This window comes from Ipomoea nil, unplaced genomic scaffold (assembly GCF_001879475.1).
Source record: "Ipomoea nil cultivar Tokyo-kokei standard unplaced genomic scaffold, Asagao_1.1 scaffold1834, whole genome shotgun sequence".
In the NCBI taxonomy this organism is placed as follows: Eukaryota; Viridiplantae; Streptophyta; class Magnoliopsida; order Solanales; family Convolvulaceae; genus Ipomoea; species Ipomoea nil.
This window is the reverse complement of record NW_017618262.1, coordinates 3,657,129-3,727,654: the sequence shown is the minus strand read 5'-3', so window position 1 is coordinate 3,727,654 and position 70,526 is coordinate 3,657,129. Positions and strand designations below refer to the sequence as shown.

The 70,526-nt window shown below is 33.6% G+C and overlaps 5 protein-coding genes across 10 annotated transcripts; all 5 read right to left on the bottom strand.

Annotated features, from left to right (window-relative positions):
• Positions 1-14,921: 14,921 nt before the first annotated feature.
• LOC109193017 (auxin response factor 18-like) lies at positions 14,922-19,222 on the bottom strand. The gene is made up of 5 exons (XM_019343778.1): positions 18,587-19,222; positions 17,133-18,322; positions 15,899-16,788; positions 15,703-15,765; positions 14,922-15,369 (listed from the first exon to the last, which is right to left on the bottom strand). Exons 2-5 carry the CDS (start codon positions 18,213-18,215, stop codon positions 15,282-15,284), a joined length of 2,124 nt encoding a protein of 707 aa, XP_019199323.1. The 5' UTR covers positions 18,216-18,322; positions 18,587-19,222; the 3' UTR covers positions 14,922-15,281.
• A 19,571-nt stretch (positions 19,223-38,793) lies between these two features.
• LOC109193018 (GATA transcription factor 11-like) lies at positions 38,794-42,065 on the bottom strand. 4 transcript variants are annotated; one of them, XM_019343779.1, is made up of 3 exons: positions 41,970-42,065; positions 40,621-40,881; positions 38,794-39,731 (listed from the first exon to the last, which is right to left on the bottom strand). In XM_019343779.1, the coding sequence occupies exons 1-3, from the start codon at positions 41,970-41,972 to the stop codon at positions 39,078-39,080; spliced, it is 918 nt and encodes a 305-aa protein (XP_019199324.1). In that variant the 5' UTR covers positions 41,973-42,065; the 3' UTR covers positions 38,794-39,077. The 4 variants fall into 4 exon arrangements, with proteins under 4 accessions (XP_019199324.1, XP_019199325.1, XP_019199326.1 ...); XM_019343780.1 differs by having other exon boundaries at positions 40,621-40,878; positions 41,970-42,061; XM_019343781.1 differs by having other exon boundaries at positions 41,787-42,049.
• Positions 42,066-44,412: 2,347 nt separating this feature from the next.
• LOC109193016 (protein ENHANCED DISEASE RESISTANCE 2-like) lies at positions 44,413-51,736 on the bottom strand. The gene is made up of 21 exons (XM_019343777.1): positions 51,285-51,736; positions 50,614-50,688; positions 50,431-50,484; positions 50,269-50,334; positions 50,132-50,190; positions 49,842-49,972; positions 49,420-49,466; positions 49,237-49,334; positions 48,411-48,506; positions 48,265-48,329; positions 48,110-48,181; positions 47,699-47,845; positions 46,942-47,246; positions 46,500-46,563; positions 46,247-46,422; positions 45,781-45,882; positions 45,598-45,648; positions 45,361-45,504; positions 45,115-45,210; positions 44,883-44,984; positions 44,413-44,788 (listed from the first exon to the last, which is right to left on the bottom strand). The coding sequence occupies exons 1-21, from the start codon at positions 51,450-51,452 to the stop codon at positions 44,696-44,698; spliced, it is 2,211 nt and encodes a 736-aa protein (XP_019199322.1). The 5' UTR covers positions 51,453-51,736; the 3' UTR covers positions 44,413-44,695.
• Positions 51,737-57,954: 6,218 nt separating this feature from the next.
• Positions 57,955-60,940, bottom strand: LOC109193200 (uncharacterized membrane protein At1g06890-like). 3 transcript variants are annotated; one of them, XM_019344047.1, is made up of 8 exons: positions 60,535-60,940; positions 59,884-60,024; positions 59,594-59,778; positions 59,383-59,450; positions 59,139-59,271; positions 58,723-58,884; positions 58,374-58,646; positions 57,955-58,294 (listed from the first exon to the last, which is right to left on the bottom strand). In XM_019344047.1, exons 2-8 carry the CDS (start codon positions 60,002-60,004, stop codon positions 58,193-58,195), a joined length of 1,044 nt encoding a protein of 347 aa, XP_019199592.1. In that variant the 5' UTR covers positions 60,005-60,024; positions 60,535-60,940; the 3' UTR covers positions 57,955-58,192. The 3 variants fall into 3 exon arrangements, with proteins under 3 accessions (XP_019199592.1, XP_019199594.1, XP_019199593.1); XM_019344049.1 differs by having other exon boundaries at positions 59,884-60,013; XM_019344048.1 differs by having other exon boundaries at positions 59,884-60,008.
• A 3,634-nt stretch (positions 60,941-64,574) lies between these two features.
• On the bottom strand, positions 64,575-68,761 carry LOC109193199 (protein CNGC15b-like). Its single transcript, XM_019344045.1, has 8 exons — positions 68,517-68,761; positions 67,888-67,966; positions 67,212-67,764; positions 66,913-67,125; positions 66,528-66,823; positions 66,344-66,455; positions 66,020-66,256; positions 64,575-65,512 (listed from the first exon to the last, which is right to left on the bottom strand). The coding sequence occupies exons 2-8, from the start codon at positions 67,914-67,916 to the stop codon at positions 64,808-64,810; spliced, it is 2,145 nt and encodes a 714-aa protein (XP_019199590.1). The 5' UTR covers positions 67,917-67,966; positions 68,517-68,761; the 3' UTR covers positions 64,575-64,807.
• Between the last annotated feature and the right edge of the window lie 1,765 nt (positions 68,762-70,526).

Below are 70,526 nucleotides of genomic sequence, written 5' to 3'. Positions count from 1 at the left end.
TAGAGAGAAGGATTTTTGCTTAGAAGCATAATTCAAAACCGAAAGAAGGAAAGATGGCTCGTGTATAGGTAAGGCTCGTGTATGGGTAAGGGTTTTTAGCGCGAGTCAAGAGTTTCCCAGGATAAAACGCACTACGGTTCGACATTAGAATGAACCTGGCGAACTAGAGCAAAGCTTCTACCTTCTACTTCTTAGAAGGGGAGGAGTACTTAATAGCATTCATCATGGCATCATTAACGCACACGAGCTCAGGCTTGAATCAAGCAATTTTCGAACTCATCTCTAGTTGCAACCCCCCACTCCCCCAGCGCGAGAGAGCCTCTATACTATACAATTCTACAAGTTCCAAAAGTGCCATTGTATAAAAGGGGGGTGAAATCCTCTTTCCAAACCAATGTGGGACAAAGTTCATTTTTTCCTTCATTTTTCCAACTCAATGGGTCTACTTTGAGAATCAATATCTCATTCACCCATTATCCGTTTTGAGCGTACAATATATCAATCTCTTCGTCTTACTACGAAGAACCCGAATCCACTCTGACCCGATCCAAATCAGAAGTGGACCCTACTAATAATTGTACCACAAAATAGCCACTTAAAATGTTATTTTAATGCTATTTTTCCAACAACTATAAATTTATTTGTATGTTTTATACCGCCCGAGACAAAAAGTCAAGCTACGATCAATCCAAGAAGGAATGCAAAGAGGACAAATCAATAGCCGAATAAATTAATTCCTCTGTTGAAGTATTTTTGGTAAAAATTTACCTAATGTTTTTGGTAGAAGATAATGCAGTACAAATTTGACAAATATGTAGTGACACAAAATTGCCTAATGATGAACCGTTGAGTCTATCACCCTGATTTACTCATCCCATATCTTGTTGAATTGGGTTGGGGTGTGGGGTCTTGGGGATGAAAAAATTTCTGTCTTTTATGAATAAGAATTTATGATAATGTCTATATTTTAGGTGTTAACAAAAAATAAATAAATTCAGTATATTCAATTATATCATACCATATCCAGACATCACCAAATGGATATTAACAACAAATCAACAATTGGGACATGCAACCCGAACCAAATGGATATTGAGTAGGGTGGTGCAGTCTCCGTGCCCGGCATCTGAAGGAAGAGTTGATGAACACAACAGATGAATCCAGTTTTGATTGAACAAGTCACCAAGCCTCTGCTTCTCTAGCATTCATCATCAGGACACAAGTCTCCCTCGCTTAGGGAAATAGGGTAATGAGGCTTTAGACATTCTTTGAATCCATTCCCAATCACCTCCATAAACACATTCTTTGTCAAATTTTTCTTCTCAACAGATATTCCAAACAGAGGAATGTATATGAAATTGAAATTAAATTAAATATTCCAAACAGCCAAAGAGCACAGGCTTTCAAAGCTCAGTGCCAATTTGAAGAAATGAAATGGCAATCAGAGCAGCCCAAAACATCAATATTTTGAGGAGCAAACCAAATCTTTAGATAATATAATTAAGAACGGTGAATATTAATAATAATATAAAAGAATAAATCATCCTACACGGATGTGGGGTATAAAAAATGATTAAAAATCGCAGCTGAACCTTGTAATAATCTATCAAGGCTGCCTACGTACCCAGATTTTGATATTCTTAAATTCTGGGATCAAGCCACACGTAGTTCTTAAATTACATAGATTAGTTTGGCACTTTGGTCCGATACAATATCAATATTTGGACTTTGGCTTCGGCTTACTATGAAAGGCCTTCAATTCATTATACTCTTGATAGTTGCATTCAGTCGTCGGACATAGCCGCCGGGAAGCTTGGCCTTACTGCGACTGTCGCAATGCTTCTTTGGTTCAGGGAAATCTATCTTCCTCTTCTTGGCTGCCTTCTTTTCCGCTTCTTCTTCTTCGTGAGGATACTTGCGCCCTAACATCTTCTTTGTGGCTTCCATCATTAATGGCGGCACTGGAGGAGGAGACAACTCTTCTTTTACAGTTTTCTTGATTTCCCGGGAATGCGATGTGTTCTTTGCAGGCGTAGAAGTAACCTTCACTAATTCATCTTCTTGAGGGTTCTTGCGCCCTAGCATCTTCTTTGTGGCTTCCATCGGCTTATCTTGACGACCCACCATCTTTAATGGAGGAGCAGCAACAGCAACCTGAGACAATTCTTGTTCTACAGATTTCTTGAACCCTAATTTCTTGATTGTTTCCGTGGAATGGGATGTGTGCTTTGCAGGCGGAGAAGTAACCTTCAACAATTCATTATCGGAAAACAACTCGCGAGCTGCATTTCCTGGATCCTCATCAAACAACAACTTCATGATTCTGCTTCTGTGCTTCTTAAGCTTTTCAGGATCAATCAAAGCCGCAACGTTCACCGCAGCTTCGATCAACCCCACCATATCCTGCTCTTTCTTGATGCCCAACCTAACCCTTAACGCACTTTCAACATCCATTGATCAACAAAGTCTTTCTAATACATACTCCGATCCGTATTTTCCTAGACAGACAGAGAGCACTTGAGTGTGCATGTGTTTTCTAATATTTCGTGAATGCATATCGGTGAACACGTTTATATGCAGTAATTAGTGAATGGCGGGAAAATTAGTTAGACTCAATATAATCCCACTATAATTGGGATTTAGTCATTGTGATAGATAAATGAGATTAATTCATATTTTTACTATGAGAAATGTAATAATGGTGGAAGCCTACAATGCAACAATAATGAGAGTGTATATATCATGTAATTGCAAGTTTAATTTATTTTATTTTCATAGGTAATATTAGGGAGCAAAAAGAACTCAAAAATGAAACTACGACAGTATTCATAGAAAACAAACTTTACTCATTCATGTGCAATTGACTTCAGACAGTAAAACATCATGTTTGAATCTTCTAGAGGTGACAAATTCACATTTTCGATGATTAATTTGTTCTCCAAATACAACAAAAAAGATATGTATGTATATAAGCTTTTAGAAAATGGAAATTTGCGCTCAATTTTGAACTAGGGGTGTAAACGAGTCGAGCCGAGCTCGAGCCTGGATAGGCTTGAGCTTGAGCTCGTTAATGGAGGCTCGGCTCGAGTTCGAGCTCGAGCAGCTCGATTGTTCGAGTTCGAACTCGATCTCGAGTTTGAGTTCGATTTTGACATTGAATTTTACCTATTTATTACATTTAATTTAAATTTCAAACTACTTTCTTTTATTCATTCATAAATAATAGAAATCTTTTAGGGATTTTGAATTTAAAATTTTAATTTCTAATTGTTATTTTTATATATATTATATTATATTATATTATATTATGTATTATATATATTATATATTATATGGCTCGCGAGCGGCTCGACGAGCCACGAGCCTAGACTATCTAGGCTTAGCTCGAGCTCGATTTTGACCGAGCGGCTCGCGAGCTGCTCGGCTCATTTACACCCCTATTTTGAACGTTTGGAGAATGACAATGAAAATGTGAGAAATATTAGTTTCTTGTATGTTAAACAACATGGCTGCCCATTCCATTGTTCGGAAAGCATGTTTTTCTTCTGATCGTATGGAGTGGCTGTCACACTCTCCTTGTATTTCTGATGTACTGTTTGGGGAAGTTTCTTAATGAATTTGGTTCTAAGTTTCAAAAAAAAAAAAAAAAAAAAAAAAGAAGATTACGAATAGTACTACAGTTTTGTTTGTGTTTGCAAATAAAAAGAAAAATGTAACCAGTTATGCCAAAAACAGCAAAATACTGAAAACAGCAATACACAATATTAATTGCAGGTTCGCAGCATGTAAGATCAAGGAACTTACACATACACTGCAACTTATGAGTACTATATGAGATACACTTCAAGAAGAGGGTGGTACATTACATATTGAATCTATATTATATCCCTCACATTATTTCTCACAATAAACTTATTCGGATGCCACCTCGTGCTGGACTTGGCTTTTAACCGACCCCTACCCAACAAAACTGAAGCAAGAAGTTGGGTTAAGATATATATATATCGGGGGATCATACAACTGAACATGAGGTCTAATCTCCCCACCAGCGATGAGCAAAGACGCCGCTGTTTCTGAGGCTCCTTAGTAGGCTGGTGCAGTCTCCCAGCCCGGCATCTTTCCCTTCTGCAGTGTCTGAGCAGTGAAGGAAGAGTTCATCAACACGACAGATCAATCCAGTTTTGAACAAGTCACGAAGAATCTGCACCTCTGCTTCTCTAGCATTCATCATGAGGACAACGAAGTCTCCCTCGCTTACACTTTCTCCGAACCACTGAGCAAAATCAAACCCTTTTTCTTCATCCATTGGCGCACCAACAAATTCCTCATCGTCACTGGGAAAATAAACCTCCTTTCCTGACAGTGTTGGATGATAAACAAATGTGACACCGGGAGCCTTTACATACGAAGAGAGGGCAGAGGCATTGTGATCAACCACGAAAACGTCCAAGTGGGAAATAGGGTAATGAGGCTTTAGCATTGTTTTAACAGTGGTTTCCACAAATTCCCCCGCGCCAACATTCAAGTAGACTAGTCTGTTTCTCGATGAGATATTCATGAAGCCGGGCAGGTAAGAGATTTTCGGTTTGAATCGTGCAGGCTTTTTGTTGGCAAGAGGTTCAATGTGACCCATGATGGCTTTGCTGTTCACAAGTGCAGGGCAATGATTAGGAAGGCAATACTGCTCAAACGACACAACACCTTCGAATCGTTTCTTGAACAGCACAAGAGTAAGGGAGCCAACATTGGATACATCCACAACATCAGAGCTCTTCAAGAAGGACGAAACGGGAGTGGCTAACCTAACCAAATTGGCAGCCGAGTAGAAATTGGTGGCACCAACGAGCATAGCCCCCGTGCCTCCTGGACGTAGAAGGCGCTCCATCTCCATCACAAGAAGAGATGGCACAGAAACCCTATCGAGAGCTCTAGAGAACACAAAATCAAAAGAATTATCCTCAAACTCTATCTCATACACAAATTTCTTCCTCCAAAGGGAGAAAGATGGGTGTACATTGATGCTAAAAACATCAGAGAATCCTAGTTCCTGCAACGCCAACACGGCTCCATCAGCTCCTTCCCCAACACACAACGCCTTAGCATTCGAATCCAAGAAACCATTCCCAATCACCTCCATAAACACATTCTTTGTCAAATTTTTGTTCTCAACAGACATTCCAAACAGAGGAATGTATATGGGATTGGGAAGCATGGTGAAATTGAAATTGAAATACGGATTCAAGCCAAAGAGCTCAGGCTTTCGAAGCTCAGTGGCCATATGAAGAAACGAAATGGCAATCAGAGCAGCCCAAAACATGAATATTTTGAGGAGCAAGCGCCTTATGAACGAACGAAGAATTTGCAATTTCAACTCCTTCAAATTCATTTCTTTCTCAGATCAAGAAAGCTGTGATATCTCACACAGATATGGTGAAAACTAACAAGAAATTAAGCCAAGTGAAACAGAAACTAAAGAAATTAGCGAGTACAGAACCTGGAGGAGGTGTGGTTTCCACCCACGAGTAAAACTATTGACATTTGGAGACCAAAGAACATTGTTTTAGGAACCCTTCTCGCCATTGCTTCCAACCAAATCAATCCCATCTTGATCGAAATACCCCCTTACATTATTAACTATATACACACAGAAAGTGAAGATCTTTAGATAATAGAAACAATGGGCATATAGTTTTATCACTTTTATGTATAGAGATAAGGTTTTGGGAGTAGAACAGTGGGCAGCAATGGAAGCAAAAAGTGAGAGCTTATTATAGAATCTAGAATTGAAAGATTGGGAGCGAAGCACCATTTGAAGGTCCAAGTTTCTCGGTGGGTGTCGGTGAATGACGGAAGTGCTAGAAGTGGGTCCCGCAGGCCGCAGGTAGAAGGCACTTGTTCAAAAAATTGTAGTATTATTATAATGAAATTAGTTATAGGAAAAATAAAATTAAAAAACACAGCACATTATTATTATTAAATAAAATTATAATAGAATTTAAATGATAATTTAATATTGATATAATGAAAAAATTGTAGTATTATTATAATGAAATTAGTTATAAAAAAAATAAAATTAAAAAACACAGCACATTATTATTATTAAATAAAATTATAATAGAATTTAAATGATAATTTAATATTGATATAATGAAACTAGTGTACAAGAAAAAATGAAATTAAAAAATATAACAATATTGTCAAATAATATTAAAGTCTAATTAAAATGCTAAACATAAACCTTCAAGGATCCACCAACGTTGTTAAGCACTTATTATTGAAATGAGGAGTAGCCGATGAATTCTCGACACCTGGGAACCCAAACGCTAATGAAAGGGATTTGAGATGATTCCTCACCTACTTGTATCATCCGAATAAATGGCAAAATTAAAAAAATAAATGAAAGGGATAGTAATTTGATGTTTTGGAATCTTCAATCACACATGATTATGTAGCACAAATAAGATGTATGCTCGAGTGTTTTATGTCGTCTTTAGCTGATTGGGAGTTAATCATACGTAATATGTGACAACAAGAAATTAGACACTATCACTAAAAAATCAACAAGAAGTTAAGTAATTCATAACAAGTTTTAAGGCTAGGGTAACTAAACAAAGTAACACAAATACATATTAACCAGATACAAACATGAAATAAAGAAATTGGACTCAAGAAATGAGCATTATCTTCTAATGCATAACACAATCTAAGGATTGAGGACCTCACCAAAAAAAATCTAAGGATTGAGGAAAAATCACAGAACCAAGGATTTGAGATTATGCACATAGGAATCCTAGACTATAAGTCACTCTCGTGATAAATAAACAAAGTTTAGAACAAGGAATTGGCACACTCTCGTGATGTATCAATTCTAAGTTTTTCAAGAACACAAAATATCAATAGCCCTAAATTTTCCCTATTTTCATAAGAAGAAATCGAGTTTATGCAATGAGTGACTTGAAATCTTGACCCAACTCTTGTTGTAGCCAAAACTCCTCCAAAACATGCTAATGAATGTTGTACACCAAACATTAACAAGATACAAACACAAATCCTCTATAAACTCAAAAATCTTAGGTAGACAAAAATCTCCTTTATGCACTAATCACAAATAAAGCATCAAGATAGACAATACAACACCGACTCAAGCCCATAAACTAACTACTCATGATTTTAAATAACATAAATAAAGCAAAAGCACAAGTAATAAATATAAACATTGCAAATGAAAGTGTTAAAGGGAAAGAAAGCTTCTCTATTGAAATGGATGGTAGAATCTTGAAATCCAAGTGTAAATCCTTCTATACAAGCTTCAAAGATGAATAAGAGCATAACTCTACATCTAATCTAACCTAAAAATATGCAAGGAAGTAAAAGAAATCAACTAGGGTTTGTCTAGGTGTCGAAACAGTGTAAAAATGAGTGAAAACGGGCTTAAATAGGGAAAAAATCGTCTATGGTGACACATTTTGCTCCTTGTAACTCCATTCTAAAATGTTATCCGTAAATTTGTACTCAATAATATACTTTGGCAAAGCATATAATCAAATTTTATGTTTTGTACAAGATATTATTCCATTCCACACTATAATTTTTTTTTTTTCCTATTTTAAAAGAATTATAATTGAATGAAATTCAAACGAAATTCAATTGGATTAATCTCATCTCACTATAATGAACTCCAACCAAACATGATTATATTAGTTTCATCTCATTGAATATGATAATAAGTGCATAATACAAAACAACAACATTAATAATAATAAAAATAAAATAAAATAAAAAAGAGAAAATGGTCAAAAAGACCCTTAAACTTTACTCAAAATGATAATTAGGTCCCTAAACTTTAAAAAAGAGCAATTAAACATTCGAACTTGTCATTTTGGGGAATCTAAACCCAGTAGCCGATTATTTACCTGAAATAATAGGTCATTTAAAATTTCGGCGATATTCCGGCGAAAAAATAAAAGTTCCGACGACAAATTTTTTTTTTTTTCTTTTAAAGCCTTCCACCGGAGAAGGCGACCAGCACCTCTGGCCGTCCTCTCCAATGGAGAAGACGACTGGAAATTGCTCCGACGATTTTTTTTTTTTTTTAAGGTTTTTAGCGGCGGTCAACAATGATTTCCGACGGTTGACGACAATAATTTACCGGTAACCTGTTGGTTACTGATAAATTGGGCTTATTTGATTTAAAATAACAAGTTCGAGTGTTTAATTGCTTTTTTTTAAAGTTTAAGGGCCTAATTGTCATTTTGAGTAAAGTTTAGGGTCTATTTGACTCTTTTCTCAAAAAATAATAATAAAACATATATGTAATAAATTATAAAATGTGTGTTATAAAGTAGAATGCTGCGAAAGACCTTGTAGTCAAGCGGCATAATTGTGACTCTCATAAATGGGATGTCACAAGTTATTGCTCCAATGAAGACATTAACTTTTTGTGCTTCAATAAATTGAGAAAGAATGCATGAACAGATACTACATTATTGTAATAGGGTCACTAGTATTCTAAAAAAACAACAAAATCAAAAAAGATGTAGAATGCTAAACATAAACCTTCAGTATCCACCAACGTTGTTAAGCACTTATTATTGAAATGAAGAGTAGCCGACGAATTCTTGACACCTGGGAGCCCAAACGCTTAAAAAAACAGAGTGGGAATGAAGGGCCATACTTGAAATGATTCCTCAATTAACTACCCATACTTGTATCATTCCAATAAATGGCAAAAATAAATAAATAAATGAAAGGGATAGCAATTTGATGTTTTGGGTCTTCAATCATGCAACCATGACAGCTGTCTATATTTAATTCTGAGTGAATTGCCGGAATAATGTATCCACTATATAATTGATTTCATCATTTTTAATGCTAAAAATAATATATTTGATTATCAAATTTGTACCCATTTTTTGTGTTTTGAGCAATCAAGAGTTAACATTTAGTAGATAGAGGATTTTGTTAACAATTTTGCGTAACAATTGTAAAGAGATATTTGATAAAATAAACTCTTTATGATTAGTTATTTTTAAAAATAAAAACCAATGAATATTATTAAGAAATGGAAACGAGTGGCAAAGTAAAGTCCATTAGAACCAGTTCCAAAAGTGAGCCAAACTAAGAATGTGTTGCTCTAACTAAAGCATGAGCAACGCGGTTTGCTGACTCTTTATGATTAACTATTAATAAGTAAAAAAAATACTAAATTTTACACTATTAGAAATTTTAAAATTTCCGACCACCTGAAAGTGATCTTAAATTAAGTTGAAAGCCTTGTTTTCGATCACTTTTGGTATCCGGAAAAACCTTTACTGCTATTTCCGATCACTTTTTGCTTTCAACTTGATTTAAGATCACTTTCAGGTGATCGGAAATTCCATAATTTCCAGTAGTGTTATTTAAAAAAACAATTCAATAATTATAAAAATTATAAAATAATTGGTAATAATTGCGGAGTAATAAAATAATATTTTTAAATTATTATTATTATTAGTATTTATAAATTTATTAAAATAATATAATTATACAATCTTAAAAAAAAAAAAAATTGTTCATGTATACACTATTCTACAGCATTTCAATACAGCAGATAAACATGGGCGGCAAATTATAGTGTACCTCACTACCTCAGCATTAAAAATTAAAATAATAATAATAATAATTTTATAAGTGCATAAAATAATATTTTGTGTGTGTACAGTGTGTGTATATATATAGCACCAACAATAATAAATTTACATATAGTATTAATTTATGTACGTACAGCAGTAATTTTTATTAATCAAATTTATGTATTTAAATAACATGACCGGATTTTGGAACGTGTAAAATGGACAACAACACAGGGCTTCAACTTTTAGAGGGTCTAATATTTATTTTTGACCTAGCTACTAAAAGAAATAATTTTTTTTTTTACAATTAATCCTAAAACTCATCAGTTTTTTTTTTTTTTTTCAAATCACTTCTCTCCTAATAATTAGGACCTAATTAATTGAGTATGACAAAACCATTCTGTTTCCCCAACGGCCAAGGCCGATTTTTGCATTATGCTGGTATTACACCGTCAATAATTATTTTTATACATTAATTTTATTTGTAAAAAAAAAAAAAAAAAAAAAAGATCAACAATATAACTACTGAACATGAACGTTTTGGTATGAAAGTATGTTCTTACCAAAATTCCAAAAAGCCATTAAGAAACGTTGTTGTTTCTTCTTTCAGCGTTTCAATACAAAAAATGCGAATTAAAATTGATAGTTTCCGGGAGGCCGTTTATGAGTCAAGTTGCGGAGAGTTGCTTGATGTTTTTCTTCATTTTCTTGTTCAATGTTTTGCTGAGGATTTGATGAATTAAGTCTTTATTTTAAAATTAAAAAAAAAAAAAAAAAAAAAAAAAAAAAAAAAAAAAAAACTCATAGTTTCCAAATAATTATTTTGACGGTTTGACCAAACAAGGACTTAATCTTTCGAAAGTTTTATTTTGTATAAATGTTTACTTATTTTAGTCTTTAAAAACTTAAAATATGTATAAATGAGCCTTTCCATTGGGCTGATCTCAGCAGCACAAACAATGGACATTTGTTGGATTGTTAGGGCAAATTATTTGGTGGATCCGGGTCCACTTGCAATGTGGATTCAGGTCCATCTTGTAAGGTGGAACTGAATCTAAAAATACACAATTCATATGCTAATTGTTCACAATTTATATAGTGAATGTTCACGATTTACATACTAAATGTTCACAATTCAAATTTTGAACACTCAGTAACTTGTGTATTACTGACTCGGGTCTACCTTGCAAGGTGGACCCGGGTCCATGGTATAACTGTTGGATTGTTAGCATATAGTCTGTTAAAAAAAACAGCATACATTACGTTCAATTAATCATGTTTTTATGACGTATTTAGTTTCATTTTATTTACACTGTAGTTTCATTACAACACAACTAACATATCATTTTAAATCAACTACAATTTCATTTGGCAATATACACTCAATATGTGAGACTTGTTATTGAATTTCATTTTATACAAACTGTAATTTAATTACAACACCGCTAAAGTATAATTTTAATTCAACTACGGTTTCATTTGACAATATACACTCAATATGTGACACATCCTGTTCAGTTTCATTTTGAACACACTGTAGTTTCATTTCACCTCAACTAAAGTATCATTCTAATTCAACTACAGTTTCTTCTGACAATATACGCTCAAAACGTGAGACATGTTATTTAGTTTCATTTTATACACACTGTAGTTCCATTACATCACAACTAAAGTATCATCTAATTCAACTATAGCTTCATTTGACAACACAATTCAATATGTGAGACTTATTATTCAGTTTCATTTTATACATACTATAGCTTCATTGCAACACAACTAAAGTATTATTATAATTCAACTACAGTTTCCTTTAACAATATACATTCAATATATTAGACATCTTATTCAGTTTCGTTTTAAATACACTAGTTTCATTTTATTCTAAACACATCATAAATACGATATCAGTTAAGTGCAACGGCTGCAGTTTCTTTTTATTAAAAGAAAGGGCAATGCTTTGAACGAGGCAAATTATTCTGTTGAACCGTTCCACCTTGCAAGGTGGACACAGTTCTAAAACTGTTCATGATTATGAATATATAGTTCAAAAATTATGATCATAGAATTGTGAACATAATTATGAACATAGAATTGTATTCACCTTGCAAGATGGACACGATTCCACGATTCCACAGCATAATGATTGTTTGAACTATGGTCTACTATATAATGATTGGTGCAATTTCCTTAAGGCCCAATTTCAAGATCGATGAAGAGTTTAGACTATGGACTAAGCAATGGGTCCCGTATATAAATGGGTTTATAGAATGGGCCGGATAGGAAATTTGATAAGAACCGGCGTGACGAGAATTAGATTTCTCGGGAGAAATTAGGTTCCCCATTTTTTTCGTTGTTAAATAGTTTTTTACCGTGCGGTGATAAAATATCCACCAAACCGTCAACGTTAAAGAACCGTTGCTGCGTGCACGTTAACGTTCTTCTGTAGACTGTAGACGGCGTCCTGTTGGATTGTGACGTGACGACTGACGATGTGGGTTCCACCGCAGTGATCTGATGGCCCACTCTTCCATCTCACCAAATCTATGTCGTTTTATCAGTTTGTAACGATTCTTATTGGTCCGCAACACAGTTAATTTATTTATCTTTTATAATGAAAAGTTAAATATGACCATCAATAAGTTTTTTTTTTTTTTTTAAATTTTCTTTTAAAAAATTACTCTTATTTTTTTACTCTAAACTTCTACTCTTGTAAAAAAAATTTTATGTGTACACTTTTGTTAGGGCCTACATAATAAAAATAACTTATCCCTTAGTAGCAAAAGGCACTCGTTTGCTAGGCAACTTCAGTGCGAAAGTGGCCGAAGTGGTGAGCATCAGTGAAGCACTTAGTTGGCTTAAGAGAATGGGGATGGGAGACGTTGATATTGAAATTGATTCACATCTCGTTTACATTTTATGTTCAGACCCGTTTAATTCGGCTTTTGATTTTATTGTTGATGATGTTAAAGAAACTGCATCCATGATTAATGGTGTAGTCTTCCTTTTTGGTTAAGCGATTTGCAAATCGTGTTACCCACATTGTTGCTCGAGAAGCCGTTTCTGAGTCACGTTAAGGGGAGTGGCTGGACACTCCGCCTCTTTGTCTTGTTGATTGTCTTTCTTCTGATTTAATGCATTAGTCTTTTCTCTTCAAAAAATAAAATAAAATAACTTACCCCTTATTTTTCATATCATGAAGTAAAAGTGATTGAATAAAATCCTAGTAAAATATTTTTTATTACAAGAGAATGGAGATACCCAAATATACAAACTAACCTCCACCGAACCCAACACTTCCTACATAGGTGAACAACATGATACCAATGGAAAACAAGGTCCTTAGTCCCTAAAGTAAAATATGACCATCAATAAGTTTTTTTTTTTTTTTTTTTTTTTTTTTTTTTTATCATTTGCTTTTGGGATGCCCTTTATTTTCATTATTCCTCAATTTGAGTGCATATACATATATATATATATATATATATATATATATATATATATATATATATATATATATATATATATATATGGACACACACATACACACTTTTAACGTCATAAATTATAATATTGTTTGTTTTGTAAAATTAAAAAAAAAATACAATGAAGAAAGAATGAGAAGTGACTCTGAGAGGCATTCAGCTAGCAATCAGCCTGGGATTGAGATTGGTCTGTTTCGATAGCGACTCTATGAAGATAGTCAAAGCCGCTAATCAGGACGGGATGGTGGATACTGTTGCAAGGAACATCATCCATGCATGTAGGCGTGAGCTAAGCAACATTGCGAGCTGGACTATAGCTTATGCTCCCATGGAGCAGAATCGAGCTGCAGATTACCTAGCCAATTTAGCCTGTCCAGCTGCGGGCCTAAAGATCTACGACGCTGCCCCGGAGGAACTCAAGCTCTTCCTAAAAGAAGATAGGATTGGCATACCAGTATGGAGACAAATAGATAGCCCCACTGTGTAACTTGGGTGTCCCCCTTCCTTACTTTCAAAAAAAAAAAAAAAAGAATGAGAAGTGAAGGACGAACAAAAAAAAAATGATAAAAAAAATTTCTCTTTAAAAAAAATCACATGATTTCTTTCATCAAGAAAATATTCATAAACACCTTCACCAAGATTGTTTTTTTCTTTCAACAATTGCAGTTAATTTTTTATTATTTTTAAATGTATGACCACCCATGATTAAAAATATATATAACATGTTCAACAACTTAACTATCTAAAATTTTAAACCTCTTGTATTAATTATTGATAATATTAATGATTGTTTTTTCATATTATCAAAGTGATTGGAATGCGAATTTTCAATCATAAACTCTGAATTTTCAACCACTTTAAGGTGATTGAAAATTTTAAAATTTCTAGGAGTTAATACAATATGAAGTGTTAAGGCTAATGTCTATTATGTTTGGCAAAAATAATTGATAGATTTAACATATTATATTGTAATTAGGTAATTGTCTAATTAAGAGAACTTGATTTTAACACAATTAACATGTCACATCATATGAAATTTGCTAACAAAAGAGCATTTTAAATATCATCTGTAATATTAAATAGGAACCAGAAATTCAATTTGTAATTCTTGATATTTAATAAAAATCAAATAAGAATAGTATTTAGGTTTTGGTGAGAAGAAAGAGGCAGAAACAAAACAGTCCCAACCGTCAAGGCGGCGACCCGATTGGAGGCCGCACGTGAGATGTTTGATTAGACGACATTATTATTATTATTATTATTATTATTATTATTATTATTATTATTATTATTATTATGTGGAGTACATTAATTAGGTTTAAATTTTCAAAGATTACAAATTCACAACAAATTGATGACGCATCCCACACTTCTTGTTGGAGCGCAATGCTTTCTGTCTCACCAACCTGATTTAACTGCCTACTAGTCTCACTCTTTGGAATCACAATTTTTTATTACAACCTGCCTGTCCATTTTCTTGTCTTTTTTATTAAAAAAAAAAAAAAGATTCTTTTGTTTCATTATAAGAACAATTTATTGTTCCATTATTTTTTTGAGAATAACTTATTGATCCATTATAAGAAAGAAAGAATGTGTTCATAAGATATTACAAGTTTGAATTTTAGCTTAAGTTTGTGTTTTATCTCAATTTTAAAAATAAATATTAAATTCTCAAATATTTTATTAATTATCCATTAATTAACTACTTTTGTTAATAATTAATTAAATAAATTATATTTCATACAAAAAAAAGGTGCAAAATTGAAGCAAGAAAGCGTGCCTAGCTAATCTCAAATTCATGCAGCACCATATATTTAACACAAAGATCTGCAAGGTAGAGCAACGAACATAATTTGAAACCACCAAATACTTTGTCTGAACATATTAAATTGGAAACCTAAAAGAGAATTCACGTTCTGCTAGCTATCATCAATACCTAGCCTTGCTGCTACACATCAGTCGTCAATACTAACATCACACCACATCTGTTCATAGTGCTACCAGGCAGGTAGCCATGAACGGCTAACAACTGAACGTCAAACTCTATCCGAACTAGACACAATGGGGAGAGACTAACCGTCGCAAAGAAACTTGCAATTGACTAGTTATTTAACGGAAGATCTTTCGAGAAGCTTGTCAATATGCAATTGAATTCTTCTCTGAAATCGACCATCTGGTGCTGGTGCGCCTATGCAAATATGCTGAGAGCACCCGCCTGGTTTGAGGAATTTAGCCCTCGTTCGGCAGTTGGGATTGGGAAACCAGTGACCCATGTCCTGAATTATCAAGAGTTGGAAGCAAACAGAGGTTTTTAATCAATACATTGTTGCATAAAAAGATTACCAAGATTAAAGGCTAGGTCACAAAATGTTTTGATGACATCACACAAAGCAAGCCTTTGCTAAGGTTTTATATACTCTCGCCATTTAAGCATTTATTTTTGAAAATGTACTTGAGAAGATGCACTTTATCCAGAAAAGTGTTGTCTATGTTTCTAATGTGTCTGGAATGATTGACATGCTGCAAATTAAATTAAATAATGCAGGGCAAGGGAGTTTTTAACTTTTTGCATTCAATGAAAATAATATATTAATAACATTGACATTTACCTCCCAGCACTGCTGCCGGCATTCTTTGAGATTGTCAATCTTTTTGCATTCCTTTTGAACTCACTGCAATTAAATTAAACAATGCAAGGCAAGGGCTTTGAGCTGCAATTCATTGTAAAATATGCCTCTTTGCTAATCAAAAGCCTCAAAGAATAAATTTTTGTGGGAATAAAAGTTAATAAAAATAGTCAAGTACCTGAATGGTTCATATCCGATTTGTCTGAGGGCACCTGTTGTTGCATCACAGTAGATTATGTGGCGTAGCATCTCCGATCTTTCTATTCCAAACATGTCAGCAAGTTTTTTGTATAGCTCTTCATATGACCCCAGAACTGAGAGATCAAGAGTATGAGCAACATCTTCTGACTCTAGGATAACTTTGCAATGACCAGTATGTTGGCCAAGTTCAGCTACATGACAAGCTTGATTCAGGAAAAATGTAGGACTTGATAGATTTCCTGGAAGGTCTTTCCGGTCAATATGGGATCTCTCTGGTTGTAATTGCATCTCACTTCTGGAAATTTTTCTTGTTGAAGTTTGTGAAACTGCATCAATAGAGCAGCCATGTGACATTTGCTGCTCAGTGAGTATTGGCTGACCAAAGAGCAAGAATCGAGGTGTCATCACGGTATCAGTTTTCTCTGACCTCTGAGCAGAGTTCCCAATGGTTAGCAAACAAGAGGTGTTTTCATTGCCCTCCTTTTGGCTCTTAATCATCCCATCAGAAACTTTAGATTCAGAATCAATCTGCTGCCGGAAACTTGGTGGTAATTGTCCCAACTGCATTTTATTTCTAAGGTGGAGATCCAATAACTGTCCTCCAAATTGAGCATGCCTGGCTCCCTGCATGCCTGCAGAAATGTTGTCGGGTAGACAACAGAAATGACTGCTGGCCCCAAGGGGGTTGCTTGAAAATGACGGTATTCGAAATTGACCGTCAATCAATAAATCTTGTGGTAAACACAACTTTTTTCTTGGCGGTGAGAAAGGTGATAGATGAATCATGGGCATGTTTGAGACCAACTCAACTAGCCACGGGCTCACATGCTTCACATTTTGCAGCAAATCAGGTTCATCCCATGTCACCTATAGTATAGTGCAGATGGAAACAGAAAACCAGAATGTAAATAAGCTAATCAAAGTCCATAACAAACAGATTTACTACAGAAATTGAGAATTGAAATAGACATTGAAGAGATCCCTCAAAACCAAAATCCATCTGACATACTAGTCATAAACCATTAGCAGCATCAAATAGAATAGCAAACATCTCCTAATACATACTAATGCCACAAATCAAATACTCCTAAAGTTTCACATGGATTATGAAAACAGTCATAGGATTATGAAAAACAAAACAAACAAGTGTTCACAAAATAGATCCAGTTGTCTAAGATTTGTAAACATAGTATTCCTGGGAGCTGCATTACCTGAAGAAGCCGCCATGGTGAATTAGGCCAGTGGATGGGGTCAGCAACCTGAACAGAGGATATTGTTCCCATGAACCAGCTTATTCTAGAAGAATCTTCAGTTTCAAACGGCATCTTGAACCTCAACCCCGAGCACCACTGGAGGCCCATTGCTGCATTCACAGATGATGCCCTAACACAAAATTCCGGTGTGTTTGCCCGTGGATAATAAACAACTTCAAAAGGCTGCCCAGTAGCAGCGAGATATGCAGCTTCAATAACAGATTTCGGCTTCACTTTTCCCCTTTCCTTAAAACCCCCACCAGAAGAATTTGGGTTTCCATTAATACCAGTTCTCTTGATTCTGTTCTCATCTTCCCTCAAATAAGCTGAAAATCCACCATAGCTTCCGGGGGCACCGGTGTTCCATCCGGATGGAGCGTCGAGGCCAATGTTGCCACACCTTTTCGCCCTTCGGATTCCAACACATAGATCTCCATTGTCCGCTCTGAGGAACACAATCGAATCCCCAGCAACTAGCTTCTTCTGGTTCACAAAAGTGCTCCACCCTGTTGTTAACAAATGCCTCCTTGGCGTCCCCCTATAGATGTGCCTAAACTTCCACGTTTCGCCATGAACATCCTTAGCAACCACGGTCTGGACAGGAGGATCGGCCGTGTAATCCAACCGCGGGAAGATCGTCTCCGCACAGTACCTGGGAACAGAGAAACCGCCACCATTGTTGGCATCTGATTGAGTCAACGTCTTAGCAAACGAAGTAGGTTTTTCGGCGGTTTCAGATGCACTGCTCCCTAAAACCGCATCCTCAAACTCAGGCTCATTGTTCCCAACCGGAACCAGCCGAATCTTAGCGTAAACCTCATCGGTCTCGACGTCGGCCAAATACTTCACGGCGCCGACTCTGCAGAGAATCAGAGGTGGAATCTTCGGCAGCATAGAGAAATCGACATTGCCGAGAGTGTGCTCCGCGTGGCCTTGCGGGAAATAGAAAACCTTCGAGTTCACCGGAGGCATTTGCACCATCCCGCCGGCGCAAGCGTGCCATAGCTGCGAGTCCAAACAATTCTTCTCGCACGACTCCATTTCCTCTTCAGATGTAATTTCCCTCCTCGTCTCTTCCCTAATCTTCAATTCCTCCTTGCTACTGCCACTCCCACTGAAAACCTCCCTTCACTCTTCCTCAGTAAACACTGGAATCGCAATAGCAACAATTTCAGAACCTAACAACAATCCTCTAAAGTCTAAACCCACAAACGTCCATACAACACTACAGTAAACCACATCTATACATACAGATGCACATAAACCACACAAGTCTATGTATACGTAATACGTACGTATCTATACACACACACAGACACTCCAAACACATTATATATACATATTACACAAATACACCAGATATACATACCGAGCCAGAGAGAAGCAGAATAGTAGAGATCTATGAAGCTTACCTGTGACGAAACGTGAAGAACTGCACATGTATATTAAGAAGAGGTCTGAGCGAGTCCTCTCTAGAGCTCCATCAAATCAAACTCTACAGCAGAAGGTCATAACCGTGTATATATGCATATGCATATACATATACGGACGTAAATGCTGTTCAGAGAGTCTGGGAGCTATAAACAGTGGGATTAAGGGGCTATATAAGCTTGTATGACTGGAATTGAATTGAATTGAATACTAGCATTTACTGCTCTCACTGCAAACCCAAAATCTTCAGCGATCCCAGAGCGCATCAGAAGGAAGGAAGGAAGGAAAGAGAGCTATGCATGAAAAGAGTGAATGTTGAATGTCCTTACACAATACTCATCGGGTATTAATCGGCGATAAGATATGGGAGTTTGGGCGAAACAAAGGCCGAGTGAATCGGCCCTCTCAACCGAACCGACGAAACAGAATACACGACACACCGCCTCAGAAATTGCCGCTGTTGTTAACGGAATACACACACAAACACTCCTACTACTCTCTACTCTCTCTCTCTAGTCAAAACCTCCATTTTCTCTCTCTCTCCTCCGCTCTTCGTGTTGGTTTGGTTTTGTACTTATCTTTACTTTCTCTCTCCTCAGATCTGAACAACTGAACAGAGAGAGAGAGAGACAGCACGGACGGAGGACGATTCATTACATTTTTTAAATACGTATATTCTCGGTTTTTACTGCCCCTGAAATAAAAAAATAAAATAAAATAAAATAAAACTTGTCAAATCATTAAAGGCTCGTTTGGTTCGCGGAAAATATTTTAAGGGAAGTGAAAATTGAATTCCATAGAAAAATAATTACTAGGAAGATGAATTTCATTGTTTGGTTGGTGGAAAAAGAATTACTGGGAATACTAATTCTATTGTTTGGTTAGATTTGGAATTGTAAGGAATAATGAGTATAAAGATTTATATGCCCCTACAAATTAATAAAAGTAATATAATTAAAAAATAAAGCAAGGGTAAAATAGGTAATCTATTCACTTTTTCTTCTCATCTTCTATAGAAAACAAAATCCTTGGTCCAACACTATAAAATGTTTTCCTTTATGAACCAAACATCCCCTAACATTTTTCTAAAATTATATTCTTTTTAAAAAAATCAGTATTTTAATTATATATATATATATATATATATATATATATATATATATATATATATATAATACTCATGTATTTTGAACAGAAATATCATCATACTACAATATTAGAGGATAGTTGGTACCTATTTTTTCTCTTTAATTATTTATAAAATAATAATTGTAACCAAGTCATCACAAAATACATCAAATTTAACAAAATTCTATATTACATAAATTATGAAAGCACAACCGAACAATTTTACAATATTCTTTTCTTCTTCCTAACAAATCTCCTAATCGAATTCACATTATTGTACATTTCGTCACACAATGAGTCCAAACTCACCCTACTCTCAAAGTAAGTGTTAAGTAAGACTTGTTATCGAGTAGATTGATATAATAGATTCTACTATTAGTTTGATAAAAATTGTCATTTCACAAATAATAAAGTAGAAAAAGAAAATGAATATATATCACAAACGAGTCAAGAGTATAAACATAATTAAATAATTAACCTAATACGGAGTAAGTTATTATAATTAATGAAAGATAGTCGTAAAATTTGCAGTTAATTTAATGAAGGAATATTTCACACTCTTCATCATTTAGTAAAAGATAGAACCAAATTTAGCTACAACAAAATTTCAGCAGATTAATAAATACTACTATACTCATTTACACCATTCAATGCAATCTTGGTTGTCATTAAGTTTAGATCACATGATTAAAGACATCAATTATGCTGCACACAATAATGCATTATTATCTCAAATAAGGTCCAATGTTAAAGAAGGTTTTTCGTTTTCGCGGGAGACAATCTGTTTTTTTAATACTCCATAATAGTTTTTATAAAATATTTTAAATTAGAGATGACCTGATAAAAATTTAAAAATCTATAAATGGACTGATTGCATGAAAATGGTTGTTTAAAAATTTAAGTGTAGTTTTTTTAAGTTAAGCGGTTTAATTGCATTATTATGTGCAATTCGATAACCTATTTGACCCTTATTTCAAAGGTAAAATTACTTGCACTATTAAGTAAAAAACAAATAATTACACTTTTAAGTGATTTTTCTTACACCATTTTCCGCAAATAATTTACATTTTTACATTGCTGCACATAATGATAACGTCTTTCATATTAGTGAATTTAATGATAATGTTTGGTGCACTTAACATTGATGTTCGGTGTACATTATTTGTTGCACATTTAATACATTTTACTTGCAATTAGATGCATTGTATGAAACTATTATTTGCACTTTTAACACAATTGACTTGCATTTCATCGTATTTTACGAAAATTTCATTGTGATTTAAAAAAATAATTTTTTTGATCCGTTAGATCTGGACAAATGAATAGCTGCGATGAGTTCTCATTCCTTTCTTGCGCATAAGGTTCTCGCTTGATCCGTCTCATATATATTTATTAATTTATAATGATATACTTCTGTTTTTTTTTTCTTACAAATTAGAGAAGTATTTAAATATTTTCGGTACTGTATACTGTATAGTTGATTGGTTGTAATTAATTAAGTACTCCGTAATTAACTACAGTGAAATTCGATAAATAAAACTGGAGAAGCGCATATTTGGTGTGCTGGCAGTTCCACGAAATGAGTGGGTAAAACGGAATTATCTTGACTCACCAATTTATCGCGATAATAATGCGATATGAGATGGACACAATCCATTTACTGACTGTATGTGCTCTGAAATATGAGCACAACAGTTATTGACTTTTGGAGATTTTTTTTTTAACTATAGTTAAAAAGGAAAAATTCCCTTTGTCAGTATCCGTAACCTTAGTTAACCTCACCCGGCCTGCGCTCACTGATACGCTCGTCCAGAGCGCGTGGTGGACAGGTTTCCGGCCAACTCTTCAACTGTGGAATGATTGCGTTATGTCGTTTTGAGACTCCGTAAGACAAGCTTGGCCCCTAAATATTTCCGCCGGAATATAAAATCAATCAAGAAAGTTCTCAACAACTAAAATGTATTCTTTTCAAACATCATTAAAAGTTTCTCGTCACTTAAAAATCATCATTTTAATACTACTGACTCTATTACAATATAGTATTTATTTATATATACTTCCTCAACCTATTGAAATAGAAAGATTCATTACTCTTACTGGGGTTCAAAATCATCATTTAATTGCTTACATTTCTTTTTTTCTTTTTTATATTATTAAACATAAGCTCAACACATTCTTAAACATTTAATAATCAATTGAGTGTAATAAATTATAATAATGTCTATATTCCTTAAACTTTGATTGATTATTAAACATTAGTGTTGGAAGGACAGTTGATCACAACAAACACATGAACATGCATATGCATGTATGTATCAACAATTAATCAAATCATCTACCTGACTACCTCTACATGCATATCCCTTAGCAACTCTAACAAATTATATTAATTTTGGTTAATTATAAAATAAAATTCAAGTATTATTTCTAAAAATATATACTGATATAGTGATATATTGAACAAAATGTAATGCTCCGTATTAAATCAAAATTTAATCCATTAAAATTGATTCATAAACCCTTGGGTATATATATATATATTGAGTTGGTTCAATTTCATAAGTGAGGATGTGGAGCTACCCCGTGGTATAACGTAATTAGGTGACTAATTCAAAATGAGTGAATAAAATACTGAAATATATTTCACAATTTACCTCTCCTACTAAAATGAAGTTCTGAATGGGAAATTGATAGAGTTGTATTCTCAGGTCGATTGGACGAAACTAGACATGGACAAAGTAGCTTGCGGGTTTCTCCGTCCGTCCGATATCACAAAGAATCAATAACGCATCCACTGAGGCTCGAACTCATAACCTTTCAAATGGAAGTCCAACTCGGGTACTATTTGACCACGTAGTCTTGGTACCTGTTAACCATGTTAATTGCATAGTTTTCAATTTAAGAATTTAATTGAAACCTATTTTAATTCGAAGGTCTAATTACATTTTGACATATAATTGGATGACTTATTTCACCCTTATTCCAATTAAATTTTAATGATTCAAACTTGATTGGAATAAGACTAATAAAAAGAATTTTTAAATATCTTTTACACACAAACTTGTAATAATTAGCATTTACACCCAAATTAAATACCATAATAAAACTTAATAATAAATAACAAGTATTATCATTTTATAATGTGTATGTATATATACATTAAAAAAATCGTGCATTTTTTGGAGTAACCAGAAAATTCGCAAGCACTATTAGGTGTGCATTTGGAAAATCTCGTATTGGCAATCAAGGATCACAAAAAAAGTAAATCAGTTTAAGTTGTCCCCCAATTTTAGTCAAAAAGTCCAATAGCTTGTTAGTGGAGACAAGGAAAACATCATCACATGATCAGGACATAATACTATTAGGATCAAACATTTATCCCTATACTAAAATCTGAAAAAATATTATATGTACTCTCATTTTCTATTCTAACTTGTATTTGTACACTTAAAATTTTGATGTGGACACATTTACAGAAGTTCACATGAAAAAAATAGTTTCTCAGTACCCACCACATCAGCCTAAGATTTAGAAATACATGTAGTAGAACTCCTGAAAACTATAGTTAATAACAAAAACTCACAACTTTATTTTCTGCATTATAAGTGGTCGCGATCTGATGATGGATGGGGCTGAGAGAAACAGTGGTGCCGTGGTGGTGCCATATTTATACTGTTACTCTTTCACTCCATCTCTAATCTCCAAATAAACTCTAAACAGGGCTCCATTTCCCATTTTACTACTACCATTCAAACTTTCTTTTCACTCCCTTAATAGCTTTTTTTCTTTTTCCCGGCGTTTGCAGAGCAGAGGCCCAGGCTACCCCTCTGTGTAGGACAGTGTGGAACACTACTTGGGGAAAACTGGGCATTTCCACTTTACTTTTAAACTCCTTTAGTTTTAATCAAAGTTGAGGTATCATAGGTTTGTTTAAAGAATTTTGCAGCCATAATTGCGGTTTCAGCAGTGGCTCAGTGTGAGGTCCCAAACATGTCGATCCACAGGGTGTGGACCATCCTCTGCCCATACCATTAATGCCTCTACAGTCCATTGATTTGATTTACTAACCCCCCCCCCCCCCCCCCCCCCCCTCTCCATGGGCTTTTGAGTTTTGCCTAAAAAGACTTGTTTGTTTCTGGTATGGACAGCTAATCCTGGACTGGACACTGGAGACACACAAGGCTGGAACCATGTTTCACTACAGATCACGTTTGGATAATTCTATTCTGCCCTAATTTATTATATCCATAGTTTCGTTATCATTTCAAGCATATATAACATACGTACATGCAATAATAGGGATAAGAAATAAACAAATCCATGAATAATGTGTCAGCATTATTATTCATGACTTGTTGAATTATTAAGTCACTCGATTAGACATTTAACTACCGATTGGCGGATTATAGTGTGACAAAATAATAAGTCTTTTATTATAAAAGCATAATCAACGGTTGCGGTTTTTGAAGAGTTTTTGCAGGTGTGAGTGTGACTATGAAAGAGAAGATGTGAGGGAAGATTGAAAAAAAAAAAAAAAAAAAACAGAATATCTTACAGGGCCGCTAGGCATGCAAGTTGCCGTGAACGCGCGGGGGTATTGCACAGCTTTTTCTCCATGCGGGCCCTCACATTTTTAGACCAAAAATCCCTCCTCTGGCAAGTATCCCATTTCTTCTCTCCCCTCACCCTCTCTCCTCTACATCATCCTTGTTTTCTCAAAAATCACTGTTGAAAATGGCCTAAACTTCAAGGTAAGTATAATTGTAAGTGCAACTCCAATAGTGCATTTTTGGAGGTTTTTGCTGACATTTAGCCTTAGGTGGAGGAGGGAGGTGAGATGAAAGAGAAAAAAATTTCATTAATACAAATATGAGTTTTTTGTAAGACTCATTACATGCAAAAAATGAAAGCTCAGTCCCGATAAGTGCACATTAGGTGCACCATGTGTAACAAGCATTTTAATATTTTTACTTTTGGCCTGTTGTATTTTTTTTTTCCCTCTTTCTCCCTCCTTCTATACTTCATGGCTCCTCAAAAATTGTGAAGAAGCTAGCACCGATGAGCTTGCTTTTAACTCTTTTTTAAAGTCGTAATTTAAAAAATCTAACAAATTACTCACCTCATCAATCCCGACTACTTTGAGAGTTATGATCTTTTAGATTTCATTTCCACTCAATACACTTCTAACTCCAAACTCCACTCCACCTCAAGTTTTTGCAATATGTGGGTCCCACAGTGTGAAGAGAGAATTGTGCCTCACGTGCGTGAGGCGCAACTCTCGCGCCCAGGTAGTGCACGCATCAGTCTGGGCGCGAAAATCAGTATTTTTTTTTTTTTTTTTTTTCTTCTCCTCCCATTTTCTCTTTCCTAATGACACCTGTAAAACTCCTCTAAAACCTTTGACGATGCCTCAATTATTAGATGAGAGAAAATACAAAAGGGCAATGGAGCTGAGTGGTTGAAACATGAAAAGTTGAAAGTTGAAAGGCACAGGCAACACGTGCAGAAACGAAGGAATTGGATTTGGAATTGAAGATTGAAACAGACATATATACCACATCAAGCCAACAACAACGATGGACTAGGAAGCAGTTAATGCCATCCTAACGTTTTTTGCACAATTTGCTAATATTATATTGTTTATACCTCATACCTACCTTTCATTCGTATTTAATTAATGCTTTGCTTTGTTTAGCTTAAATTTAATTTCTACCTCTCATAAACTTCCCCTTCATTATTCTGTTGGTTTAACATTAAACGTAGGTATCTTAATTTATAGCTAAATATAATAATTTCTAAATTATGATTATTTTTTTTAATTTTATTTATATATAATTCATCACTTATTTATATTATTTTTTATATTTTATTTACATAATAATAAGATCACGTAGTTTCATTTTGATTTTGATCACATAATTTTGCCATTATCTTTATTTATTGAACTTGTTTTTTTTTTTTGTTTTGTTTTTTTTTTTTATCACGCATGACATGTGTTTATAACTAGTAAATAAATAAAGATAGGAAATATATTATTTTTGTCCTTGAATATTCCCGCTTTTGATATTAGGGCTATTATATTACTTTAAAATGGAGGTAGAAAATAATAATATTAATCGGGGCCTTATGGCGAAAAGATGACGAACTTACTTGAATCACATTGAAAGAAGAGAGAGGAATAATTGCATTACTGAGAGAAAACTGAATTCATTACAATGAAAAACAAGAAACTTAGAACTTGAACTTGGAGGGAAAACAAGAGAGGAGTTTTATACAATGGCTAGTAATGGTTCTAACTAACTAGCTAGATAAAATTACATAAAAGCCCTTGGCTTGTAGGAGCTGACTGATTTGCTGTTTTGGTTCCTTCATCACCCCCCCTTAAGCTGGAGAGCGAAGATCCTGAAGTCCCAGCTTAGAATGAAAGTTATCAAACAGTGAAATAGGTAAAGCCTTAGTGAAACCATCTGCTACCTGTTTGTGAGAAGGAATACTCATCAACTTGATCACCCCTTTATGCACCTTTTGCCTTACTACATGACAATCACTCTCAATGTGTTTGGTGGGCTCATGGAACACATGGTTTTCTCCAATAGCCACTGCAGAGTTGTTGTCACAAAATAGAGGGATGGTTGTGTTGTTGTTTGCTTTCAAATCTGCTAGTAGATATAAGAGCCACTGAATTTCACAAACAGTGGATGCTAGTGCCCTATACTCTGCCTCAGAGGAGGATCTAGATATAGTGACTTGCTTCTTTGTCTTCCATGAAATGAGAGAATTCCCAATCAAAATGCAGTAACCTGTAATAGATTTTCTAGTTTATGTACATGTTGCAAATCTGAATCAGAGAACCCTTGTAGCTTGATCTCAGTGTTGAAAGCATAGAATAACCCTTTTCCAGGTGAGCTCTTGAGATATCTTAGCACCCTATGTGCTGCAACTAAGTGTGTGTCCCTAAAGTCATATACAGGTCCCACGCAGAGTTAAACTTGAAACCATGTGTGATAATTTCTAGTGTAATCTTCTAAGTGTACAAATGACACTATATACTTTCCTTTACATTATGTGTGTGTGTGTGTGTTCAAATGAAAATAACTTCATATTGTAAAAAGTAAGAATTGATCTCATCAATTCACCATAATTCTGTCAATGCTTGAGAGTTGTAGTATCAAATTAAAAAGGCAGGGGAGAGGCAATTTTATACTTATTGCAAACTTTTAAATTTGTAATATTTATAAAACTAATCCCGCTTTTTCCTCTTATTTTTCAGCAGCCCTTAATTGTAATCTATCCAAATGGATGGATTATATCAGTCATCACTTTCTTTCTTTTTTCTCTTTTTTTTTTTTTATAATAGAGCTTGTTTTCACATAAACCTTATCGCGCGTGTGTGTAGGGGAGGATTCAAATAAGAACACATTCCCTCTATATAAAAAGTGTTGACACATACACACCTCCTATCATAAGAAATCAAATGTTAGATAGGATGTTACTATTACTAAATTTCAAGTTTGCAATAATTATAAAACGAACCTCGCTATTAAAAATTTTCAAAAACTATAAAATTAATCTCACATTTTTATACTAAAACTTTCAACAATTGATGAACGATTAAGATTAATTATCACTTTTTACTATAAGACATTATTCTTATTTGATTCCAGCTCAATATAAATATAGACATCCAAAAAAAGTGGCATGTCAAGCATGGGAGCTATAAAAAGGCTTGCAATTCACACTCATTGTTGATGTGCGGATAGTCTAAGATGTCATGACATGTATAGTTGAGAGATTGAGTTAGTTATTTATCCATATTTAAGGGGTGAAATATATTATAATGTAATACAGTCATGAGATTGAGTCCCAGTGGAGGCGGTGTTGACTCTTTATGCTTCAACAGGTTAAGAAAGTATGAATGAACATCAGATACTACAATGTAATAGAGTCAATAACTTTCTGGAAAAAAAAAATGGTCAAATATACTGATTTTTTATTTATAATGGTGAGAGAGTAAATACCTAATACACTAATATGACAAATGTGCAATCATTATTCGAGAGTGTGCAATAGACAAATCATACAAAAAATCATGTACAATTGACTCAACCGAAAAAATATTAACAATAATCTAACTCGTAATATACTTTTACAAAAATTATGCTATTCCCATTTAATCATCGTTTTAGAGAAAAAAAAAAAAACATATTAATTCTTAGGTTTTTTTTTTTTTTTTTTTAAAGGCATACATCCAAGAAAAGTTACAGACCAGGCCTGGGAGGTAAAGAGGTTTTTGGGTTTTCTTTTTTCTTTTTTTTTTTTTTTTAAAGAAAAAAAAAAAAAAAGAAGAGGTTTTTGGGTTTGTGATACGTGGTTTTGGTTAGGGAAATAATTATTACACCTTTTTCAGACAATGTTGAATATGGAATGTCTTGCAGACGATGAATATAAATGTGTACGGCCCACTGTTCATAGTATATTGTATAGCTTATTCCATATTTTTACACAAATATGCATTTACTTTTTACTATTATGTGTCATAAAAAAAAAAAACTATTATTAATGTGCTCTGGAATAACAAGGTATGATGGATATTACAGTATTATTTGTCTACTTTTACTTCCTCTGGTGACTGATCTCCTTCCTAGCTACCACTGATTAATGTAGCAGAGCTTTTAAAAACTTTTTTTAAAATTTTTTAAATATTTTTTTGAGAAAGCAGAGCTTTTAATTTGTTCCCAAGTCTTTTTTTTTTTTTTTTTTTTTTTTTTTTTTTTTTTTTTTTTTGATAAGGTTCCCAAGTTTTTTTTTAGAAAGTTTAGTACTGTATAATATAATCCTATATGAACTCACTTAGACTATGTTTGGTAAACTTATCTGAAAAGGTAGCTGAAAGCTTAAAAGGAGCTTTGAAAAGCTATAAGCTAGGAGCTGAAAATTGAAGAGCTGTTAAGCTAGTTGTTGAAAGTGTTCGGTAAAATTAGCTTTTTGATAAGCTGATAAATGTAAAAAGATAAAAAAGGACATCTTCATAAAATTTAAATTAATTTGTTTATATATTAAAATTTAACATTTTATCTTCAAAAAAATTAACATTTTAAAATAAAATTATTAGCATAATCATGATCTAGCATCTCATAATGAAGTAGTAATAGTGTTGCGAATCTCCTTCATCTAATAATAACAACAACAACAACAACAATAATAATAATAATAATAATAATAATAATAATAATAATAATAATAATAATTGCAATAAAAGTTGCTGATAAAGGAAAAGATAAAATGATTTTAATTGGATAAGGTAAAGGATGTCATTTCTTTAAAATAATAAGGACAAAGATGGAAATAAGTTAGGAAGTTCCTAGCTTATTTTGAAACAGGTAGAGTTCCAAAATAAGTTCTTATTTTAAGCTAGCTACTAGCTTATTTTGTGAACATTACCAAACAGAACTTATAGTTTGGCTTTGTTTGGCAAACCTAGCTGAAAAGCTATAAGCTAGGAGCGAAAAGCTGAAAAGGAGCTGAAAACTGAATAGCTGTAAGCTAGCTGTTATGATGGAAAGTGTTTGGTAAAATTAGCTTTTTGATAAGCTGATAAATGTAAAAAGACTAAAAAGGACATCTTCATAAAATTTAAATTAGTTTGTTTACATATTAAAATTTAGAGTGAATTTCATTTTTGGTCCTACTGTTATAGGGGCGTTTTCAATTTCAGTCCACTTTAATTTTTTTTTTTTTTTGCCACTTTACAACCACTGTTATTGAATGTGTTCCACTTTGAGTCCACCATTAATATTTTCGTCAAGAGGCCATATAATTAAAGGGTATTTTGGTCTTTTTATGTTTGTCTCTTCTCTTTTAATCCAGGCGCTTCGTCCTCCTCCTCCGATATTCGAAGATGGCTCTTCGAACAACGAGAATGGGAAGCCAAAGCTACATCGTTTCGTTCGTTCCAATATGGGCTGGCGAAGTTTCTTAGGTTTTAGGTTTAATGTTCTCATTTCTTTAGTCAAACATAGTCTTGGATGAGAAGAAAGGTCAAAATACCCCTAGATTACACGGTCTCTTGATGGAAATACTAATGGTGAGACTAAAAGTGGAACACATTCAATAACAGTGGTTATAAAGTGGCAAAAAAAATTAAGGTGGACTAAAATTGGAAACGTCCCTATAACAGTAGGACCACAAATGAAATTCACTCTAAAATTTAACATTTTGTCTTTAAAAGAAAATTAACATTTTGAAATAAAACTATTAGCATAATCATGATCTAGCATCTCATAATGAAGTAGCACTATTGTTGCAAATCTCATAATAATAATAATAATAATAATAATAATAATAATAATAATAATAATAATAATAATAATATTTGTGATGAAAGTTGCAGATAAAGGAAAAGAGAAAAAAGAGTTTTAATTGTGAATGGTAAATTATGTCATTTCTTTAAAATAATAAGGATAAAGATGAAAACAAAGTTAGGAAGCTAAGAGCTTATTTTGGAACGCTACCTAAGGTAGCGTTCCAAAATAAGCTCTTATTTTAAGCTAGCAACTTATTTTGTGAACATTACCAAACAGAGCTTATAACTTATTAGTAGCTTAAAATAAGCTATAAGCTCTTAAATAAGCTCTGCCAAACAGAGCCTTTATAGTAGCTTAAAATAAGCTATAAGTTCCTAAATAAGCTCTGCCGACCAGAGCCTTAAAAACTTTAAAAATAAGAAAATAATAAAATTTTGTTATATATTTTGTTAATGACATAAAAGAAAAGGAAAAACTCTATCATGCTAATAGTTTCTAATCTCATCCCTATTTGAGAGTATGTATTAGGTTAATTCCATACTATGATCATAGTTGACAAAGAACCACAAAAAGATAAATAAGTAAATTAGTCTATAACTAAGCGGCTCAAATAAAAAAAAAAAAAAAAAGTGTCAATAAATCATACACTTTGAAAGTCCCAAGTTATAACTTTGTAATTAACGTTTGACTTGAAATAAGACATAGATTTGTATTGATATTGGTAATAATTTTCAATCATATAAAATAAAATTATATATGAAATACATAACGTTAACAAATATGATTGTAATCTTAATTTCTTTTATATATATATATAATATTACATAGTAACATATAAATATAAAGGGAAAATCATCATTTTGGTACATGAATTGTTTTTCAACTGTCAATTAGTCTATAATTTTCAATTTCAACAAATTTGATGCTCGAATTATTTAAAATTTTGTCAATTAAATTATTCGAGAATCAAATTGATGAAATTTTTTTAAAAATAGCAAAATTATCATTTTAGCCTCTCAAAAGAATTTAATTGATAAAATTTTAAATAATTCAATAATCAAATTAGTTGAAATTAAAAATAATGAATTACATTGACAGTTGTAAAACAATGGGATAAAGTACAAAAAAGCCACTGAACTATTTGGAAAATAACAATTAAGCCATCGAACTCAAATAACTATCAAATAAGCCATTGAACCCGGAAAAAAAAGATCAAATAAGCCATTGAACCCTGAAAAAAAGAGCAATTAACATTTTTTATAGGTTAACTCCAAGTTTTTGCTGATTGGATTGCCAAATGTTTATTTTATTTACGTTTATTATTTTTTTTATTAATATTATCCACTTGGATAGTATTATATTTTAAAATAATTATAATCAAAATAATTTTATCTTGTAGAGATTTGATTTGTTTATTTATTATTATTTTTTCACTAGATCTTTTGTTTAAAAAATAATAATAAATAAATAAATTAGATCTAGATAAGACAAAACTACTTTGATTATAATTACTTTAAAATATATTACTATGTAGATGGATTATAATAATAAAAAAAACGTAAATAAAATAAACATTTGGCAATTCAGTCAGTAAAAACCTGGAGTTAACCTGTTAATAATGTTAATTGCTCTTTTTTTTCGGGTTCAATGGCTTATTTGGGGGTTATTTGAGTTCGATGGCTTAATTGCTTTTTCCCAAATAATTCAGTGGCTTATTTGTACTTTATCTCTAAAACAACTGAGGAGAAGTAATTTTTCGTAAATATAAAATTGGTTTTAAGTTTGAATATGTACTTCGATACTTTCCAACGTAAACCAACAAATATTAAACATGGGCTGAAGCGCCATTAACAGGGCGTTTGGTTGGAGGGGGGAATTATGTGGGAAAGGAATTGTAATTTCATGGGAGTTGAATTACTGGGAATAAAGTGGGAATTTAAATTCCAGTGTTTGGTTGACAGGAATAGAATTACTGGGAATTTCAATTCCAATGTTTGGTATACATGGGAATTGAAAGGGAATAAGTAGTTTAAATTTCAAAAATGTCCATTATTGTTGTTAGACATTAATTTTAGGTTAAAAAAGGAAGGGGTAATTTTGACTCATCACTATCTTTTTTTCCCAGGAATTAAAATATCAGGGGAGACATGGAATTTTAATTCCATGAAAATGGGGGAATTGCAATTCCCTCCAACCAAACTACGAAATTTAATGGTCTTTGAAATTAGATAGGAATTAAGTGGGAAGGAAATTTAAAATCCCTCCAACCAAACGCCTTGTAATGGTTTGGTATATACTCCGCACGCACGTGATAATCTTCCCGCTAATGCTCATTGTCTCATACGAAGAATTATTAAAATAATAAAAATTTTATTTATATGTAATCTAAAAAAGTTTATTAACGCCATATCGCCATGTTTGGTAAAATAATTAGTCTATCAGTTAATTTTGTCTTATTTGACCACTATTAATTGTTTGATAGAGTTAATTCCAGCAATGGTCCTCTGACTATAGTGATTTTTAAAATTTGGTCCTCGTCTTTTAATTTGGACGAATTAAATCTCTGACTATCAAAATCATTCCACCATTAGTCCTTTTGTGAACCTACCGTTAGTTAGATGTTAAGAACATGGGTAAAAATGTCTATTCAAAATGTTGGTTTCACACTGACTATACAATCAACTAGATATATTTAGCATTCCAGATGAACGTAGCAAAAATGAGTTGGTTTCACAGGCAAGAATGGGCAGCCATGGGAACGAATGGAAAGAAGAGATCCAGCATATGAATAGATACTTTTACCCCTGCTTTTAACATATAACTAATAGTAGGTTCACAGAAGAACTAATAGTGGAACGATTTTGATAATTAAGGGTTTAAGTCGTCCAAATTAAAAGACGATGACCAAATTTAAAAAATCATTAGAGTCAGAGAACCATTGCTGAAATTAATTCTTGTTTGATATGGTTAAAAATTTAATGTATGTGTTTGGTTAATTAGCTTTTTCTAATTAATCCAAGCAGCTAACAACTAACCGTCATTTATCAAACAGGATATATATATATATATATATATATATATATATATATATATATATATATATATAACTCTAAATTAGTGATTTTTAAAAATTAAATTTTAAAAATAACATAAAAAAATACACAAGTCATACCAAGAACGCCTAACTATTTTTTTAAACATAAGTAAAGTAAAAGTGACTCAAATTAAATAGCCTAAAATAGGAGAAAAAGAAAACGCCAGATTTTGTAAAGAAATGAAATGGACAGACTGGTGGGGGAAGCGACAGCCAAAACTGACATAAAAACTTACAATCACTCGTCATCAATCATCATTCTCTGCCTGCCATCTCAATTATGATGACATTAATTTTGCGACAATTAACTCAATCATTCAAAAATTATTTTTTTTTAAAAAAAAAAGGTCTAATAAACCCTTAAACTATAGGCAGGAGAGTAATTAGGCCATTCAACTTTAAAAAGAGTAAATACCCAAAATGGTCCTTCGACTATAGCTAAATTCACAAATTGATCATCGACTTTCAATTTTAACCAATTAAGTCCTTAACTTTGTAATTTTAACACAATTTGGTCCTCTGTCTATTTGACCGTTTGTTGACTGTGATTTTTGAGGATATATATGTAATTTCATGGTCCATCATCGGTTTTTTAAGGTTCCGGTTGCATTTCCAGACCGCACTGTTACATTCGAATCCACTGCCGAAAGCAATCTACCAAATCCGGTCGCCTTTCTTCATCCTCCATTTGGATTCAATGTAGTTGAGTTCGTACCAGAGCGAAGAAGACGACGTGTTTCCGAACCGGTGCAACGTCATCCTGGAGGCCTCCACGTGCTCCGACGAGAGCTGAAGGTTCTTATGGAGATCGTCGATCACGGTCAACAAACGGTCAAATAGATGGAGGACCAAATCGTGTTAAAATTGCAAAGTTAAGGACTTAATTGGTTGAAATTGAAAGTTGAGGATCAATTTGTGAATTTAGCTATAGTTGAGGGACCATTTTAGGTATTTACTCCTTTAAAAATATGTAATTAGGCCCTTCAACTTGTTATTTTGAGTCAAATAAGTCTAATAACAGATTTTTCACTTGGAATAACCGGTCAAAAAATTCCGGCGATATTTCCGAAGATATTTTCGGTGACAACAAAATTTAAAAAAAAAAAAAAAAAAAAACCTACCGTAGAAGAAAACCATTCGGTTGTTTTCTTCGGTGGAGAAGGCGACCAGACTGGTCGCCTTCTCCGATAGGGTTTTTTTTTTTTTTTTTTTTTTTTTTTTTTTTTTTTTTTTTAATTTTGTTGTCGCTGGAAATATCGTCGGAATTTTTTGACCGGTTATTCCAGGTGAAAAATCTGCTATTGAGTTTATTTGACTCAAAATAACAAGTTGAAGGACCTAATTGCACATTTTTAAAGTTGATGGGCCTAATTGGTCTTTTACATATAGTTTAAGGGTTTATTTGACCCTTTTCTCTTTAAAAAATTTTACGATTTTTGTGACAAGACACGAATTTCATTCCAATTAAAAACATAAAATCATTGCAAAATCCAAAACTTAACAAATTAATCAGAATTAATAAAGACATTTTGTGCACAGAGTCGTCTAAACATGAATTACTATAAATTTAATGAATAAAATATTACATACACTCCCATTTCTTACTTCCAACTTGTACTCCATCTCACAAATTTTTAATGAAGACACATTCTTTGGGACCCACATGATGAAAATAGCCCATCTTTGTTTGTCATGTCATATAGTACAAGTGATGGAGTAGAATTTGAGAATAAATGTAGTAGAATTCAAAAATTTATGATGACACGACAATGTTAAGCCTATATGTGGCTAATATTACATTTAATTATTTTTTTAATACTCTGACTCTATTACAATGTAGTATCTGTTCTTAACAACTTTATCAACCTACTAAGCACAAAGAGTCAATAACGCATCCACTGAGGAGGCAAACTCGCAACCTCCCATATGGAAGTCCAACTTGGGTGCCATGAGCACAAGGTGCTTAACATATTACATTTAATTATTATTTGTTCTAATTATACTCCGGTAGAAAATGTGTGTTAGAATAATTGTTAGAGTTAATTACCAAAATGGTCCTTTGACTATAGCGAAATTATCAATTTGACCCTTGAATATTTTTTTGACCAATTAAATCCCTTAACTATAAAAATCTTAACGAATTTGGTCATCCGTTTGTTTGACCGTTAGTCAATCATTAACTTGGGACCAAATTGATAATTCGCTATAGTCATCAAGGGACCATTTTGATAATTAACTGTAATGGTTATAACTCCTTCCTACTTGCCTATCGTACTTAGCAGCCCAATAATTTATTTATTTTTTAAAAATAAAAGAGATGTGGGGTCGGTCCTATCCGGCGCCGGAGGGCCGGACGGGGAAAGGGCCATAACAGCTAAAGGACAACCGGCGGGGAGTCTCTGTCTCTGTCTCTGGTAGTTGACTGATAGTGAGGGGTGAAGTTTTGGCACCACATTTGTCAGAACATTATTGGATGCTCCAAGACGGTGCTGACGTGGGGCCGTAGTTATTGGCCCACCCCGACCAAAGCCACATCAAATCACCAACAGTACTATATATATACTTGCATGTTCTCTCAATATCTTCACCTCATTTTAAATTAATCCAAATTTTATACTTTTTCCGTTCTTTTAATTAATAAAAATGATTGTAATTTTAATCATAAGAATGGAGAAAGATTAAGTTTTAACTATATTATTGTATTAGTAATTGTCTCATGCAATGCTATGTCGAGTGAAGGGTAGGGAACTCTTAAGAGTGAGAATTCAATTTTTTGGGAGAAATTTATCTAACGTGATAACATTGGAGAATTGTACATGATAAAATTATATATTCTCTAAAATGATAAGATCAGTGTGAGTTGTACATGATACAACTATATATAATTATAAATATATAATTCGGCTTTCTCAAAATTTCCATATAATTTATCTATATTTTTTTAATTAATTTTTTAAAATAAAATTTCAGGAATATTTAATTTTTATTTGCTAAGTGAATGTTATGTTATTACCCATCGTTATACGGTAGATCATAGTTACGTTATATTGAAAGATGAATTATTACTATACATGTTTATTTTTAATATATACTATTTAAAAATGAATTGCTAATATACTAAAAATAAATATTTATGAATAATTTATCATGTAATATAAAGCATAATTTAATATTACGGAATACGACTAAATTGATCGGCAAATTATATTGTGGAGGTGGACACGGTTCCAAAACTGTTCATAATTATAAATATATAGTTCAAAAATTATGAATATATAGTTCTATAATTATGAATAGAGTTGTGAACATAGTTTTATAATTATGAATATAGAGATTCAATAATTGTGAATATGAAATTCAAAAATTATGAATATATTACTTTATAATTATGAACATATAGTTCAGTAATTACGAACATAGAGTTCTGTAATTGTGAATATAGAGTTCAATCATTATGAATATAAAGTTCAAAAATTATGAATATATAACTTTATAATTATGAACATATAGTTCAGTAATTATGAAAATAGAACCGTGTCTATCTTGCAAGGTGGACCACGTCGTAATGATTGCCATTAGTCCATTACAGTTTCTTTTCAATTGTTAGGCCCATGGTTTTACCTATCAGAGCCCACTAAATGTCGTGATGCATAGCACGTATATGAATCGTGAATCTGGCCTAATCCTAAACTAAACGCAAATTATGCCATGGAATCGTGTTCACCGAGAATGGTTAACACAAGGCAAAAAACGACGTCGTTTTTAGGTAAAAAAAAAAATAAAAATCACGGATGTGGAGTTAACGGCGCACGTTTGATCAAATTATGAATTTTCTGTTATGAGATTATGAATTTTATAAAAATTCATAATCTCATAACAGAAAATTCATAATCGCATAACAGAAAATTCATAATCTCACAACTGAAAATTCATAATCTCATAACAGAAAATTCATAATCTTATAACAGCAAATTCATAATCTCATGGTTCCAAAGTGAATGTGTAGGCATGGTTCCAAAGTGAATGTGCAGGCATGGATTCATAATTTATGAATGTCCGTGATTTCGGACGGGAATGTGTAGGCATGGTTCCAAAGTGAATGTGCAGGCATGAATTCATAATTTATGAATGTCCGAAATTATGAATGTAATGAAAATTCATAATCTCATAACAGAAAATTCATAATCTCATAACTGAAAATTCATAATCTCATAACAGAAAATTCATAATCTTATAACAGAAAATTCATAATCTCATGGTTCCAAAGTGAATGTGTAGGCATGGTTCCAAAGTGAATGTGCAGGCATGGATTCATAATTTATGAATGTCCGTGATTTCGGACGGGAATGTGTAGGCATGGTTCCAAAGTGAATGTGCAGGCATGAATTCATAATTTATGAATGTCCGAAATCTTTGTTCACCTCAAATTAAAGTGAAACCGCAAAATGTGAAAATAAAGAAGAAAAGTCACACAATTAATTAAGAAAAAAAAAAAAAAAAGATAACGGTGTACTAACACCGTTGGAACCGTTATCACCATGCATAACGTCTGTAAACTAAATTCTATACCGGAAAGTATAAATTAGAGTATACCGGTTAATGCGATTACACATCGATTCTGAAAGAAATTGTAGAGTGATAATATAGAGGTATAGTTTAGTTGAGTAGTGAAAGTTTAAAGCTCAACTAAATTTTTTTATTTTTATTTTTATTTTTAAAAGAGAGTTAATATCCAATATAGTGGTTTTATTCAATTTAATCATATGTAATTTTTTGTGTTTAATTGAGTCCTCGATTATGATAGTTTTGCTCAATTTAGTCATCTGTTAACAATTCCGTTTGTTAGACACTTAGAGCATCCGCATCAATGCATTTTGGTGTGGTTTTTGAGGAGACCAAACTTAAGTGGATGAGAGAGAATAACAAAAGTCTCCTCCAATGCTTTGAACTGTGGGACCCACCATGGAAGAACAAAAGTCTCCCTGGTTCGCGTGAAGTGAACCACATCGCCCAGCCGGGCGCGTTAAAGAAGCTTTTTTTTTTTTTTTTTTTTTTCTCTTTTTATCTTTCATCCATAGTCTCTTTCTTAGTCACACCTGCAAAAACTCCTAAAAAACCGCAACTATTAGTAATGCTTTGCCAATAGAAACAGGGTTAGCATGGTAATTTCTCATCTCTCACCTCTTACCTCTTACCTCTTAAACTACTAGATTCTCCAACTTTGCTTTAGACTTATACATGCGAAGCTCTTGTAAGCTAAGTTTAAAAGTTAACCTATAATTATGGAGTATATCATACACTACATGTTCAATTGCATTCTTTATTAAGGTGATCAAGTTCAATTTAATTCATTACTCGAAATACTAAGTTAGAGTTTGGCTTAATAGTAACCAAATCGAGTTCATTCACATACCTAAATGGTATGTAAACAAGTGTTAACCCTCATTTAGTGCCATGATCTCGACCTAGAACTTCATACAAAGTGGAAAGAATAAAAAAAAAAAAAAAAAAAAAAACCAGTGTTTGTTGAACTCCCAAATGAGAGGTTGTGAGTTCGAGCTTCGGTGGAGGCGTTATTGGCTCTTTGTGCTTCAGTAGGCTGAGAGAGTAGTTATGAACATATACTGCATTGTAACAGAGTCAGTAGCATTCAAAAAAAAAAAAAAAGATAACTCAACTCCCTAATACATTTGGAAGTATACAATGGTTTCAATTACACTCAGAAAAGAAACATATATCCTACCTACCAAATCTAGGGGCTCCTGCGCCTAACCTGTCTTCCTTAATCCTTATTCCATTTTGTACAACTCAAAGCCTGTCTTCCTTACTACCATAATACACAACAATAACAATAATACAATCAAAGATTTGATCTTAATATAAATGGCTTAAGCCCCTAAAACTAAAATTGTTCTCACCTCTAACTAAATTCAATCAAACAGATGGCTACTTTGTATGGGTCCTCAACCATGGCTGACATTCACCATGAGTCACTCCTTCTTCCCCAGCTTTTCTTCTCATTTCTGTGACTTCCTTGTGAGAGCTGGAGTGTAAAGAAGGAACGAACGTGGGGCTAGCCGCGGGTCGATATTCGGGAAATAGCCGTCCAGAACGGTACCGAACTCCACAGGCATTGCAGAGTGTTTTTGGCCCCATTGGTCCCTCCCTCCACTGTGGGGTTTTTGTAACTTCACAGTGTAAGCATTTTTTAACTGGAAAACTCTGCCGTCCCTTCTGCTCACAAGGATCTGATGCAGCTTGGTTCGCCTGTGGGTTTCTGATGTCCTTTGCAGCAATTGATCTCTGCGACAACTTTCGCTCTCGTTTCTTTTTGGTGCTGGCAGAAATAAAATGCCATGGTTTGAACTTTGAGCATCTCATGCGTTTGGACCGAGTGCCTACTGGGACTATGAAGTTGGATTTTATGGCCTCGATCATTTTGCCCAAGTAAAGAGCACGGTTCTCAGAGATGCGGGTTGGGGTTTGTGTCTGAAACATTCCAGATTTGTGGTCGGAATATTTATCGGGACAAAGAAGGGCTGCACCAGAGGCTTTTTCACCATAATTCAGCAGCTGATTTTGCCGGGAGATGTTGTCGACCTTCGGGTAGAACAAAGTAGAACAATCAAACAAGCTAGAAAGAAGCAATTAAGGAAAAGGAGATTTCTTTTCGTGTAAAGTATTAACCAAAACTTCTACACACGTCATAATTGGCTTCTCTAAGAAAACTTTAAGCTGAAAGTATAATGAACTTTTTATTTGGCTTGACATAGCTACGCTTCAACATAAACTAATTAGCTCTTGGAAGAAAAAGCAGTAAATCCTGTTTGCAGAACAGAGTTAGCCAGGAAAGCATAAAACGCTTTAAATGTTTAAAAACTATTACTATTAATAATGCCTAATGCTATTATTGCTATAACCACAACCAGAAAAGCATATTTGTGTTATGTTACTATATACGTGCCTACTTCCTTTTTTGTGAGACTCTCACTTCTTTTCAAAGTTTATAGGGGAAACGAGCGATGAGGTGTGGAAAACTTAACTATCTTTCACAAGAGTGTCTCAGAGTGACCTCGATGATTGCATGCTTTCCATGGAAATATCTTATACAATCCTCCACAGCAGTAACTAACTCTGAAAACAAGTTATTCTTCACTTAGCAGCAAAAGGTGCCAGCCTAGAGTCAGGCCTAAAATGGCACTCGGGATTGCATTGCACTAATTCAAAGTTCAATTGTTATATTTTCATAAATTCTGATTTTGAACATGTATGTTCATCCCTAAACTCAGCACAGGATACATATTATATTTAGTATAAAACGCATTCAGGAATTGCATAATCAGAAAAACTAGTAAAGGAAAACGCATAATCAGAAAAACAAGGGGGGGAAGAGCATGCCAAAACATTTATGTACAACTGAAAAAAACACATGAATCTACAAAGCATTCAAGCATAAAAAGTTGCAGGGTTAAAAGGCTGAACAACTTACTGAAGCCTCTGACTTGATCGTTACACCCAACGACCCGTTTCCAGTATACAGTTGGGGAACTGGCTGCAAGCCCATTAAAGCGTCGGAAGGGATTGGCCCAAGGCATTGCAAATTAGCATCCCAATCGTCATTGAAGCCATCTCCTTCCAAACTCTCCATGGGAAAATCCAGAATACTGAGCAAGTCATGAAAGTTGTCATAGCCGCCATTGGCCCCGGTGGCAATCCCATCCCAATGACCGGGTTCAACCATACTCATCTTCTGGAATGCAAACACAAAGTTAAAGAAACTATTAAAGCCTATGACTATGACTGTACACCAAGAATCCAATAAAGGCCCATACACAAAAAGACATATGCCCATATTAGGAGATGATATGATTGATAAGATACCTTCCAAAGCTAAGAAGGAAATTTACAGCAAAAGATATGGAAAGAGAAAAAAAAAAAAAAAAAAGGATTATCACATATAGCCATATAGGGGTATTGGGCATTTTGTATATCTACAGCATTTTTAAGGTAGAAATTTACTACAATGCACCCTCATAATATTTCCAAAAAGAGTAATGTTTCATTCCCCATATGTTGTGGTGACTTTATGTGATTGACACTTATCTACAAATTTGAGACAGAATTCAGTAAAAATGATTTAAGGAAAGTAGCATTTTCCTTCCCAAAAACCATATACACTACAAAAATAGGTCTCTTTTGATTCTGACCATCATAACAATCTTTCTCCCTACATGTTACTGATTTCCTTTTGCATAATACAAATAATGCACAGAAGAAAAGTCTTTAAAATATTTTTAAAAAATGAAAAAAAAAAAAAACTAGAAAATAATATGAAAATCTGAAATCTCATAGAATCTTTAGTAGAAATAGCAACTAAAGCACCCTGCATAAAAATGTTGGGAAGCGTTTCTTTTTAATTTTTTCCTAAACTTCTACTCAAAATGCAGTACGACACCGTTTCCCTGTCTGTCGCTTTACAGTTCCCAGAATAGTACAATCACCTAGCAAACACAGAACAGAAATATTTCCTGTTTGGCAGCTAAGAAATGCAAGAACTAAAAAAAGCCATAGATACCGGATTCTGCATATTTCAGAAGACTAAAGCGAAAGAACAGTAATGGATGAAATTAATGAGCAAAACTAAGAACTTTTTACCTCATATTATCAGCAGCAAACAGACCAAATAAAAAAAAAAAATTAAAAGAAGAGTTGAAAGCAGAGATGGAGAAAATTGGGTGTAATATTGGATAGAGTTGAAGAAATGGGAATGGAGAAACACGATAAAAAGCAATTTTTTTTTTTTTTTTGGTTTTAGCATGGACAATAATTGGTACTTACCATGAAGCTTAAAACCCTAGATTAGGGCATTGGACATTATTTCAGGAGTTTTGCAGAGCGAACAGTGAAAATAACGCAAATTTGGGAAAAAGAAGCTAAATGTACGTTAGGTTTTGTTTATTTTACTTTTGTCTAAATCTGACGTGTCCTGATTGTACGTTTTATAATGTAATAAAAAGCTTTGAATGTGAAGTATTGTTACCTAATTCAGAATGTAGACTCTCACTTTTTTTACTTCTAAGTTTGTGATGTGAACATTTTTTTTTGATTATTTACATGATGAAAATAGTTTATCATTATTTGTTACATAAGGAATAAAAGTGAGGGGATAGAATTTTAAAATATACATAGTAAAATTGACCTAATTCGAGTGATTTATTGTCTTTGTCTAGACTAGAGTTTGGTAGAAAGAATAAATTGCTAAATTTTGAGATGACCCAAGAAGACTTATTAGATGAATGATGGATAACTAAATTGATAGAAATTTTTTATTATCGGTTATGAAATTATTATTTTTTAATTATTTCAATATGTTGTTGCTATTTTGATGATTGAGAGTTGAATAGTCATTTAAATGTAGGGATAGACAATGATTATCGGTTATGAAGTTAAAAAAAAATGTTACTCAACACCCATAGGGCCTATTCCATAGTCCATATCCTTTTCTTCTCGATATGAATAAAACCTTGCATAGTATTATTTTGATTTATGTGAAAACCCACATCCTTGATCAGAATGTACACAAGTGAAGTCTGCCTTGAGACATTAGTCGCTGAAGATAAATTAACCTAGGTTACTTATAGCTGATCGATCCAAACTAAGAAAATCAATAGACAACTCTCACTAAAAGTCTAATGTAGAATATTATGGTTACTAAGTCAAATGTCCAACAAATTTTGTATTGAAAGATAAATGTTTAATATTCTTTATAAGTCTCATTTGAGGTGATATTAAACTATAGAATACGTTCTATTATAGTTTGGACTCAACTTTTTTTTTTTTGAATACTATTGACTCTATTACAATGTAGTATCTATTCTATACTTTCTTTAACTACCACAGTCCAAAGAGTTAATACCTCACCATCAAGGTTCGATCATGTGAAAATGTATATTTATTTTATCGTTTTAAAATAAAAAAATTGAAACCACGGATTGAGATTGATGAGGTGAAGCTATTATTGGTAGTCCGTATTATTTTATGAGGTTGCAGATTCATGTGAATGGTGTAGCAAAGTGGGCGTTGATTATGGATCTAATAGGAAAATGATGCGTGATTGTCGTACTAAAACCAGCATTATACGAGATTCATTAGTGTACAGTACAACATTCATTATGATAGTTTGGCACTAAGTTATGATAGTACCAAACACCACATCATAGCTATGTTTAATGTATGTACGTGAATTCTAATTTAATATAATAAAAAAATAGGAAAATTTGTTTTTTGGTCTTTTTTTTTTTTTTTTTTTTTTTTTTTTTTTTTGTTCTTCTAATTATATACTTATAGTACAAATTTAGTCTCTCTAAGTTATATGTAAAGTGGCGAGTTTAGTCACTGAAGGACCAAATTTGTCACTTTATTTAGTGACATTGATGGCAAAAATAGTCTCCAAGAAATTGGAATTATCACTTTAGGCATAACTTAGTAATTAAAAATGATCACACATATAACTTATGAATCAAGTCTGTACTATAAGTATAACTAATGACCAATTTTGCCATAAATATTAGTTGGCAGCCCTAGCAGTAAGGACAAGGCTTCACCATATTGCATCATGACATCTCTCTCAGTGCACCAATTCCATGCAACACTTTGTCTGTCAAGAGATGTGGGGCTCCCTTTGGTGTCCTGTCCCTCACTACCAATGAATTGTAGGTGTTGATGAGCTGGGAGTGGATCCAAAATAAATTGGATTGAGATGGGCAAGAACGTGCTTCTTTACTTGTATGGTACACGTTTCGTTTATCATAACGAGACGAAAATGGTTATGACTTCTCATTTCTGTATTGTAATATTATACATTTCTTTGCCAGCATTGACAGTTCAGTTGATTATAGAAGTAAAATTTAAGAAGAATATTATACAGGTTTCATAGCTTTCCTCATTGAAAACAAGGCCACATTCATCTCTCTCAAATTCACCAATAGTTTGAGACAATTGGTAAATGTACTCCTAATGTAATCACAAATCACAAAGGTCATCAAACACTTACCACTACGTCAAAAGGTATAGTTAGTAACGAATGTGCAACTTTATTCCTTATACCACCACATATTTTCAAAAACTAAGATGCTAGACTTGACACTTTACCAGTCTTCGCTCAACAATCCCCCTAACCACATGGTGCTGGACTTGGCCTCTACCGGTCTCTGCCCAATAATGTTAAAGAGTTATAGACCATATTTTCTCAAAATCCAGATTAATCGGGTTAAACTTTTAATTGAAACAGAACACATCCTTCAACTTGGTTGGTTCAGATGAGGATGGGTTGGAGTAAAATATACTCCGTAACATGTTAAATCTCAATCTTGAGTAAACCCCAGTACTAGAATTGTGTATTCACAACAATATACTATAGTAACATCATTTGGTTGGTCTAAATGAAAGAATGGGCAACATCCACATGTTACTTGAAATGTGTGTGATTCTGTGCAAATCAATAGATAGATGTGATGTGAAGCTTTCCTTCAATAGAAGAGGAAGAATCCAAGGAATATACATCATCAAGGTTTCACAATAACTGCTTTTGAAGCATCCAGATGGTTAAGACGACAGGTTCCCAGAAGATATTCTGGTAGCTCTTCTGGTGTGTTGGCCTGTTAACAACAACAACATTCATATATTTCTCAGAATCGGCTGTCAGAACATTCAAAAGCACAAAACATTTCCATATGATGTTTGTAAAGTTACCTGTATGAGAAATGCCATTTCAATAACTAGATTGTTTAGGTAGCCTAGAACAAGGCCAACCACGCCCCTTGCCACGGTGGATGAACCGATATCGACTCCAAGCTGAAATTGCAGAAGAAAATATTTCGATCTCGTTTAGAACAAAGCACAATGAGCTAGCCTTATGTGCAGATCGAGGTCAGAGGAAAAAAGTTTCTGTTCAATGCAATGTTAAATTACTATTGCGATTTACCTCCAAGTAGTTTTTCCCGCGAAAGTAATTTATCTCTAACGCCTGGCCTATAAGGCACGCTTTCCGTCCAACACTCTGTTTGACAATCCATGACCCCTGAGGAGAGACAACAATTGGTTTGAGACGATAAGTGTAGGACAATTAATGGGCACAAGTTCGTACTCAAAGGACTAAAATGGAAGCAAGCTATTAAAATTAACCGGTATAGTAGGAAAAGTAGTTCCATGCAAAGTCAAGAACACAAACCTTGGATATATAAGGTATGAGCTTGAACCTCGAATTCCTATAAGAATCGTCCCCTTCTACAAAGCTTTTTAGCAAGGGCGTGTCTTTTAGAGGAGTATCCATCATATAGTATAAAGCAAGACTATATGTCGTCGAACCTGGGACCTGATTTGTCACAACTTTATTGTTAAATAATCTTAAATCTTCGAACGTTGATGAAAGAAAAACACATACAAGATAACATAAGACTGCCTTCACCTGTATGTTGAGAATGAAGAAGAATTCCGGGCCACCCTTTGCAGCATATTTCTACAGCATAAAGGTTATACATGTTAATCTCAGAGACAACCGCGCAATTGCAGTACAAAGTGGTATGAAAGTTGAGTGAGCTAAAATATTTTTGGATCGATGTGTTAGCCCAAAATAAATATTCGGAAAAACCTGAACAATGCCCCCTTGGCGGCCACCAAGATCATCTTCTCGTTTATCAGATTTCAGCCAATCTGCACCAACCATTTGCATCAAGGTGCCTTTTGCTTTAATCTATGAAACATCGTACGGAGAAGAGACAATATGAGGATCTAAAGATGCACTTTTTTAGTAAGCATTTAAGAGATGACATGTAAGAGCATATTAAATGATTCAAACACCTGTTGGTGTAAATAATTGTGACAACACTTGGAGCATATTAAGTGACTTCAGATTTACAACCAAGACATAGACTAACCACAATTGAACCAGAAACTAGTTACTCAGATGACTGAGAGCTGGCTAGATAATTATCTGGTTGCAATTTCTTATCATAAATCTATTACTCCAATGTTAAATATTAAAGAACTGGACCTGCCCATTAATACAAAGTTATTCAAAGAAAAATTGATTCAAAGTCGGGTTTAATGTAAGTCACCTTCTTACGATCATCTAAATAAGTCTCTCCACGAATTAGAAATGTAGAGGGATCTGTTTCGGTCCAACTGCAAAGCGAATTACAAAGTGGATCTTTTGGAAGAGTGGATCCATAGTTGCATGATGAACAATCTTCCCTCGCCAACTCATGCAGGTCTACATAACCCCTCTTCTGAACTGCAAAAGAAAAGGATCTTGAGCTCTCAGGTATTCAAAGATGACGTAGGTTCTCAAAAGAAGCCTATCAAACTAACCTGCAAGATCATGCAATTTCTTCACAAAAACAGCAGCAGTCGACACTTTTGGATGGCGCGTATCCTGAAAAACCAACTATCAGCAAAACAATTGCTGAACTTCCAGGGAAGAAACATCTGAAGGCACAATAAGGCAACCAAATATACTGACACTTGGCAAATAGAGCACCAACACCAGGTAAAAGATTCTAAAATTTTAAATTGCATAAGCAAACACAAGTCTGAGTGTTGATATATAATTAACAAGTTATTGACATGTAAATTCATGGATGTTTAATTGAATTTTCATCCGCAAGCAGCATGAAGCTAAGTCTTAGTTGAATTGTTATAACCAGTGTAGAAGTAAATTTATAATGTAACAAGGTAGCTATGCCCCATAAAAATCCACTTCGTCACATATGGAGTGCTATCACATTGAAAATGCCAAATTGTACCACTTTACCTGAGAACACATCTCTGGCCCAAAATCAGAAGCCCAACCGTTTTCTGATTGCTCACAATCTAGTGGTTCTGGGACATCAAAAAACTCATCTGCAGCATCATTTAACCCCGTGAGGCCTGCATGTTCAGAAGGTGTCTTTACAACTTCTTCCTCCATGTCTTCCTTATGCTTCCCAGTCTCTACTCTTGTTTGGGCTTCGACATTATTCTCTTCAATTCGATTCAATCTTCTCCCTCTAATCAGCTCACCCGAGGAATCAGAGGATGTATATTCTCCTATCTTTGCCCTAAACAACTCCCTTAGAGCTAGAAATGCAAATTTGAACTAGCTAAGAATGTGATCAACACAAATAGAATTATCTTGAATAAATTTCACTTTTGGTCCCCTAACTATTATACATGAATCACATTTGATCTTTGACTATTAACATTTTCTAATTAGGTGCATGACTATGTAATTTGTATCACATTTGGCCCTACTGTCCAATTCCCCAGCCAACTATTGCCGGAAGTGCTCCTTCCGGAAGAAGCAAATGCAGTGCTCCTTCTGGAAGGAGCACTTCCGGCAATAGTTGGCCGAAAAATTGGACGGTATGACCAAATGTGATACAAATTACATAGTCATGCACCTAATTAAAAAAATTAATAGTCAAGGACCAAATATGATTCATGTATAATACTCAGGGGACCAAAAGTGAAATTTTCTCAATTATCTTAAAAGATGAATTTGCGTAAGTAAATTGCTTAGAAAAACATACCTGCAAGTCTTCCCAGCATGCGGATGGTTATAGATCGAGCTGAAGATGTTTGTACATAAGATTTCCAGAATTTCCAATCGATAGCAAGCATGTGTTTAACTACTGAGGCCTTCCCTTGATTCATAGGTGATATTACATACCCACCGCCTGCATGGAGTGCATATCTTATTGTGACAGAAACTTTAATATACCAACAGCAATGCTATGCAGAAAGGTAACAGCAATGGAACATGCATGGGCACAATCTATAACTCAATTCATACCAGGCATGCATTAAGTATGAAAAAACCAGCAATTCACACACAATGAATGACATAAAAGTTCAAAAAGTTTTGGCATGAGCATAATGTATGATGTATATAAGAAACTCGCAAATAAACTGAACTTGTCTATATGTTAAGCATACATTACTTTTAAGGCAGGCACGGACATATCCCTTTTGAGGTGGACACTTCTGGTGAAACACAGAATGGTACAGAATGACTGCACGAAAGTAAACAAATGTCATCCCTTGATCTAGGAGTTCCAAGCCACTAGAAAGACTAGAATTCAGAAGACATTATTACCATATGTCCCATCATCCTCTCTTCTCCAATAACGCTGCAATAGAAGATCTCTTCTCTTCATGCCCCTGTGAAGCCACGTGTCAATTCTCCATTCAAAACCAAGAAACTACAAAAATTTCTCACAGCACTGAAGATAAGAATCAGACCAAGGGAGCCAATTACGATGAAGACACTTGTGAACTATATCAGTATGGCCATCAAGATGTTCAATCATACTGCCCTTGTATAAACAGAAGTCCCACCTGCAGGATAGGCAAAATGCATGATATAATGAAGTAGCTTGAAACATAAATTCAGTAAGGGACACCTTTAGTACACTGAACTAGAGAACTATATCAACTCCCTTTCCACCTTTCAGATTGAGGGAGGAAGAAAAGTTTCAGAGTATTTACTTGGACTTGGTATCCATGTTGTATACAAGTACATGTCCAACACAAGGACATAGTACACTCAAATTTAATAGCTATTTAGTCTATTTTGAAGGATTTATGCGAAGAATCCAATTAACTGTATATTTTTCCAGCACAGGTGCAGTGGTAAACGAGTTCTACTATATGTACTCCCAAATTCTACTCCATCACTTTTATTCCATGATATGGCAAACAAGGATAAGATATTTTCATCATGTGGGTCCCAGTAAAAGTGTCAGCATCAAAGATTTGTGAGAGGGAGTAGAATTTGGGAGTAAGAAGTGGGAGTACATGTAGTATTTTCCATGGTAAACTGAGATATACTAAGGGGTCTGAGAACCTAGGTTTTAGTTGTACTGATGTGGATTTCCTACTTTCAGCACTCAGCAGTTGATATTTATTGTTTTCCACTGAATTTAACTGAAACCTTCTTCACTTGAAAACAAAGTAGTCCAACATAAGTTCATACTAAACCACCTACTGAACCTAGATTTCATGACCACCAAGCCTTGGGCATAAAAGGCTTCAGATGTGAAGATTTACAGTGGGATATGAAACTTACTCTGATCTTGAAGGACCAAGGGACATGAGTGTCTGAAAAATGGCCTCTGATGTTCCATCAACTACACCAACAGCCATTATTGCAGGATGGTCATCCCACTGCAAAGCATAGGAACACATTCAACGGGCTATAGGTTTCCAAATTTATTACCAACACCCAATTAGCCACACTGATATTACTAACCTTCATATAAGATTCCCTATCTTTAGTTTCCTTAAATAGCCGAAGTCCTGCGTGCAACAGTTTAAGGAGAGAGTAAGCAAGAAAGACAGTAAAAAAAAACAGAGGAGCAGTTAACAATTTTAGTAATGAAACATAAAATTAAACCAAAGGGTCCAGTAAGTAATATTAATCTGTCTTGATTTATTACACAACTTTATTTATATCACTTCAACAGAGACAGAAGTCAGGTCTTCATTCTTTTTATTTTTATTTTTATTTTCATTTTTTTGGATGGGAGGAATTATGTACGGAACAGTCTAAAATTTTAAATCTCCACAAAAGATATTCAGAGAAAATTCCTTTATTTCCTTAGAACAAGAAGTCTGCGCACTGTGTGCAGTATCTCAGCCATCTTGAAAAGCATCAATCAACATGGTACCAACCATTCTGACAACCAAAGATTGTCCAAGATGAGGATGCAACAACATCAGATCTTGTATCAGCAGCAGAGGATGAAAAAGCAGTCCAGTCAATGGAATTTGGGCGTCGACGAGACCTGTTCGAACAATTTAACCTGTGAAAATAGAAGCACAATACTTTTCTTCACATAGAATTAAATCAACATCAACCAATCAATACCCATTATTTCTGAAAAGTAAATTGTTCTATTTCGCCTGGCAGCCATAGAAAAGACAGGCATCGATCAATCACAGTAGATATTAATTCAATATACCTTAAAGACTGTGAACCATGCTTTGGGAAATCCAAGGCATCCCCTCGATTTGTGTCTGCCTACAATTTTGCATCATTATAAACATTAGAACCTAGGATTCTTTTACTCCATATGGTTTAGTATTTAATAGCTGATACCTTCAAAGCTGCTTCCTGAATTGCCTGAATCCATCTCGCAGCTTCGTCAGGACTGGTTGCACCCAACTACGAATATGTATCACACCATTACCACGTTGGTCTAATATAAATAAGTCCATTATGTTGAAGTTATGTGCCCAAAAGGAGAAGAAGATTCTTCACCTTGAGCTGATCGTTATGATTTGAAGTATTATAAAGAGTGAAAACAAAAATGACCTGCAAAAAGCATACAAAAATGCCATCAAATATCTCTGGAAAAAAGATGCATGTCAAAGGCCAAACCCAATGAGGGCAAGCACATTCAGGAGCACCGACTTTGTAATCTAAATGTAGTGAAGATCATACCCTTCTTTTTATGCTTTCTCTCCCATTGTCTGTCACCCGTATGCAAGAATCAATAACTGCACTTCTGATAGGATCCTGATAAAATGTAAATGTTCTATTTTGAGATCACTCAATATGTTACTAGAACAAAAAATAAAATGTAAAACCAAAGAAATCGACTGTAGAAAAATTGCAGAAACATAATTTCCCAAACATGTATCACTTCAGTGTTGGGGTATTGACTTCAAAAAATGCATTCATAGATTAGGATAAGATAGTGTCACCAAAAAATCAGAACCAAACACTCAATATCATTTATCACCAAGAGCACAAATGCATAATTCCCACAAATTCTTATCTCAGCACTAGCGAAAGTGAAAGCATCGAATCATTCACAACTGGGTATTTGTTTCGCTCCTTTTATAAAAGACAAAAACAAGTCACAATAACCCTTAGATTGTTTCTCATAAACTCACAACATCCTAATTATCAGCTCACCAAGTCACGCTTAATCTCCTATTCTCGTAAGACTCATTCATTACACTACAGCTTCTGAAAATAATAAAGTAAATACAAGCAATTCACGGCTCTTTATACGGGGGAAAGCAAGTAAAACGAAGTACACCAGGCTCAACTAAGCCTCAATCCGAATCAAGTAAAAAGGAAGAGGAAGAACAGTAAAGGAATCGAACCTGGTCTCTAGATATGGGAATGGATTTGTAACTATTGAGGAAGTGATCTTGAAGAACAAAGTATCTTTTGCGGGAGTACTGAAGCCCAATCGGATTGGAGCGGACCATATACATCCACCCTTCCATTCTACTACTACTACCGTCGCTCCGCGAACTACTCATTTCCATATTCTCCGCAAAACTTCACCGAGAAGACGGTTTTCGCCAGCAGAATTGTGGGCGCAAAGCAGCGAGATACTAATCTGAAGCTCCGGATTGGAGAGCTAGAGAGAGATACGCCATCAATGGCCTCACTAAAGGTGGATGGTTATCTCTCTCTCTCTCTCGCACTCTGATTCTGGGAGCAAGAATCTATGGAGAAAACCAGAAATCTTGCGCTATACTTCTCTTTCTTTCTTTCTGGTTTGGTGGGGGCGGTTCTTACCTTTTACTCTGTGTTAAAGCAACTTAGCTGAGTCTTAAAGAAGTTGGCACCCAAAATCATACCCAAATCTCCACTTTACCCTCTCACCCTCTCTTTTCAATTTTTCATTTTGCTAATATAAATTCTTTATCAGTCAATTTTAATTTATTTAATCACTATTAAGTATTAACTGTTTGATTTAGTTAAATAATTAATATAAGTATTGAATTAATTAGTTTTTCTGTAACAACTTATTATTTCAAAATGTTAAAATTCAAAAAGCTGCTCAACGATCACCTTTTTATAAAAGTTATTTTGTATATACACTGTTATCAAGTAGTCAAATCTACTAACTCAATCAATTAACAATTATCATCTAACAGTTATTTACCAAACATCCCCTTATATTATTATTTCATCCCATTTTGTTCTTTACATATATGTATAAATTTTAGGTGAGCCTCATGTAAAATCGTCTCATAAATATTTATCTGTAAAATAAATTGAATTAAGATAGAAATGTAATACTTAATGAACATGTTCGTGAACGTTAACAAATATCAATAAACGCTTAACAAACGAACATGAACACGAACTCTCTAAAATCTTTACAAACGAACACGAACAATCTCCGTTCGTTCATGTTTGGTTCGTTAATAGCTCCATTAATTATTACGGAGTATCTGATTTTCTTTTATATTTTTAATTTTATATTATTATTTGATCCCATTCTGTTTTTTATATTTTTTTTGTTTAAAAAATAACAAGCGGTTACTTTTAATTGATTAGAAAAATTGGATTTTTGTCATATTGGAAAGTGGAAACGTATATTTATTCCTGGTTTGATTCCATCATCCTCTTTCTGTATACTATATTATCTTCCTAGAAAATAAAATTAATAAAACCCGATCAAATTCTCAGTTTGAATTTTTATATACATAACCGTCAATAAAACTATTCTTTTACAAAGATTTTGTTTTAATGTTATTTTTAAGGAATTTGTTACATTCTTCTACATTTATCATTCACACACATATGTCAATGACCTTGTAATCTAATAGTATGAATTGCCTCTTCCAAAAGAGAAGTTATGGATTCGATCCCTAGAAAAGACGGAAGTAGTACTAAAAAAAATATCATTCACACATACACTTGTAATATTTCCCTATTTTTAGAATTGATCTTCTTATAAAATTTTTGAGCAAATACAAATTTTGATCCCACGAGTATTAATAAAATGACGATTTTGGTCCACATGTTTAATTTATACCAATTTTCATCCACAATTATTATTTTAGTACCAATTTTTATCCACGATTATTATTTTAGTACCAAAAATTATCACGCCGGTCACCCCTCCATTTAAGACATGCCGAAATCTAAAAAAATTTAAGGCCATTTTCTTCTTTTTCAACATAATAAGGTTCTAATTTGAGCAAGAATAAAGAGATTTAAGCCCTAAAATTGATCCCAATTCGCAGTTCTCCTTCTCATCCTACCTTAATTTGTGGAGGAAAACTACGAATTTGATAGATGTTATGGCTTAAATCTCTTTATTCATGCTCAAATTGTAATCTTAATTTGAAAATGACGAAAATACCCTTAATAATCTCAAGTAGCATGGTTAATAGTTATTCTCAATCTTCAACGCATACTACAATCATGATGTACTTGGTAATGTAATGTTTATGTACATTAAAACTTTGTTTTTATGAATATATAAAAATAACATTATAAACATATTACATAATGTGTGTGTGTGAGAGAGATTTAGTATTTATGTGCATTAAGATGTAGATTTATGGTCATATAAAACAAATATTATAAACATACTACGATATGAATGCTTTTAAACATGATGTGCCTATAGTGCAATGCTTGTGTACATTAACCTTTGTTTTTTTATGAATATATAGAAGAAACATTATAAATCTAATACAAAGTAAATGGAAATAGATATGATGGGTGTTTTAGTTTTTTTTTTAATAGGTTTTTTTTTTTGGTTGCTCAAAGGTATTCCTCCAGCTGATAGCTAGACTAATCATCGTCCCTACTGTCAGCACACTAACAAGGCGTTTGGTTGGAGAGGAGGAATTACGTGGGAAAGGAATTACAATTCCATGGAAGATGAATTACTGGGAATAAAGTGAGAATTTAAATTTCAGTGTTTGGTTTACAGGAATAGAATTACTGGAAATTTTAATTCCAATGTTTGGTATACATGGGAATTGAAAGGGAATAAGTAGTATAAAGTCCAAAATATCCATTGTTATTGTCAGACAATAATTTTAGGTTAAAAAATGAAGGGGTAATTTTGACTCATCAATATCTTTTTTCTTCCTAAAATCCCAAGGGGGGCATGAGATTTTAATTCCATGAAAATGGGAGAATTGCAATTCCTTTCAACCAAATAAGGGAATTTTGTGAACTTTGAAATTAGGTGAGAATTAAGTGGGAAGAGAATTTAAATTCCCTTCAACCAAACGCCCTGTAAGTAGTAGGGGACTAGCCAAATGGTTTGTTCCATTCACATGGGTGAGGATCGAATCCCCAACCTCATGTTTAAGGGACGAGGTTTAAATAGGTGTTTTAGTATTTATGTATATTGAGATTTAAGTTTATGAACTTATAAAACAAATGTTATAAGCATAGTACATGATACATGCATGTTACTAAACATAATGCACTAGTTGATGTAGTTAATAATTTAAGTATATGATACATGCATGTTATTAAACATAATGTATTAATTGATGTATGTCGTTAACATTTAACAACTTAATATAAAATGAGGTGGTTTTAAACCATGACGGCATGACCCACTATACAAAATGAATTATAGTCCATGCTATAATTTGTGGTAATCATAAATACAAATCTTGAAAATCTATAACCTTAAATAATTAATTTAAATGTTCGTCCAACTTTTTTTTTTCTTCCAAATTTGTCTTTAAAAAAAAAATTGTTTATTGGTTCATTTACTAATTATTTTTTTTAATATATAGAAAATACGTACGCACTCTTTCTTTAATTGAAAAAAGATTGATCAATATCATGATTTGGATAAGACTTGAACCTGACATTTCTTATTAAAAAAAAGAGTAAATATAAAAAATGGTCCCTCAACTATAGTTAAATTCACAAATTGGTCATCGACTTTCAATTTTAACCAATTAAGTCTTTAAATTTGCAATTTTAACACGATTTGGTCCTTCGAACACTTATGCATTAACGCCTGCATATGCACCGTCATCGACGATCTCTAGAAGAACATGCAGCTCTCATCGGAGCACATGGAGGCCTCCAGGATGACGCTGCACCGGTTTGGAAACACGTTGTCTTCTTCACTCTGGTACGAACTCAACTACATTGAATCCAAACGGAGGATGAAGAAAGGCGACAGGATTTGGCAGATTGATTTCGGCGGTGGATCCAAATGTAACAGTGCGGTCTGAAAATACAACCGTAATCTTAAAAAATCGACGATGGACCATGAAATTACATATATATCCTCAAAAATCACAGTCAACAAACGGTCAAATAGACGGAGGACCAAATCGTGTTAAAATTGCAAAGTTAAAGACTTAATTGGTTAAAATTGAAAGTCAAGAACCAATTTGTGAATTTAGCTATAGTCGAGGGACCATTTTGGGTATTTACTCAAAAAAAAAAAAAAAAAAACAATGATATCGTCATACTACAATGTATTTGACATCAGTGGCGGATCCAGAAAACTTTTTCAGTGGGGGCGAAATGCATTAAAACAATAGAGATAGTTTGATAACAAATAAAACACTTAAAATTATAGCCATAAATATTGTTGGATGTGGACGAGAAATAAAACACCCTACATCAAAACTTTATAAAAATATTCATAACAAAATATGAAACATAATTAATTTGATAAAATAATTCGAATAAAAAATACATTATAGACACATCTCATTACTAATATAAAAGAAAATTATATATGTGTGTAAATCTCACAACTACTAATTAATACGGAGTATTTAAAAGTCAAAAATATATTGTGTCACTGTTAAATTGCATTTGAACCTTAGTATCTACAAAGATAAAACACATGTTTTGCCACCTGATCTAATCATCTCTTGTTAAGTTTTATCTATTTTGTTATACTTATACTAAAACTTGTACTATATATACATACAAAGGTTATATATGGGTGGGGTGGGGGGGGGGGGGGGGGGGGAGACAGCTGCCCCCATGTTGGATCCGCACCTGTTTGACATGTTCTTCGATGTGTAGACTGTAGAGCTAGAGAAATTGTGAGGCAACTACAATCAAGTTGGTTGAACAGTTGGTTTAGGAACCACATAGTTCTAAGTTTGACTTACATGGAAGCTATTTCTTGGTCTTCTTGGTTCGACCTAATCAACTCCGAGCAACCTAAGTTCGTTTACCTTCTTGTGGTATTTTACCGACTAGAAACACATGATAGACTTCACGTATAGTGTATTTTTTGAGTAGCGGTTGCGAATTTTTCATAAATAAATTTAGAAACCTATAAAAATTGAAAATAGGATAAATAATACTTGAATACGACTAAAAATTGGATAGGGGAGGAAACTCAACTCAAAAGGAAGAGTCCCTATCTCCATAAGAGGAGCAATACAGGAAGAACGTAAAATCCCCCGGCAAGATGCCTAATATTTAGAATGCTCCGGTAGTTCAAGGGCGAGAAAGCTCGCCGGAGAAAAAAGTCTTTCTCTTCCCGTCTCGGTCATCAGAACGCCCATAAACTCCCATGTCTTTCTTGGTTGGACTAACCGGCCAGGTTTCTTTTTGTGTTTGTGGACAAAAAAGATTTCCCAAATTTTATCTCTCTTTAAATCAAAGATTAAAAATGAAAAGAGTATAACTAAAATTTAAATAAACTCTAATTTTAAATACCATTAGTGATGGAATTCAAACTGAATAAATTTAATATATATATATATATATATATATATATATATATATATATATATATATATATATATGATATTATCTAGACTATAAAATAGACATGCCAAATTTGTGTGTTCACAAATCTTGAAGTTTTCTTTTTCTAAGACGTCTTGTCATTTTTTCTAAAAATAAACGTGTACTTATTTAAAATTCTTTTATCTATCCGTATGTTAAAAAATAGTAATGACGATACTTCGGTAAAACACCTTTAAAAACTGAAAAGAACAGACAACCAAGAATTTGTCGAGACCAGGACGTTACTACACTAAAGTCTGAGCTGTCCTTTGATTTATTAGTTCATTTGTCAATAATTCCTATAAATTAATACTTATCTGTCCCCGAATTGTTAATTTCATTTTTGTTTTTTTTTTTTAAGAGAAATTCTTAAGCCTTAATTAATGACCCCGCTTTGCTGTTATCTGTTGTTCTCAAAAGGTTAAATTCTCAATTTCAATGGCGTCTTACGTCCCGATTTTACAGAGCATTTGAAAATATGTAAATCGTGGTTATTCAGGTGAACACATAGGTTAAACTTTTACTTATTGTGTACATGAGCTCCCTCATTTTGAGAGATTGTTTTCACACAGTCACGAATAAAACTCGATTTTAGATCACTGTTTCTAAACTTTATCCATGTGACCAACTGAACTGCTCAAACGGATCTGTTGTTACCAAAGGTGATTACTGGGGGAGGGAAAATTTAAGAATAATAAAAGGACCAATACGGTGTTGAGGCAATTTGGGAGCTTCGCACAGAGCCAAAGACTAGGGATTTGAAGGCATAGTAGATGCGTCGTCGTTTTGTTCACTTTTAGCTTTGCATCTTTGAATTGGTCATTGCCATTTGGTGGTTTTTCATTTTCTGTTAGGTTGCAGATTGTAGTTATGCTTATACTTTTAAGAACGCAATAATAAATGCAAAAGATATATTTTTTAGGATTTCAATAATATTTGATATAATTATGTATTTTTTTTTTGAAATACTCATGATTCTTTACAAGGTAATATATCTGTTCTATATTTTTTCAAATAATTTCAGCTTAAAGAATCTAAACCCCCACCATCGGGATTCCAAACTATAACATCCATTTAGAATGGTAACGGGGATGCTATTCGATATGATTATGTATATTATATTTTGTTATAAATGTTATTGTTAGCACGAATACCCGCCTCATACAATTAATATAATAATTTAAAAAATATATATTTGACAATAGTAAAATTAAACAACTATTTCTTATCTAAAATTTAAACTATAAAATAGTTAACTAAAAAATGTTTTATGAAACCAACACGTGAAACGTAATAAACCAATTATTTTTAACAGATTTCTTTAAACAAGAATAATAATCTAAGCAGTTTACATTACATACCTTGTACATATTGCAAAAATTGTCCATAAAGAGGAGTGGGGGTGGGGGAATGGAGGGATTTATTTGGTAAAAAAGAGAATCATTTACAACAAATGGAACATAAGAATCAAAGAAAATCTTAGGTGAAGGTGGATATGATTCTCTTGGATGAATTCTAAACTTTAAACAAGTGAATCCTTCTTGTTGCCTTCATGATTATCTTTATCTTGATGACCCATATTCTTTCCTGCCAGAAGTGGCGCAGTATCATCCTTGTCTTTTACCTGAAACAATTCAAAGTCTATTTAATTAATACCATATTATATAAATTGTTAAATAAAGAGCGGTCCAATTAAATCATACTTGAGATATTGAGGATATATCCGCTACTTGTTTCCTCTTGCTCTCGTGGGTACAAAAATAGGAATACAAACCCATCCCGACTATGGCAACCAGAATTCCAACGATGTTCCTAGAGGTGAAGGGGTCATGCAACAATGTGTAACCAAAACCAAGAACAAGACATGTTTTCAGGTGACCCAACACCTGGTAAGTCACCGGCGATGTCTTTCCGATCACTAAGAATGTGCTGAAGTTCACCGAAACCGCAATCAAACATGAAAGTACTATGAAAGCCTTCATAAATCAAAATCAAACCGTTAATATTTCTGAGACTATCAGCTTAAACTTTTAGTAAAAATAAAATACGTACCAATACGATGGGAGAATATTTGTATGCAAAGACATTTTGTTTGGTTAGAAATTGGTCCACAACTGGGCCTGTGACAAATAGAACTGCAGCTTGAAATGGGGCTGATTGGTACAACAATTGAGTAGATGAGATATTGAGCCTCTTTTGTATTGTGTTGGTGAGCTGAATTGTTGGATCATTAAGTCAAGGAAGAAAACAAAATATTAAAGTATTGGATAGTGGATACCATCATGTATAGTATATCTAGTTGTACAAGATACTATTAACATTAGCGTTAATAGTATCCAGTACAACAAAAAAATAAAATATATGATTGTACCCGATTAATACTATTAATTTCACAGTCAATTAATCGGTAAACTTTTCTTTAAAAGTATTAATCTATATATGTTAAACAAATTTTGATAGGAGGATACAATTTGACCAACACAAGTTGTTATAATGGCAAGTATGGAAAGGATCGTCCCGACAAAGTTGAGCTGAAGATCGGTAATGGAGGCGATGCCGACGCCGATGAGAAGGACGAAGAGAGACAACTTTACGTTCTGACTGAAAAAGAAAAAAATTATTTGATAAATAATCATATCTAAATAATACGGAGTATCTGTTTTATACTTTCTCAATCATTAAAAAACTACTAAATTAAAGTAGCAACACTACCTGAATTGTTTCTTCAAGAAAATAGTTTCTAACAATACGGTGAAAGGTATGATTGCAAGTTTTGTCATCTGCAGAGAGGCCAGAAAAATAGCAACAGATAAGTTAAAAACATTTTTTTTTTAAATGAAAGGTTACATCAAATATTGTAGTACAAGGTTGTTGTTTTACTTTGTATCATTATCAGACCAATATGTGGGCAAGAAGGGGTTACCTGGTAGAAGCCAATTGAGTTAAAGCCAAGGCTCAAGTTCAAAAAACCAATAGAAACTCCATTTAATATGCCAAACAACATCACTGTCTTAAAATCGACAGGTTTGTTCTCAAAGAAATTTAGTCTCAGTGCAACGTGGAGAGTGCAATATGTCACCATTAGATGCCAACTCGTCAATGTTGTAGCTGAAAAAAATTAATTTAAAAAAAAAATCTTTTATATATATACAACAAAAAAACATCATTAATTCGTATTAAAATTCTTAATATACTCAAAAAAAAAAAACTTACCAAACTTAAAACCAAGATTACTCATTAAGGCTTTGTTGCAAATAACAATGGATACCGATGATGCCACGGATAGGAACAATGCCCCAATAACACCAACTTGAAAGCTTGACATTTCTCCCATCTCTCTACTTTATCAAGAAGCTAGAATTAATGAGAGACAACTATAATGAGGAAGAGATCCCAAATAAATAAATGTGTGTGTATATCTACACGTGTATGCCCATTTTTTTAAAAAATGTTTCAACAACATTACTATATGAATTTTGTGATAGTGTATATATATATATATATATATATATATATATATATATATATATATATATATATATATATATATATATATATAGAGGGAAGGGATCAGGTGCGGGAGGAGGCTTCCCATGCGGTTGGACTCACATTAAGCATTAAACTGACGCACTTTAGTACACAACACACACGCACACCAACAAAATATCTTCAGAACACAAACTCACGCACCTTAAACACAAAACTCACGCATCTTAAATACAACTCTCACGCACCTTAAGCACAAAACTCACGCACCTTTATATATATATATATATATATATATATATATATATATATATATATATATATGCGCGCAGACACATGTATAATATAATGCAAATAAATATATAGAAATTTACATACCTGTGTATAATTAAGCAGCTGAGCTGATCGAACTGAGAAGACTTGAAAAATCTGGAAAAAGAACTGATCTCAAAAATGGCAATGTATATGAAGACTTTACAAGCTAAGGAAATTTGGGTAGCTAGCTTCCAATACACCTCCTCCACGTGAATGTGACCGGCGGAGATGGAGGTGGTGGCGGCGGACGGCGGTGGAGGCCGGGAATGGAAGCTAGGAGGAGGAGGAGGATCGGAGTTATTGCGTTTAGTTGCTTGAATGAGAATGCAGAAAGTGGAGAAGAAACTGTTTTATACCATATTTGACTACACGCCCACGCGCGGTTGGTGGTTTAACATAAGCTGTGGTTAGTTGGTTTCTGTTAACGTAAGCAATGCCATTCGACTCGTGACTTTAATTTGCTTGCTTAGCTTCAATCATTCTTCTATTTTATTATAATATTATTTAACAACAAACATTATTCCCGGCCTGCTATTTTAGCAACAGTCAGAATTCCTTTATTATAATTTGTCAAGTCAAATTAAGGGTGGATCGATGATTGAATCCATTTAACTAATTTTAGTTGAATTCATAACGTAACATTATATATAAATTCATCTTTTTTTAGTTCATTGTTGCAACTTGAGCCATTTTTTTTTTTATTGATCTTGTGTAAGTGAGACGGCAGAAATACATTTGTTTTAAACCTTAACAACCATTTGTTTAATTTCTATATATCTCGCAAAATCAATCTCTTTTCAGTTAAAATGTAATATTTTTAAAATTAGTAAGTATTACTCTTTAATTAAAAACTAAATACTTGTCAATGAATAGTACATAGCACATTTAGGGCATCTCGTAAGACTTATTAATTTTTAGTCAAATATAATAATTTTGTAGCAACAACTTTTATTTTAAAGTAAAATATATATCATTTTTAAGGTAAAAGATAATACTATTGAAAACAAATTCCATTTTTTGTACGTATACCAAATTTATTTTATATACCAAAATACATAACATGATTTCACAATTATTATTATTATTATTTTTTTCGTGAATACTCTTTAACATATGCCTTATGTGTAATTCAGTCTAAGTCCTCTTATTTATGCTGAATGACTTTTAAACGTAATTCGATACAAAATCTTTTACTTAAAGGAGTTGAAAGAATATTGTCGTTACTATAGAGAATATTATATTATATTGTAATTTTTTTTTTTTTTTGGGTAAGCTTAAATGTTTATATTATGTTGGGTGGCTGGGATCACCTAATATTGGAGATTTTAAAAGATTGGTCCAGTCTTATAATACAAGACAGAAAGGTGGAATGAACATTTCATGTGTGACTTCGTAACTGCTTTTGTTTGGTAGACAAAAACTTGTATTTTACTCCAAAAAATGCAAATTCAACTCCTTGACTTTAAATAATATTTCTAATAGCAATTATATCGTGGACCATAGTAAAAAACAATGCCGTTTCTTTAAGTAAATAAACAGATCGTTACAGTTTAACGGAACTCGTATTTTTTGTGTGTTAATTACAAAATGAAACAACAGTTTATCTAAAATGAAATTGTCTCACATATTGTTTTTATATTATCAAATGAAACTGTAATTGAATTAAAATGAAACTGAGTTGTGTTGAAATGAAATTGCGGTGTATATAAAATGAAACTGAATAACAGTTTCACATATTTGAGTGTATATTGTCCAATGAAGCTGTAGTTATATCGAAATGATACTGTAGTTGCATTGTAATGAAACTGAATAACAGTTTCACATATTTGAGTGTATAATGCCGAATTAAACTGTAATTATATCGAAATGAAACTGTAGTAGTGTTGAAATGAAACTCAGGTGTATATAAAATGAAACTGTAGTTGTGTTGTAATGAAACTATAGTGTATATAAAATGAAACTGAATAACAGGTTCACATATTTGAGTGTATAATGTCGAATGAAACTGTAGTTATATCGAAATGAAATTGTACTTGTGTTGAAATGAAACTACAGTGTATATAAAATGAAATTGAATATGTTATACAAACAAATCTACTTTATGCGGAACGGCGCGGAAAGGGTGTCATTTCGATCTTTTCATTAAAAGAAACGACACCATTTTGGACCATGATCCACGGTATAATTTGCCTATTTCTAATGCCCTATGAAATCCAATCGTTATACCGTGCACCACTATGTGCGCCCCGCCCGCGCATAAACGACGTCATTTTGGTAAGTTCTGTATTTTTAGGTATATAATTCTGTGCATTCTATTATATAATTTTGGACATTCGAAACATGGAAATTTTCAGGTATAAAATTCTGTGCATTTTATTATATAATTTTGTACATTCGAAACATGGAAATTTTCGTTATAAAATTCTGTGTATTCTATTATATAATTCTGTACATTCAAACATGAAATATTATTTTTAAGGAGTTAACAACAGACACGCGAAAAGATTCAAAATAACGTCGTTTTGGACCTGGTCACACGGTATAATTTGCCTATAAAATCTGTTACATGCAATTGGGCTGTTAGTTTTTATGGACTCCAACTTTAAATATTGCGTGGTCAGTGATAGACATGACCTGTAATTTGGTTTCGAATCTAAATCGTTGGTTCACGGTTCTAAAAAATGACAAATCAGTGCTGGAATCTTTTAGTAAGGTTTTGATTTGAACCGCTAGTTTAATTTTTTTTTCTTAAAAATTAGTTTTCTATTTTTTTTTCCTAAATTTTTGGGGTTCAGAACCTGAATCAACCAATTATGATTCCCAATTTTAATAAATTAGAATCACATTTCAAACCAAACAGTGATAATTCTAATCGGTGGTCATTCATATTAAAAATTATTAACATCTTAATAATATTATTATTTTATATATTACGGGACGAATCAATGGATGAATTATCAATAACTATATACGGCGATCTAATTCTAATATTACTAAAACGTGGTTATGATTATTTTTGCAATTTAGAGATGCCAACTTCAATTCATCCTCATGCAGATATTCACCTTGCATTGATCAATTTTATTTATTTTTAAATAATAGTGGGTGGTGGAGTGGTAGTTGGAAGTTAGTCTTACAAAATTAAACCCTTGATGATGATGTTGTTTTGTTACTATATAAACATCATAATAAGTATTAGTATGTAATTAATTCTAAAAGTTTTTATAACTTTCATTATTCTTTTTTACTATTTTTTTGTTTTAAACTAATAAGTTTATTTGAAAAAAAAAAATTAATACTTTAATTATTATATTGATTATTTTTATTATTTTATGTTTTAATATAACTAGTGAATTTTATTGTTTTATTATGTAAATATTATTATTATTATTAGTTTTTGAAATTTTTTAATAAGATAATAAATTATGGACACTCGTGGTGGCTACCTCCAATCATTATCCCATGAACCATGCTTTATACATTTATGTGAATCATAAATAAAAAAAAAAACATTTTTAATATACTAAAAGTACATTATTTAAAAGTACATAATTTTTTATATATTATCATATAATGTACATTCAGTAAACAAATTATTCTGTGGATCATGGTTCACATAGCTGTGTGGACCATGAATGCAATATACATCCCACTCTACTACCAAACATGTTAAATACTTTCACCAAAACCCATTACCATTACCAAGTATTTGATACCCATTCCGATTCCGATTCCTATGTGCGAACCAAACACATTAACATGTTTGGTAGTATGGTGGAATGAGAATGGTTACTAATAGTAGTGCTTGAGAATGAATAAGGGAATGAAACCCTTATTTTATTTGGGTATGAGTTTTTCAATTGATGGGGTATTCGAAACTCATAGTAGTGTTCTAAAAACCTATCAACCAAACAACAACAATCACTTTCATACCCATTCCTATGGGCAAAACCCACTAACAAAACACACCTAAGTTTAGCTTTTAGCTGTCTCCTTTCCCCAAGTAGAGGAATCAAGAAGTCTCACCAATGATGTGCCTTATGCCATAAAATAATAAGCCTATTCTAATAGAGTATTACTTTAGTGTTGGTATGAAGGGGGAAAAAGAGAAAAACATGAGTATATATATATATTACAACTTTTGCCTTTCTGCATTGCAATTCTAACATCTGTAGAGAATCTGAATTTGATGGTAATTTCTAGTTTGTATTCTAACTTGCTGCCAATGATGTTGCAGAATTGAAGCCAACTGGGAAAGGATTATGATAACTAAACCAACATTAATTCATACATCTTTCCCCTCTAAAGTTGATCCCATTTCAACATGTTTCACTTATCATTCATCATCTACAGAGAAATCAGGTTCTGCAGGCTTCTGCAGTGAGCTAACTGCACCAGAATCCGAATCCGTTCGCCTATGGTGACCTCTTCTACTCGCTGCCAATCTCGCAGCGTGGAGAGCAAACCCCGAACCGGGAGGCCGTGAGGACTTCATCTCCGCCTTCCCATTCGCCGTTTTCCCTTCGCTCTCACCCTCGTCCTCCTCCATTGCTCTTAGCTCAGCGGCGCTCTTTCGCTTCTTGTATCGCCGCCAAGCCGCCTGGACAAAAGTTGCAGCCCACATTCTCCACTGGTGGGAGTAGAACCTGAACTTGTGCCTCAGCTGCTTGCTGTGCAGCCTTCTGAACTGTGCTGCCACGAACTTCAAGTCGTCTGCCACGAGGGCGAACGCCTCCACTTCGGAAACCGCTTTCACGGTTCGAGTCGAGGATGGCAGGGTCACGCTGGGGCGGGGATCCAGCGCCCACGTCAGCAGCTCCTCGCCACAGAAGTCCCCCGGGCCAATGCCACAGGAGTTGAAGAATCCAGTGCGCCCGCCATTCGTGGTGTAGGAATCCAGGTTCCCTCGGATTATGAACAGCATCTCGTTGACAGGATCACCCTCCCGCACCAGGCACGTGTCTTGGGTGCACAAAACCGGCTTCAGCCTCTCGCAAATCGCATCTATCATCATCTCATCCATCTCATCAAACAAGGGGACCTAATGTATATATGCACAAGTGAATAACTGCACTATGTTTCCTGTCTGTTTTCTGTCTCAACTAAAAGTTTAAGCTGACAAGTGAATAACTGTACTATGTTTCCTGTCTGTTTTCTATCTCAACTAAAAGTTTATTGTACTATGTTTCCTGTCTGTTTTCTATCTCAACTAAAAGTTTATTGTACTATGTTTCCTGTCTGTTTTCCGTCTCAACTAAAAGTTTAAGCTAACAAGTGAATAACTGTACTATGTTTCTTGTCTGTTTTCTGTCTCAACTAAAAGTTTATTGTACTATGTTTCCTGTCTGTTTTCTGTCTCAACTAAAAGTTTATTGTACTATGTTTCCTGTCTGTTTTCTGTCTTAACTAAAAGTTTAAGCTGACAAGTGAATAACTGTACTATGTTTCTTGTCTGTTTTCTGTCTCAACTAAAAGTTTATTGTACTATGTTTCCTGTCTGTTTTCTATCTCAACTAAAAGTTTAAGCTGATAGTGACACTAAACTTACCCGTCGAACCAGGTCATAACACAAGTGGCGTTTGATATCCCGACGAAGATCCAGAGGGAGACCTTTCAACAAAGCATCCTCGTCAACTCCTCTCGTCGCAATCCATTTATACTGATCATACTTCCTCACAGACTGCCTTAACTCCAGAGGTAGCTGCCTGTGATGCATCCATTGTTCTGTATCGGTTCTCTTGATTCTCCATTCCTCTAACCGAACTGTGGTCGATTGCAGATAAGTCTGCCAGCCAGCAAGCACAAGTTATAAGTTTAATGGACACTGAAAAGTGAAAATACACAGCAATTTAATCGAGTCGTGTCACCATACTTGCATATTTCCAATAAGCAACGCAAAAAGAACGAGACCCAGAGTTGCAACTACGATGGCAAAGGTTATTTCTGCAACATAAGTGCTTGTAGAAAGATTTTGCCCCAAAGAACTGCAAATAGGCACAAATTGTTATCCTATAATGTCCTGGAAAACGTTAAACGAGTTTGAGAGAGCGACTTACCTTAAATTCTTCAAACCCCACCAGAGACAGTAGAAGTACTTGTTGAAAAACTTTGCGGATGTAACAGAATCTGTCAAAGCATCCTTGTATATCCCGAACGGGTACCCACTTGTACTATCCGGGTTGCATTGTTCCGAAATATTGCTCGAGAGGAACCACGACTTTCGTCTCGGGTCCTTCACCTTGTTGCAGTCGAAGTAATCATATTGGCACGAAGGGCTCTCGAGAGTGCAGACATGGTGCCAGCACGCTTCCTGTCTCTCGATCGAAAGTAGATACCAGCAAGCTCCTAATATCTATGCCAAAACGAGCGATAATCAATAATCAATAATCATCACATAAAAATTAAGTCGCAATCTCATATGGTCGGTTCGATTCTACTTACATGGCTTGCGAGCATATAAAGCATCAAGTTGTAAGCAGCCCCGGCCCAAGCAGTTTCGGTCACAACACCAGTAGCCTTAACGATTTGGGATGAAAGCGGGAATATGAGGTAAAGTCGAGGGAGGTACTGAAAGATGATGATTGATCTAAGAACGTTTTTCGTGTTTGCCATCGATGAGCCACCGAGATTAGGGATGATGGCCCATATCAACACCTGCGATATATGCCATATTGCCATCCAAACATCAAACCTTTTCATTTGCTAACAACCTTAAAAGTGCCAAAAACATGTTCTCCTACCTGGGGAAGAGGCAATGCAGCAAGGGCATCAATCCAAAAGCCTTTTCGCAAGTACCTTAACGCTATCTTCGAAGAATCAATAACAAGCTCCCCTCTCCCAAATACTCGAGAAGATGGAGCAACATAAGCAGTTCTAAACCGGACATATATTTGAAATACGTAAAACACATCAGCTATTGATCTTATAACCGTAAGGGCAACTTCGAGCCTGATCCCGATATCTATGCAGAAGTTGCCCCTAAAAACTGGCAGGTAAAAGAACAGAGGGTCTACGAATAAAGATACCAAGCAAGCTACTAAGAAGATCTTGTTCCATCTCCGAATTATAGGCCCTCGAGGATCCAAGATCTTCCTCTTCACTCTCTCGTAGTCTTCCGAGAAAACTCGTGACAGTACTTTAGCCTTCAACGATTTCCCGCTCTTCCCACCATTCTCCCCCTTTCGAGAGCTTGGCTCTACCAGCCTCGATCCATCAATCTTGTACTTCACCTTAATCACATTGTCTCCTCCATTACTACTTACATACTTGGCCGATTCAAGATCATCTTGGAATCTGAAACACATTTTTACACAAGCTAAATCGATAAGCAAACAGAAAAACTAAAACTACTAATAATTAGCAAAAGTTGAGAATATACAAGTTTTGATTTAGCTGAGAATAAGATTAAAGAACAACCTTACAGACTTTGAATTACTGTAAGCCATGATTTTCTCTGATGAAATATTTCGCCCTGGCTTCAATTATAAGTTTTGATCTGTACAAGGTAAAAAGAGGAAATCTGTGAAAGACAGCATTAAGGATCACCAGAAAACAACCTCTAGTGTGCTCTACACCACCAATATGGCAAGCTGTGCTTTGCTTCAGCAGACATCATGTGAAGAAACAAAAAAGTTAAACTCAAATTGCAGATAAAGTAGGTAAGATTCTTGGTTTTCCTTTAAGGCTAAAAGCTGGGGTTGAGCCCGTGACCTTTTCTCACAGATCATACATTTCTTAATCTCAGCTGAACCAGAACCAGTATGATTCAAGACCCAAAATAGTAAACATATTGAAATTCAATTCCAATAACCCATAATACAAAATGCATTGCAGACTCAGATAAGTTCATGAAAAATCCAATAATAGGGGCCAGAATATGTATAAAATCCCACTAAAGATTCTTGAAGAAGAACAAATATAAACATATAAACATAAACACAAACACAAAACGTACAGAAATGCAAGAAATATGAATGCGAACAGTTACAAACTAAAGCTTGCCATGATCTGAATCAGAGAGAGAGAGAGAGAGAGAGAGAGCTGACCAGCATTATTTTACAAGAAAACCACCAAAAAGACGCCATTTTTGGTAGCAAAAGTTAAGACTTTCTGACACCCATTGAGGAATTTTCAGTGAGAATCCAGAAATCATATGATTATGGCAATTGGCAACCTCAGATTTTCCGAACGAGAAAAGGAAAGAACTTGCTAAATTCTGGGCTTCTGTTTGTTTGTGATGCCCTGAGAATGCAACAACAAGGCCTCTCTCTGATCCCTTCTTCTTGCAAACTGCCAGTTGCCTCCAGCCAGTTCATTTTCTTTCTTTCTTTTATTCCTTTTATAGGAAGAACAGTTACCATAAGACTTTCAACATTTTGGTTCATATTTTATTAAAAGTATTTTGGCCTGTTTGGTAAAAAATTGACTTATTGGCCAATTTTGACTTATTTGATCACTATTAATTATTTGATTTAGTTAAAATATCAATATAAATGTTTGGTTAATTAGTTTTTTGCAATTCCAAAAGGCTAAAATTCAAAAGGTTACTCCAAGCAACTTTTTCAATTAGCTTTTTGAGAAAAGAAATTACACCGAACAGCTATCAGCTAACAGCTAATTTACCAAACACTTTTCTACAATCAGCTAATGTTATTAACTATTTATACACTCTAATTAACAGAATCAGCTAACAGCTAACAGCTATCAGTTAACAATCATTTTATCAAACAGGACCTTTATATACAAAAGATTTTCTGGTTGAGCAGCAGTAGTATCACTTTCCAGAATGGAGGTCACAAGAAAAAATGAACAATATGTTGTTGTTTGGTTGATAACAAAATATATAAATAATTATATTATTAGCTCAAAAAATGAAAAATAAATAGATAGTTCCACTGCTAATGATAATAATATAGCATATATGTAATAAATTATAAAATATGTGTTATAATGTATATATATGTGTAAAATAATATAATATATACTATACATTACATACAGAATTATTAATCATGGACAACTGGAGTGAGAGGGGGATGCATGGATCAAGGATGTGTTTGTCTGTTAAAATTTTGATTAATTCATTATAATCAGAGAAGTGAGAGAACACAATTACAAAATGTTAAGTGTTCTATAAATATGAAATATTAATGTGGGCTCTCACTATTAGTTTATATATATATATATATATATATATATATATATATATATATATATATATATATATTAATCTAATAAAGTGCAATATAGAGGAGTCGTTTAGTAATTTTTTTTTTATTTTTTTGAAGCAAATTAAATAATGAATAAAGAGAAATTAATTATTTATATTCTTGTAGTCTCTTGTCAGTTAGGGTTACAAGGCGGGAAGTGAATACAAATTTCTCTCGTTATTATAATATTTTTTTTTTTTTAACTCTTGCTACTTGCTCAATATAATATAATTATATCGTGATTTACAATGATCGTAGTGCCCTTAAGAGGATGTGTACCGAGTGTTAATTTCATTTTATTTTATTTTATTTTTTTTTTTGAAAGTTACTGGCTCTATTACATTGTAGTATCTGTTCATATACTTTCTCAACCTACTGAAACACAAAGAACCAATAACGCCTCCACTGAGGAACCAATAACACAAATAATTTCATTTTATTTAATGTAATAAAATATAATGTAATAAGAGTAAACCTCGGATTATGGATGAGGGAGAAACAGATAAGACAAAAGATGAAATAAGGAAATGAAGGCAAGGCCAGAAAAAAGCTCGGAACTGGGTGGAGCCAATGGAGATTATATGCTTTTGTTTATTTGATTTTCTGATTTTTGCATTAAATGAAACCTTATTAAATATAATTAATAAATTAATTTTTTCCAGATCCGAGGCGTTGACTAACTTGGAAACTCCCAGTCTCCACCTCCCCATCCAGATTCCAGATTTAAAATTAAAAAATATATATTAACATAATTTTTAAATATGTACATTTTTATTTAGGATGCCAAAATAAATAATATTATAAAGAAAAAAACAAGTTAATTCTTGTTAATCAAACATATAAAAT

Excerpts from the sequence above, each read along its gene's own strand:
- LOC109193017 (XM_019343778.1), bottom strand. The coding sequence starts at position 18,215 with ATGGAGTCGTGCGAGAAGAATTGTTTGGACTCGCAGCTATGGCACGCT. Across the intron at positions 15,766-15,898 it reads ATCGGATATGAACCATTCAG|TGAGTTCAAAAGGAATGCAA; the intron begins GTACTTGACTAT and ends ATTTAATTGCAG. Across the intron at positions 15,370-15,702 it reads GCCGGCAGCAGTGCTGGGAG|GACATGGGTCACTGGTTTCC; the intron begins GTAAATGTCAAT and ends TTGATAATTCAG.
- LOC109193018 (XM_019343779.1), bottom strand. Across the intron at positions 39,732-40,620 it reads CGATCAAGTCAGAGGCTTCA|GTCGACAACATCTCCCGGCA; the intron begins GTAAGTTGTTCA and ends TTCTACCCGAAG.
- LOC109193016 (XM_019343777.1), bottom strand. The coding sequence starts at position 51,452 with ATGGAAATGAGTAGTTCGCGGAGCGACGGTAGTAGTAGTAGAATGGAA. Across the intron at positions 50,335-50,430 it reads ATCATAACGATCAGCTCAAG|TTGGGTGCAACCAGTCCTGA; the intron begins GTGAAGAATCTT and ends ACATATTCGTAG. Across the intron at positions 50,191-50,268 it reads TTCAGGAAGCAGCTTTGAAG|GCAGACACAAATCGAGGGGA; the intron begins GTATCAGCTATT and ends GCAAAATTGTAG.
- LOC109193200 (XM_019344047.1), bottom strand. The coding sequence starts at position 60,004 with ATGGGAGAAATGTCAAGCTTTCAAGTTGGTGTTATTGGGGCATTGTTC. Across the intron at positions 59,451-59,593 it reads ACTCAATTGGCTTCTACCAG|ATGACAAAACTTGCAATCAT; the intron begins GTAACCCCTTCT and ends GCCTCTCTGCAG. Across the intron at positions 58,885-59,138 it reads CAACTTGTGTTGGTCAAATT|CTCACCAACACAATACAAAA; the intron begins GTATCCTCCTAT and ends CCAACAATTCAG.
- LOC109193199 (XM_019344045.1), bottom strand. The coding sequence starts at position 67,916 with ATGGCTTACAGTAATTCAAAGTCTGTAAG. Across the intron at positions 67,126-67,211 it reads CTGCATTGCCTCTTCCCCAG|GTGTTGATATGGGCCATCAT; the intron begins GTAGGAGAACAT and ends CATATATCGCAG. Across the intron at positions 66,824-66,912 it reads TTTATATGCTCGCAAGCCAT|ATATTAGGAGCTTGCTGGTA; the intron begins GTAAGTAGAATC and ends GTTTTGGCATAG.